The sequence below is a fragment of the Sminthopsis crassicaudata genome, chromosome 1, assembly GCF_048593235.1.
Source record: "Sminthopsis crassicaudata isolate SCR6 chromosome 1, ASM4859323v1, whole genome shotgun sequence".
NCBI lineage: Eukaryota > Metazoa > Chordata > Mammalia > Dasyuromorphia > Dasyuridae > Sminthopsis > Sminthopsis crassicaudata.
In genome coordinates this window covers 26,792,916-26,864,394 of record NC_133617.1, presented here as the reverse complement: position 1 = coordinate 26,864,394, position 71,479 = coordinate 26,792,916, and the positions used below count along the sequence as shown (strand labels likewise).

Sequence of the window (71,479 nt, the reverse complement as noted above, 5' to 3'; positions counted from 1 at the left end):
ATATCTCTGAATAATGAACTGGAGGGTGAGAATCTTCTGGAGATAAATGACACACTCAAGACTCCAGACTTTCCTTTTCCTCCATTCATGACCCTCACCACCCTAGTTCTTGGATTTGTCACCATATCACTCATCTTCCTTTTAAGCATTGTTATTGTCTGTTGCATTTCTCAAATTCTCAGATTATTTTCTCCTATCCCATTTGTGAATGGATTGGTTCTTTTGTGATGCAGGGAAACACCTTAATCTCATCAAGGAGCTGTTTCCATTTCATAAATGTGGGCTGGGAAGGCCTGGTGTAGACAGCTAGACAGCTAACTAATCTCATCCATTGAAAGCTTTGTCTGCTTCCAAATACAACAATTTCCGGAACTTGCCTTTAAGATGCTAGGGGTTGAGTAGAATGGGTCGCTCACTGGCTTGGAGAAATCTCCTTTCTCTTATACACAAATACACACACACACACACACACACACACACACACACACACACACACACACACACACTCACACACTCACACACACACACACATATGTGAGAAACAGAATATCCTATCAAAAACTGCAGTGACTCTCTAATGAATGCAAGAAAGATTTATTTTACATTCTTGCAAGTTAGTAGACACAGTTTAAAAATTACAGACACTTTTTAATTTCCTATCCTGAAGTGCAAATCCTTGCTTTGATCCCCTTTCTCCCTACTTTTCCAAGTAGCTCAGCAATAGTAATCACTAATTTCTAATGAACCAACTTGTCAATTCTGATGTAAATTGGGGAAATGGTTGTAGAGGAGGTGCTGCATTTGTAAAGCTTTTGGCAAATTTAAAATGCTCTGTAAAACTCAGCAATTGTTATTATGATGTTAATACCAGTTCTAGATTGTGTATTTTCTTATCTGTGTAGTTATAGTTTCTAATTGAATGGAAGCCCCTCGAGACCTGGGATTGTATTTTTTTTTTTTGTCTTTGTATCTCCAACCCACCTTAGCAGAGAGCCTAGCATATATTGTTGCTGCTTAGTCTATTTTTTTTTTCCAGTCATGTTTTGCTCCTTCTGATCCCATTGGGATTTTCTGGTCAAAAATACTAGAATGGTTTGTCATTTCCTTCTCCAGTTCATTTTACAAGTGAAGAAACTGAGGCAAACAGAGTGAAGTGACTTGCCCAGGTGTTGCCACTCTCTTAAGAGCTCAAAGCATTTGAGTCCTTTGATCTCAGAGGTGAGATGAATGAGGCAGGAGACTCATAGAGTGTGAAAAGAGCTCCAGTTTACTATGCCTCTGAAGGTCTCTTAGATTGTCAATAGTGTTGGTTCTCCCAGAGCTGTAACTTCTGTACCTCCCTGGACAACTCCCAGAAGGCTCCACTCCCCTCACAAACAGGGAGCTAATTTCAGTTTGTTTTATTTTTCTGGGGGAAATGGACATGATACTCCCAAGGGAATAATAAGCCCTTCCTCAGGTGCTCAGTTTACACCAGGCCTTGGCTACATCACTTCTCTTGTAACAAAATGAACCTGAACCTGGCATTTAAAAATAAAGCAAAGGAAATGAACCCCCTACTCAACTTCCTCATCTCCACTCCCACCTCCACTTGTGCACCAATATTCAGTGAATCAGTGAACCAGTGTGAGGAAAAACACAGGACACTGGAAGAAACCTTAGAAGCCGAACATCTAGTTCAACCTGTAGTGTGCTGGTAAATGTTTAACAATTGGGTTTCAAAAAATATTTGCAGGACGCTGTTAAGTTTAATCTGTGCTAGCTTTTTCTCTATCACTTTAAAAATCCGTCTTTGTTCAGTCATGTCTGACTCTTTGTGACCCTGTAGAGGATTTTCTTGGTAAAACTACTGGAGTGGTTGGCTGTTTCCTTCTCCAGTGGATTAAAGGAAATATAGATTATGTGACTTGCCCACGACCATACAGCTAGCAAGTATCTAAAGCCATGTTTGAACTCATTTTAACATAGGAAACAAGTGAACAAATCTTCCTGATTCTAGACCCAGAACTCTATGCACTAAACCACTTAACTGAAAAATTGAGAGATCAACAGAATTAGAAATCAAGAATTGATTTTGTAGTATTTGGCAATTTCTTATGCCCACTCTTAAAGTTTTTGTTTGTTTGTTTTCTTTTTCAAATCTACTCTCTCAAGCACGGATGAGCAAATTCCTTATTTTGAAAATAAGGAAACTGAGGTCCGAAGAAGGGAAGTTATTTGTTAGACAACAGTTTAATTTCTTTTTTCTGAACTTAAGGATGTTCCTGCTTTATTTTTTTAAAAGAATCATAGATTTATAGGAGAGGCCTTAAAAACCAACACCCTCATTCTACAGAAGGAAATTGAGGCCAGGAAGTGAAGAGACTTAATCAAGTTCACAGCTGGATGTTAACAGTAGAACTAGGTTCGAGGTCAGGTGCTAAGGGTCCAAGTCAGCATTCTTTCCCATGTTACCCAAGTGCGGCTGGTAAGAATTCTGCATGGATTTTGCCTGTGTTTTTACTTAAAAGTCAGCATTCTCAACTGGGTAAGGTCATGAACTTATTGGGATCAATAGCTCTGGGCCCCTATTTCTTCAATTATGACCAATGGTTTCTTTGATAAACTGGGTGGCATCAGGCAGAAGGAAAGTAAGCCACATACTTGACAAGAGACCATCACCAGAAACCCCAATGTTCAATTCCTTCATGAGTGGTTTTTGTTTTTTAACTGGGTACATTATGGCCTATAAAACTCTAATGACCATATGTGCTATTGCCTGCCTCATTGATGTAACTCTCCCTGCTTGGCCATGGACAAGTTCATGATGTGGTAGATAGGACGGCACTTGGCCAGGAGGCCTGTAGATGGCTCCATCATATAGGGGGAGAATTCATTTTTCCTCCTCTGAACTCCCAGAGCCTATACTAGGGCCATTGCCAGTCATCTTGACCTATGACCTGCCACTGGACTCTGATGGCTCTGGAGAAGGGCGGATGACTTTGTACAGCTTTGCTTCTTGTATATCCAGTTCACTTGAAAGCCAAGACATCACCCTCCTGATGAAGACTATTAGGTTCTCTTTGAGAAGGAAGAACAGATGAGAGTTTTTACCTCTATTATGGACCTTATGATGTATTACTCAGCAATGTAATGACAGCATATATTATATGTTCTCTGCAAGGCTGTAAGCTCTGTGAGGGTGAAATCTGTCTTATCCTTCGTTGTAGAATTATAGAATGTCAGAACTGAGTAGACTCTCAGTATATATAATTCAGAGCTGAGCGGGACAATTAGAACACAGAATGTCAGAACTGAGAGGGACATTTAGAACATGGGATGTTAGAGTTGAGAGGGATAATTAGAACACAGAATGTCAGATATAAGAGAGACCTTAGAACATGAAATGTCAGAGACAAGAGGATCATTTGAAGCATGGGATGTCAGAGGTGAGAAGCATCTTAGAACAGAGAATATTAGAGATGGAGACAGGGGTAGCTTAGAACAGAGGATGACAAACCTGGAAGAGACTTTATAATAAAAAATATCAAAGCTATTAATAAGGACCTTAAAACAGGGAATGTCAGAGATGGAAGGGACCTGTGAGCAGAGAATTTTAGTATCGGGGAAGGGGGAACAATTAGAATACAGCATGTCAGAACTGGGAAAAAGCTTAATTACTTTTTGAGCAAAGTTTGTCATTTTATAAAGAAATTAAGTTGGGGGGGAGAGGAGACTACTATGAATATTTGTAGTACATCTCAAAGTAAATTAACAAAACACACACACACACACACACACACACACACACACACACACACACACTCCCCAAAGCCAGCATTCAGCTCCATTCAGCTTGGCTATCACTGTAGTTCCTGAGATGAATTTTTATTTTCTTTTGTATAAGCTCCAAAACCCTTCACCAGCCTGGGCCCCTTGCTGTTGGCCCATCATTCCTTAACAGGGGGTCTTTTTCTCTGTCTTATTCATTTCTGGGACATTTCAAAGCCAAGTGCTGCCTGCCAAGACTGTCTAGACAGGAGGCTGGCTCTCCATTAGCAAAGAAAATGAAGGCAATTGTCTTAATAATTCAAGCAATTAAAAAAATTAATCCAAATCTCACTTTCCCCACTGAGCAATATGGATAATTACTTCAATATTTACAGTTAGTGGGATTGACAATAAGTGAAATAATAATTTTATTAAAATTATAATAAATACATAAATAAATAATGAATAAATATAAAAAGAGAGAAGGGTTTGAGGCCATCTAGTTCTATTCTAAAGAAAAGGGGAAAAGTGAACACCACATTAAGCAACTGGGCCCTAAAATTCTCTGAATGGCTAACTTGGAGCCATTCTTTTGCTTTCTCTGAGAGACCCTCAGAGATCACATTTATAGAACATCTCAACTCACTGGTGAAGGGCCAGATGAAGTCCACCTTTGAAGAAGAATAAAACTGACTGTGTTTCTCTTTCTACAGTTCCAAGAAAATGAAATCCTGAATCCCTTGATTGAAGGCAATCAAGGTTACATCCCTTATCCAGGGTCACACAGCTAGTAATTATCAGAGGTCAGTAATTATCTGAACTCAAGCCCTGGTGACTCCAGGGCTGATGCTTGATCCACTGAGTTGCCTACCTGCCCCAAGTTTATCTTTAAATAATGGACTCTTTCTTATAAATGATTCTGTCATTCCCTTCTCCCTGCCTCCCAGGTTTGATGGCTCCCTATTGACTCTAATACTATTTCTCTCTTTGGTAATTAAAATCCTTTATCATCTTGATTCTGATTTCCTTTTTACACTGATCAACCATTATTTCCCTTCACATATTCCATGTTCCAGTCAATTAGTCTATTTAATGCTTCCTGAACCATACCCTCCTTACATTTGCACAGTCCTACAATGTTCTCCTTCTTTACTTCTGCCTTGTAGACTTCCTAACTTCCTTCAAAGTCCAAGTTAGGTACTATCTCCTACTGGAGATCTTTCCTGGATAGTGTCCTATCCCCAAGCCCACTGAATTGAATTCTGCTTTCACTTCATGGCTGTGAATGTTTCCTTTTCCCCACTGTTCTGAATCTAGAGATTAAAAGTCTTTCTTCTCTACAACAGGTTATTTTTACTGGCTAACCTTAACTTGAAACCACACACTTGACATAATCTTGGAAGTTCCAAGTCCCATCTCCCATCTTACCTGAGAGAATCTTGAGATCCTTTTCTTCCCCTTCCCCTAAATCACTGGAATGCCAGTCCTTAGCACAGTGCCTTACACAGAGCTGGTTATTGTCCTTCATTCTCAGAGGACCAAAATGACATCACTGTGTTAGAGTCCAATTAGTGTGCCCAGCTGTGGCTCATCATCAGAGCAATACAAACTTGGAATATCCTGCTATGGATCCAACACAAATAGTCCCTATGAACAATCAGTGTGGACTGTCTAAATTTGTATCTCTCATATTTCTTTTGAATTCATTTAATCCTGCTTCTCTCATTCAGCACAGCACCTTCTCTGATGAGGGCACACCATGCTGGGTGGTCTTAGGCCACTCCTGGGTGAGGGTCTCCCACCTTTTACAATCTATTTTAAAGTTCTTCAGAGAGACTTTGAGTCCTTGTATTGTTGTTTTTTTTTTCTGACAATCTCGTAAGTGATTGATTTGTCTCCAAAAAAATAGTCTTTTTTGACAAGCAGGTGCTTGATAAATAATTATTGACTGACCTAATAATCTAGGGAATGGGCTCAAGTAGCATTGTTGAGCCAACTTTGCTCGGACTCCACGCTCAATCCAACCCAGAATAAATTGTGGCTTAGATCATGGCTTCCCCAATAAAAAATGGGCCATAGGATTTTGTGCCATAGAAGATCTTAGAAATGATCAAATCCAACTTCTCATTTTATTTATTTTATTTTTCCAAACCCTCATTTGCAGAGGAACCTGATGCTAAGTGAATTGGCCAAAATCGAACAAGTAGTAAGTGATGGAGGCCAGCTTTTCTCTAACTCCAAATTTAGAATCTTTTCTCCTGCCTGAGTATAAATAATCCTTAAAACTTTTCCAGATGGGGGGTAAGTAGGGTAGCAGCAGGGAAATAGGGAAAATGAGGAAATGGCCAAGACCAGAACAAAGCACACAGTTAGGACATCAAAGTCAAAGCCTTATGTTTATATGCAGGAAAAGTCTGCTCAAAGATTGATCTCTACCTAGATCTCTACCCTGAGCATCAACAATCAGGAAGAAGCACTGAGGGGTATGAGCTGTGCCCAAGAGGCTGCCAGCAATCCTGGGCATTTAGAAGGAAAAATGAGATCATGACTTACTAACCTATTTTCTTCCTTGTTCTCCATAAACTCTCTGGGGCCTACAGTTCAAACAGGTAGAAAAGAGAGTCACTGAAGACATAATTTTCAGGACTTTTCCCACTCATCCACATATAAACATTTCCAAATTATTTACTATTACAATAACAACAACAACAACAACAACAATAGTAGCTAGAATTGATTTAGCAATTTAGGTTTAAGAAGTTCTTTACATTTTTTATCTCTTTAGATCTTCACAACCTAGGAGGAAAGTGACCTAATTATCTCCATAGGACAGATAAGGAAACTGAGTCTGAATGGGGTGAAGTGTCTTACTGGGTGTTCTATCGTTTGATCATCTAAAGCAGGATTCAAAGCCAGATCTAGATTCCATCTATAGTATTTAATTCTATTGTATTTCCTTTTCTTCCACCCACTGAAATTGGATTCCTATCCCTGGTGGTGAGATCTCTTCTTATCTAACCCTGACCACTCAGCATTTCCCAACTATAAGTATAAGTCATGTGACTGTGCTGTTATCCTCCCGTCCCATCCCCCCCTTTGCACTTCTATCTTTCCTTTATACCTTATCTTCACTTAGAACATCAGTTTCTTTCTTAGTAAAGACTGTCTTGCTTGTTTTTCTCTTTGTTAACACAATGCCTAGGACAGAATAGGAATTTAAATTCTTTCCTATTCATTCACATATGTGAATAGCATATCTTCCTTAGTTATATCAGAGATCCTCCAGAAAAACAAAACAAAAACAAAATAAAACAGGGACTTATGGAAATATCCTGAATCATAGAATATAGAAATATTCTGAAATATTCTGTATCAAGTTGGTTGGTTGTTTTCTTTCTTTTTCAAAGACACTATTTTCGAGTCCAGTGTGTTCTGATCAGACCAATTCAAACTCAGATTGCTCTCACACAAATAGTCCCTATAAACATTTGGCGTGGATTGTCTAACTTTACATATCTCATGTTTCTTCTGAGCTAATTCAATTTTGCTTTGCTCCCAGAGCACAGGATCTTCTCTGATGAGGGCACACCATGCTGGGTCGACCTGTGCAGTGTCTCCTGTATTATACAATCGAGTCGAAAATTCTTAAGAGAGACCTTGAGAGTCCTTGTACTCCTTTTTCTGCCCATATTGTGAGCATTTGTCCTGTGTGAATTCTCTATAAAATAATCTTTTTGGTTAGAGTACATTTGGCATTTGAACATTGTGGCTGGCCCAACGGAGTTGTGCTCTCTCTTCAGGAGAGTTGGAATGCTTGGCGGTTTAGTTAGAGAAAAGAGCTCAAGGTCTGGTATATCTTATCCTGCCAGGTGATCTTCAGCATCTTCCTGAGACAATTCAAATGGAAGCAATTCAGTTTCCTGTCATAGTAGATTGTCCAGTTTTCATCGAGATACAACAATGAGATCAGTACCATGGCTCTGTAGATCTTTAGTTTGGTAGTCAGTCTAATACCTTCTCTCTCCCACACTTTACTTCAGAGCCTCCCAACTCTTAGTTGGCTCTGGCAATGAGTCTATCAATCTCATTATCAAGGTGTACATCCCTGGAAAGTTACTGCCAAGATAAGTGAACTTATCAACACACAGCATTCAAAACTTCACCATTTATTGTATCTGATGGTTCCCCATATGGATGGGGATGGAAAGAAGCAAAGCAAGAAAAAACAAAAAAACAAACAAACAAACAAAAAAAAAAACCCTGTGTTTTCTTAGAGTTGTTAGGCCAAAATTAGCACAAGCAACAGAGAATTGATCCATATTTTGTTGCATCTCAGCTTCAAAGGCTGAATTCAGTGCACAATCATCTGCAAACCAAAAATCTTGTACCAACACTCCCTCCACTTTAGTTTTGGCTTGCAGCCTTTTCAAGTTGAAGAATCTACCATCAGTTCCATAGCTAACTTTGATTCCATGTTTATTGAAGTCATTTGACAACATGGCTTAAAACATCACGCTAAAAAGCATGGGAACAAGCACACAGTCTTGTATCCTTTGGGACTGGGAAAGCTCGAGAGCATTGCCTGTTGTCCAAAATCCTGGCAAGCATGCCATCAAGAAACTGACATTCTAAGGGCAGCTAGGTGGAGTAGTAGAGGATCAGCCCTAAAGTCAGGAGGACCTGAGTTCAAATCTGGCCTCAGACACTTAACACTTCCTAGCTGTGTGACCCTGGGCAAGTCACTTAACCCCAACCTCAGGAGGGAAAAAAAAATAATAAATTGACATCCTATACTGATGAATTTCTCTGGGCAACTGAATTTTGACATAATTTCCCATAAGCACTCATGACTGATAGTATCGAAGGCCTTGGTCAGATTTATAGATGTTGTATGCTGACCACTATTCAGCTCCTGGGATTTTTCCTGGAGTCATTGGGCAGTAAGTACTATTTTCTGAGTTGGCAGAAGAGGCAGGGCACAGAAGGCACTTGAGACTTTAGGAAACTTGGCTTTATTTGAGAATGAGCTCTGTCTGATTGATGGCATTTGTCTGAAAGCTATAGGGAGGAATTAATGAATTTGTTCAGCATTGTCAAGGCCGGGGGGAATCCACTACACCTCCATCTACAGGATTTGAAAGAGACCCAGCTGGTTCTTAAATTGCCTCAGTTTCTCCCTTGAATAAAAAACAAACACATAGATTTGCCTCTGCAAATTAAGTCTCAGGGGAATTGTCTTCTAGAAAGTGGGAGTGATCTCTTCTCTAGCCTGGGATTTTCTTCTTTCTAAAAGGATGAGCTTCCAGTATATGGTGTCTAAGAATCCTTCAGGTTCTCACATTCTATTTTTAAATATTGTAGATTCTAAAGTCCTCATATCGCTGATTTTCTAGCCTTTAGTACCTGTTCAGTTCTGATGTTACCCATTCTAAGGCTCTTCCCAGCTCTGACATTCTCTGCTCTAAGGCTCTTTCCAGACTTGACTCCCCTGTTCTAAGGCTCTTTCCAGACTTGACTCTCCTGTTCTAAGGTTCTTTCCAGACCTGACTCCCCTGTTCTAAGATCCCTTCCAGACCTGATATTTCCCCCTTCTCATCTCTCCCAGCTTTCATAATGCATGTGCCAAGATTTCTCCTGGCTCTAAGGTCCCTCCCAGCTTAAACATCTCCTGTTCCAAGGGCCCTTCCAGCCCTGACATCCCCTGTTCTAAGGTTCCTCCCATCTCTGACATCCCCTGTTCTAAGGTTCCTCCCAGCCCTGACATCCCCTGTTCTAAGGTTCCTCCCAGCCCTGACATCCCCTGTTCTAAGGTCACTCCAGATCTGACGTTCAGTTTGGAGCCTTGAGATCTTTCCCCCCATTCCAATCCCACAGAGCGTGGGGAGGCACTCGGCTGCCCTTCCGCTAGCGCAGCAGCAGGTGGCGCCAAAGGCACGGTGTAGAGACTAGCCAGCTCCCAACTCGGAGCTGCCGGATCTTCTCAAGAACTGAACAGGTAAAGTCAGGCCGGCCGGGCCGCGGCGCGGGTTGGAGGCTGCCGTGAGCCTCCCCTTTAGGAAGCTCGCGGGATTCTTGTTTGTTTTCTGTTTGTTTGCCGTCCCTCCCCCAGCCCCAAAGCTGTTGCGAGAACACTGTGGCTTCACAGGCCGTTCGTTTTTCAGCTCCAAATAAAAGCAGTACATAAGATTCAGGAGCAGAAACAGGGGGAGGTTTTTTTTTTTTTCTTTTTTTCTTTTTTTTCCCCCATGAGTCCCTGTGGTTTTATTTTAGTCGATTAAAAAAAAAAAAAAAAAAAAAAAAAAAAAAAAAAAAGAATAAACGCTTAAATCCTCTCCCATCCACCCCAGGGCGCCAGCCCAAGCCGAGAGGCCCAACCTGGCTTCTGCCACCACCTTTGCAAATCACCTGCGGGGACTGCATGGGAGTGGGAAGGCGGAGCCTTCCGAAACCCAGCCTAAGCCTTGGGGAAAGGTTTGGAGCTAACTAGGGGTTGGTGAGGAGTAGGGGAAGGCCTGTGGAAGAATGGGAGGGGCTGTCAAGAAAGCAGCGGAGCGGCGGGGAAGGGGGGAGGAGAAAAAGATGGGGGGGAGGGGGTGTCTAGGGGGGGGGGGGAGAGTAAGTCTTTGACAACCGACTTGGGATTTCAAACTCCTCCTTCCCCCCCCTGGTCTCTCCCTAGCTCCCAAAGAAATCCCTGAAGGTAGAGAGAGATGAAGGAATAGGGAGGTAAGGGGAGGGGACGGAGGGCGAGGAGTAGAGATCTCTGTCCTGGACACCCCAGAAGTGGGGAGGGGGCTTCTTAGGCGTAATTGTAATCAATGCAAGGAGGAAGGCATCTAGTTAATTTCTCTTTGCACTTTAGAAAGATTCCTAGAGTCTAAACATGAATGTTTTGGGGGAAGATGTAATGGCGATTTTTTTTTTGGAGGGGAGGGAGAACAATATATTCCGAAATAACCATTTTCTGGTAACTTTCAGATTCAAATTAATATATTTGGGGAGGGTGGCATTTTTCAGAGTCAAAAGTCAGATTGAGGGAAGTGAAAGAGACAGAGGGGAGAAAAATTGAAAATAATTACAGGGGGATGAGAGAGGGAGACAGACAACAGGGGCAGAGAGGCAGAGATGGGTTGGAAGATGAGGGATTGTGGTTTGTTGTTGTTAGGGGTTTTTGTTTTGTTTTTGTTTTTTTTAAGTTAAACAGTCAAGTCTTCCTTGGGCCTCAATCTGGTTTGACCTCCTTGCTCTTCTGAACTTCTTTAGGATCTTCCCATTCTCACCCCCTAATTAGCCCACAGGATGAACTTTGAAGCCTCAGTCCTTATATCTACTTGCCATCTGACCGGAGCTCTGGAACTTGAGAGCAGGAAGACCAGGTTTTCATTGCTCAGAAAAAGTCGCCTCAGTTTTCTCTTCTTTCAAATAGGTAGAATGGCCCATTATCTCAAACGAGTTCATGAAAGGCATTTTGTAAACCTTAAAGCATTTCATATGAATGGAAGTGTTTATTATTGGCCTGGCTCTATGAAAAAAAAAAAAAAAAAAAAAGCTGGAAATACCAATACAAAAGTAAAATCTGTCTCTACCAGATAACCTCTTACTTTCTATTAGAGAGAGGTAATGCACACGGGGAGTAGTTGTCCAGGGAAGGTATTTTGGTTTGGAAATAACAGCGTTATACTAGTTGTTATTGTTATTGGTTCCTCAGACCAGAAATCCTGCACTGTTCTCAGTGATCTGCTCTCCAACAGTCTCAAATGCACTGGAAAGGATTGTGCATCCCTGAGATCTTCCATTCATTCCTCCCCAATCCTGGAAAAGAGATTGAACTCCATGAGAAACCTTCCCTCCCCCAGACCCTTTCAGATACCAATATTCTTCTGGAAATACAAACCCCAAATACCTCAGACCCTTATTTTTGATATTTTTCTTTATTATTCATCATTTTTTAAAAAAGAAAATTAGGGACAGTGACCTCCTGCATCATCATGATGAGATTCTCGATGATTATAATGAACAACTTATAAGAGTTTATGAAGGGCTTACTTTGACAGATGTGAAACTGAGGACCAGAGCAGAGGACCTACTTAAGGTCACACAGCTTCAGAGGTAGTGCTTGAATCCAAGCCAAAAATCTTCATATACTCAATCAAGGAGAGAGTTCTATCCCTCTCCTTCCCCTCCATGACCCTTTGGAGGAGTAAGTAGGTTACAGAGATAACTTTGGCCCTGGGCCCTGTTCAGGTTTTCCTTCTGATTCTGTATCCTTGTGCTTAGACAGCTGCCTTCCTAGAGTATTTGCTTTAGGACTCCAGGGTTCCTCTTTGGTGGGATTCTTAGTGTGGTCCAGGATGACAGAATCATTTCTGCAATGACTTCATTCAGCCTTTTTAGTAGGAGTGGAAATGGACAAAATTGTATGTATGTGTGTGTGTGTGTTTGTGTGTGTGTGTGTGTATGTATGTGTGTGTTGTGTGTGTAGCACTCAAGGATAATGACAAAGCAAAAATACCAACCCTGAAATAGATGAAAGTGATTCCATTCTCACCCATCCCATTGTCTCCAGTTACCGACCAGAAGACAACTAAACAGGCAACGAGCTGATTTCTTAACCCCATTCTACAGTTGGAGACAGTGAATCCAAGATAAGGGAAATAAGTGACTTAAAAGTCCCAAATCTCACAGAAAGTTAGTGGCCGACTTTAATAAGTCACTTACTTGTCTATTATTTCAGATCTTCCCCGGACCATTCACTCCCTTATTCAATTACCCGACTAAACAGGATTTCTCCATTTCTGGCTCTGTCTTTTTAGGTGTCTCTGCATTTGCGCCTGTCTTTCTCACTTGTCTATAAGTCTGTATCTGTGTCTTTCTGTGGCTGTTTTTGCCTGTTTCTTTCCTCATAAATGTGTGTCCATCTCTGTCTGTGTCTGTGTTTGTGTCTGTGTCTGTGTCTCTGTGTTTGTGTCTATGTTTCTCTCTCACACACATAATTACTTTGTAATTCCTTATGTGAAGGCTATTCCATTTTTCTCATCTCACCTTCAGAACCCCCAAATTGTTTAATTAAATTAGATTGAACTGCTGAATCTCACTGATGGTGAAGGTGGAATACACATTTTTCTCTTTTACCGTTGAACTCAATTGTCCTCCTTCCTTTGGAACCGGGTTTTCAGGTTCTCCTGATTGAAAGGGGAGAAAAGGTGAGATCCACCTCTTGCTTCTCTCTGTGTTCTCTGGACTGCGCTGTAAACCCAGCCTTAAGGGGAAAAGAGGAGGTCAGCCAGCTGGATTGACAGTCAGTACCGTGCCAGGCTGGCACCCAGGGGAACCGATGGGAGAAAACGTCTCCAAGCCTTGTCGGTCTCCCGTCCCCACCCCATCCCGACAACCTTCTCCTCCCCCATTGAAAAGAAAACCTAGCTCACAAACTGAGCACTTGGAGTTTGAAGCTGCAAGCAAGAGAATTCTCAGGAACCTGTCATGAGTGATGGGGTCTTTTGCTCTGGACTTTTCCTTTAAAAAAAAAAAAAATCTATCCAATAAGTGGGGACGTTGTTGGCAGGATTAAGGAAGTCGGGTTATAGAGTTTATAGAGCTCTGGTAGCTTTCCTCAGCGCCTGGCATTGCTGGCTGGGGTGACCTCTGCGGCCCCCACCCCCAGCTCAGGGAGGTGCGGGGAGGGCGGGGCGGGGGGGGGGGCGCGTGCGTGGCCCGTTAAAAACCAGTCGTTCCACAACAAGAAACCAGATCCCCGGGTGTCATTAGGGGGAAATTGAAGTGGCCTGGGAAGGTCACATTTCAAAAGATGAAATAGAACGTGTGAGTTTCGAGGAGGGGGTGAGGGCGCGCGGGGGCGGCGAAGGGCCTATAGGGAGGAAGGGAGAAGGGTGAAGAGGCCGGACCAGGCCTGCAAAGTTTGGAAAAGTTTTCCCCCTTCTGGTGTTAACATCCGCCGAGATCTCTGTCTCTCCTTCTCTCTCTGTCTCTTTGTCTCTCTCTCTCTCTCTCTCTCTCTCTCTCTCTCTCTCTCTCTCTCTCTCTCTCTCTCTCTCTCTCTCTCTCTCTCTCTCTCTCTCTCCTCTCTGTCTCTCTGTCTGTCTCTCTCCTTTCTGTCTCTGTCTCTCTGTCTGTCTCTCTCCTTTCTGTCTCTGTCTCTCTGTCTCTCTCTCTCACACACACACACACGCACACACACATTCGACCTACGAAAGGCAGGGGTTCTCCAGGACTAAAATTCCGAGTGCAATTCTCATCCAAAAAAAAAAAAAAAAGGTGGCACTTTTGGCCACCCTAGTTCCAGAATTTCTGACTCAGCTCTGCTTCCCAAGCCTTAAAGGGAAATAGTTAGACTCGATTCTCTAAAGTTCCTTCAAGTTTCCTTCTCCTCTTCTTCGGGATGCTTTGGAGAGAATCGCACTGGATTTGGGGTCATCAGACACCTCTAACAATTATTTCCTAACTGGATGTCTGAGCTGGGAGAAGGACACATAATCTCCGATCCTCCGTTTTCTGTAAAATGAGAATAAGGCTAGCTGTAGAGACGGGACATAGCGTAAGCGGATAGTTTCAGGATCTAGAATTAGAGAGAACAGAATTCAAATCCTCCCATGCCTACTACCAACTGAGCGATTTCGTTTCTGAACCTCATTTTCCTCCTCCGCAAAAGAGGGTGTTATCACCTCAGTCATTTTGGGGATCCAACGAGCTAATTTGTGCGAAACGCATAGTAAACCTTTAAGCATTTAGATAAATGCGACGGTCCTTTTGTTAACCTCCCCCAACACTTTACGGTGAAAGCTAAAATATGCAAATCGATGTCAAACAGTCTTTTGAGAAGCGGGCTGGGGTCCTTCCCCATCCCAGAGCCCATGAGGAGAACTGGAAATTGCCAACTGGAAATTGTGACCTTTAAACAGGGAGCTGGTTTCTGGGAAATCTACTTCGGGGAAGCCTGCTTTGGGGCCCTAACAAATTGGGAGGGGGGGGGGGAAATGAAGAGGGATCTACTTCTTCCTAAAGAGCTGGATTAGGATAGAACCTTTTCTAAATCCATCTTTATCTCTTCCGCCCTGGTTAGGTTTAGTACATCCGGCCTCGGAGGGAAGATCTAGGAGTTTGATGGCAAAGAGAGATGAGGCCCGTTCTTCCTGAAGGAGGGCGCTCTCTCACCAGAAGGGCTCTCAGAGCTCCGGAAACCTCCCCCAAATACTCCTGCCCCTGAGGTTACATGCTGCTCCAGCCGTTCGCTGGAGGATTCTAGTATCCCGGGCATCTCACCTGGTGACTAAGTTGGGATGCTAATTCTCCTTGTCTAAATCCATGGGCAAAGAATCGTGGCACTAACTGCCGGAGAAAAGATTCAGGAGCTAAGGAGAAAGGTGGGGTCGAAAGAATGGGGGCGTAGGGGGGAGTTTAAGGCAGAAGCTTCTGTATTCACAATTCGTCTACCTCTCAAAAGAGAGACAGTTCTTTGATTCTCCCGGACCAGCTCCAATTGTCTAGTCTGCAAGTTCCAGGGTGGGGTTGGGTAGTGGATTGGGGAGGATGAAGCTAAAAGATTCCCTCGACGTTGGAGAGACCCCGAATGGGGACCAAGGGACTAAGAAGATTCCCAGTTTTCCAATAGAAGGACAAAGAAAGTTGCTAGCACCGTAAATTTCTCTAGTTAATTTCTCAGTCGCACAGGATGAGGAGTGAACCCAAGTTCTCCTGAGTTCTCCTTACTTCTGACCCCTTGGAAAAATCCAGATATCCCAGTCCCTACCTTGTCCCCTTTCTTTTTTCCGTTAGAAGGTTTTCAGAACACGATCAGTCCAGATGCAAGGTAATAGTGTGATTCCCCAACTTGGGTTCCAGTTACAAGGCATTTAAAAAGTTATTAACTATCTCCTGGTCTTCACCTTGAATTTTTAGGGGGCCACAAAAACAAATAAAGGAATGAATACATGAGTTACTGAATTAAAAACAAAGATGAATGGATTGCTAAACAGACAACTAAGTGAACAGCAATAACAAAATCATTCCACATCCAAATATTATCTTTGCAGGATAATACCCAAATCTGGTAGGGGAGGGAGGAGTGAGACCACACGATCTCTTGGAAGGAAATAATTGACTCCATAATAAAACCAATTTCAAAGTTGCAAAATTTGAAAAAGAAAAAAAAATTACCTCTCTCCTTAGGTAGTTGGTTCTCTAATTGATGTGATCAGTTACCTCTTCCTTTTTTTTTTTCCTTCCTCTTCTCTTTTCCCTTTCTTTTCTTCCCCCTCTCTCTCTTCCTTTATCTTTTTTCTTTCTTTTCGTTGTCATCAACCAATCTTCCGATAAGTACATAAATTTCTCTCACTATTACTGGCCAGTCAGGTCTTTGAAAGTTAGCTATGGAGCCACTCTCTGTCCAACGCATGACCTTCAAAATACCTCAAATTACCTCCATATAATAATGTGATACCAGAGAAAGACTAGTGAAAAAAAAGTATGGTTAATTGACACCTAGTTCTTATTGTATACAATAGATTCCCAGTCCATAAGCAAGCTAAGATACTTGAAGGTATAACAGACTTGATTTAATAGTCTGTGACTAATAGAGTCAAAAGTTTATCATCATAACTGGTTGCATTTTTTCTACCCTTACTTACTCCAGATATGAACATCATTTCCTGACCTATATTTATCTATCCCTAACGTCTATATATTTCCTGATCTATCTTCTCATTGAAAACCTCATTAGGAATAGTACTGAATTTTCTACCATACTTTCCCCAAGGGAAATTTTCTACAAAACATATTGTCATCACTTAACCCTAATTGACCAAAAAAAAAAATAAAAAAAAATAAATGATCAAGTTAAGAAAAAAGTCCCTATATGCACTAAAATATGGATTGGATAGAGCACCAGCTTGGAATCAGGAGGATTTTAGTTCAAATCTGGCTTAGCCACTTGACTTACTAGCTATGTGACCCTGAATAAATCACTTAACTCAAAAACTTATTCAGGAAAACTCTAAATGTCAGCCAGAAGGGTAAAGGACAGGTACATACTCAGGTCTCATTTGGTTTGTGGCTCAGAGGTTATACAACCAGAGAACTTCAAAATGGAGGGCATCATAGTACAAGCTCTTTATTTTACAAAGGGGAAAACTGAGACTTGGAAGTTTTCAAGGTCACACTTGATGAGCAGCATAGAAAGCTTCTGACCATATAGGCCATCCATTTTCTTCCTTTTATAGTAACCTCAGATATCCACAACTTTCCTTTTGACTTGGACTTGGAGAAGAGAGGAAGAGCAAAGATCTCTATTGGGAACTCTAAATCCTCCATAGCCTTTCAAAATTCATCCCTCTTTCTCTTTGTAAAAAGGCCTGCACTCTGATAAGATCCTCAGATAATGCCAGGAATTGGGTTCCAAATATCAGTATATCTTGATGCCTTATAGATCTGACCCTTTCTACCCAGTAAGGCTTAAATCAGGATACTAGGCCTCCAAAACCAAGTGTCTAAGAGATACAGGGCTGGTTTAATTTGTTGCTTCAGGCAGAATGTTGGTTCTCCAAGATTTTCAATAATTCTATCCTGTGGTTTCAGCATTAGTCTGGCTGGGGCAATATGACAAAGGGGAGGGGGAAAGGACAAAGGCAAAGAGGTATGTGGGAGTGGGGTCGAATGCTTATATTTTTCCATTCCATGGTCTCCAAGACCTGTTCACTTCAGTCCAAAAGAGAGAAGTAGCTATTGATCTATAGAACGAGGAAAAAGGTGACATTTCCACGTGGAAAGTGGGGGTAAGATGGGATGACAAGAGTCCAGAAAAGGATGTGTGTGGAGGATGATCCAGATAAAGTCAAGGACATCTAGAGCCAGTCTCCTGGTTATGGACTGGGGTAAGAATTTGTGAGTTGGAGAGTTCATTTTACTAGGAATAGGAACTGCTATGATCCTGATTTTTTTTTTTTTTCAGATGGGGTATTGGGAACCCTACAAACACAACAGAACAAAAGTACAATCTAGGCCCCGGGGGGAAAGAAAAGAGACATTCCTGAGCTAGACTTGATTCTTCCCATATATCAGAGGCCTTCCTTTGGTCACCAAGTCCCAGGAGGCAAATGAGAGGGAAAATGCGAAGTGAGAAAATGGGAAGAAGGGAAAAGAGAGAGGACTGAGGGTCTGGGGGTGGTAAAGAGTCAGAGCTGAGGGGAACTAGGTGACCAGGACTCTGAAGGGGAGTGTTTGCTGGACGGACAGATAGGTGGCACTCCAAGCCCAGAGAAAGGGGCCTTTTGCCGGCACTAGGCCGCCGGGGCCATAAACCTACCCGGTAGATTGAGAGAGGCGCCAGGTGAGTAATCGGCAGGCTAATCCAGAGAGATTGCTAGCTGTTTACCCCTGTCCGCCAGCGCCACGAAGGTTACTCATTAACGTAACTATATACAAATAAGATATACAAGAGATAAGGGAGAGAGAGACAGACAGAGAGACAGTGACAGACAGCGCCAGCCTAGCGGCAGAATCTCTCAGATCTGACCATTGGGCTGGTAAGAATTCGAGATTCAGTTTCACCGCAGGAAAGGAGGAAATCCCGAAAATCCGGTCCAAAAAGAAAATCAGTATCTTCCTTTTTTGTGCTTCCCCTTCTTCCCTCCCGTTAACTGGAATTACAATTCTTAAAATTCAGGTTACAAATTGCACCAAAAGGGCCCCCTTCCCGAACACGTCCAGCCAGCCAGCCATATATCCTTCCAGTCGTTTATTCATTAAGTTCGTATGTATATTATAGGCCTATTCTGCTGGACTCGGGGCTCACCTCTGGATCAGGACCAAGGCCTTAGAAATCTTTGTTACTCTGTACAAATGGAATATAAAAGTCTCTCTCTCTCTCCTTTCTCTCTCCTTTCTCTCTCTCTCTCTCTCTCTCTCTCTCTCTCTCTCTCTCTCTCTCTCTCTCTCTCTCTCTCTCTCTCTCTCTCTCTCTCTCTCTCTCTCACACACACACACACACACACACACACACACACACACACACACACACACACGGATTGAATTGCATGTCAAATAGAGACAGCTTGAGACCTGGCTTTAGTATTTCTCTATCTCCAGCGCTGGAGACACCGGCGCTTTAGGTCCTGCAGGTCGGGAGTCAGCGAGCTGCACTAGTAAGTAGAACAGTAGCTGAAAAGAAAACAGCAGTTTGGCCCCTGGTTCTGTCTGCCCAAATGGCCCATTTTGAAGAGGCTTTTAGTAGGAAAGAAAGCCAGAGAGAAGTTGGGGGACCAGGCCCCAGCCCCAGGGCCACGCCAGATCCTACGGATTCTGGGGTTCAAGAGAAGTCCCACTCCTGGGGACAGAGGAGAGTGGAAGGGGAAGACAGTTACTCCCACACCCCTCCCCTGCATTGTAGGCCATTTCAACTCTGCCGAGGTGTTAGTGCTATGGACCTGGGCCCGCGGCGCCCCCCTCCCCCCCAACCTCCTCCCCGAACTGAGGGAGCGGGGGCAGCCGCCTAACCGGCTCCTACAGAGATCTCTCAGTTCATGGCCCCAGGGCTTGGAGGTAGAAGGCTTTCACTTGGAGTCCCCTCCAGTCCCCACCCCTCACTCCCCTTCACCTCGAGGTAAGGGTAGGAATGAATATGCAGCAGGGAAGGTTGGACAGGCGCTCCGCATTTTATTGACTGTTTAAAAGATAAAAACTCAACTTCAAAAGAAAACTTACTGGACTGCCTGGGGGTGGGGGTGGGGGTGGGGGTCCTCTGGAGAGAAGGAGTGGGCAGGAGCAGGGGAGAAATGGGGGCGGGAGCCAGACGGGCCTCTACCGCCTTCTTCTGGGGCTCCGAAGTGTCCCTTCCCCTCCGGAGGCATTTCCCCGGCTTTCTGAATTAAATTCGAAGGGCCTCGAGTCTATTCCCAGACCTCAGGGAGAGAGGAGGAGCTGGAAGGGGGTCGTTTGGAGCCAGCGGGGGCCGTTTCTTGCTTCCAGGTGTCATCCGCAGACCACTGAGGCAGCGGGCTACGTCTGGGGCTTAGGAAAATTGCAAGTGCGGCCCTTTCCAGGCTCCAGAGGGAAAGGGTTCTGCCTTCGTTATTATAGGAAACCTTGCAGATTTGGACAGGTGACCTTGGACAAGCCTCTCCGCGCCTCCGGTTCCTGAGAAGTCTTGCTTCCTTAACTAGATTGTTGGATGTAGATGAGGGAAGATGGAGAGAAAGTATTTTGCAAGCCCCCTACAGTGCTACAGCAATGGCAGCCCTTTCCTCTCCCCACGTTTGGAAGCCGACACTACCTGGGAGTCTCTACTTCCTGCCGTGGGCCCAGGGCGAGGCGGCTTAGGTCAGGGCCCGGTGCCAGCTGCGGGGAGTATCTCCTCGCCGCCAGTTCATTCTTCCAAGCCGTGTTCCGAAAGGAGTGGAAACTCGACTGGGAACAGCATCCTTAGACACAGGCCCCGACGGCTAGACGTGAAACTCTGGGAACCGTCTGATCTGGTCCCCTTCTTCCTGTCCTGGGAAGCCGCTAAAACTTGGGCAAGGATAACACCTTCCCAACCGCAGAGCTGCCCTGGAAGGGCCAGGGCGACCGTGCGAGTTTTAATTCGCATCCCCGGCTCACTTTTAACTGAGAAATGGGGGAGAGGGTGAGTAGGGCTAGGGAATTTGGGGCCGGGAGCACACGGCACAGGAGAGGGCAAAGGCGTCTCTAAAGTTTCGCTTTGGAGACTTCCACTTTCTTCCCGTTGGCTCCGTAATTTATGACAGATGTAGGTCTGAGGGAGCCACACTCACGCCCGACCATCCTTTACAACGTTTTTTTTGTTTTTTGTCATTAAATGCAAAATCGAAATCCTCCTCTCCCCTTCCTCCCCGTCTGTTCCGTCCCTTTCTCATCAAGGAAAAATGCACGATCCAGTTCTTTTTTGGAGCTTCCTCCGCTTTATTTTTCTGGAGCAAAAAAGTGCTTGGGCGCTCCCGTGAAACTTGATTGACAGCTCTCCTGAACGTCTCAGTTCGATGGGGGAAAGTAGACTTAAGTATTTAAGGAGGTGGGGGAGGGGGCAGATTCATTTTCCTTGAAGGTCCCCCACAAGAAAGGCATTCGACAAGTCTAGGAGACATTTCAATAAAAATTTATTGAAATTTCAGTGACGTTTTAAAAGAAAAAAAAATACAGAAAACCAAGAACTCATTAACGATTCTATAACACAAAATATACCTTCATGGGTTTTACGTTTTTAAAAGTTTGGTGGGTTTTTTTCTTTTCTTGAAAACACCTGACTTTCAAACTTGGATTAGCTATTATCTCTAGGCACCAACTGAGAAATAATCTATAACACAGAGACACCAGTAGTCAAACCCATTTCATTTGGACACAAAAAAGAATGGGCAAATTCAGAAAGAGAAATCCAGACCACAAGAATCTGCTTTGCCCCCTTTCCCCTCTCTACCTCAATCTCCACCCTTTCATTTGACTCAAGAAAGGACCTGAAGTAGCATTCTTCCCCTTAATTTATTTTTATCTTCTGCATTAGGACTTTTTTTAATTAACTTAGTTATTAGGAGGTACTTGCAAAAAAAAAAAAAAAAATAGTTGGGGAAAAAAAAAAAAAACCAGCCCAGAGCTGTATGTTTCCTTGTTTTCCAAGTCTGACCTTGAAATGAAATGGAGAACTAAACGGGACAGCTGCTGCCTTATTTACAGAGATCTGTACAGTGTCAATAAATTAAAGTTTAATTTTGAGTATTCATATTCCACTTATTTACAAGTTACCAAATAATTATATAAATACTTTGTCTAATAGTGTTCACTTCTCTTTTTTTTTTAACTATTTTTAATAACTTTGTTATTGCATATACAGTAAAGAGAGAAGGAAATCAAGGGAGACAACTAACAACCAAACTTTGATAAAATAAATTCAATTCCCCTCCCACTTCTTTTATCTGCCTCTTTTTAAATTATTAATATTAGGGAGCTCTTGCAGTTATGGGATGGGAGGGGAAAGAAGAGTTATTTTCTTTTCTCCCTAGGAAATAAACATTCAGAAAAATAAAACAGAAAAATAGACTACTGTAGAGCATGCAAGGGCCCTATGGGGGCTCTTTAAGACATCACAATAATATTAAAAAGACATCAGATTTCATTAATACAGGCTAACAAAGGGCTACAGGTATATCTTCATCCCACCCCAAAGAGTTCTGCATTCAATTTCATTTTGAAGAACTGATATGCAAGTCACTTTATACTCTTTTTTTAAAAAATCACTTTTCTTTTCCTTATTCATTTCCATTCATTTTTATTTCATTTAGTCTATTTTACACACTGAGTGGAGGAGGGGGGGGGGAAACACCTCTGGAGATGAACTTGGCCATCTCTGCTTTCTAGGGGACACACATGACCTTTCCATGAGAGCATGGTTCTGAAACATAGCAGCTTTTAGGTCTTTTCCTCCATTGAACCCTTCTCCCTCCCACTCCCACCCCCTTTCAAGCCTCAGCCTCAGCTGAGCCCCCAGCCCAGCCCTCTCCAGAGGGGCCATCTGAGGGAATTCACCATAGTTTACAAAGTGCACTGCGAGACAATGATTTGGAATGAGACCCAAGAATTTCAGGATGGGGAACGTTCTCAGCCCCATACACAGCTGCGCCCATCCCTCCCACCCAAAAGGGTCCCCTTGCTTGGAACTCTGGGATCGAGGTGCAGGCCATTAAGGGGATCCACTGCGGCATCTGTCCTGCTTCGACTCCAGGCCGCTCACTAGACGCTGGATGCTCTGCAGTTCGCTGGTGGAGGGTTCCTTCTCAGGGCAGAGTTTTGGGGACAGAGACACGGAACCGGAGGATATGGTAGAAGATCGGCTATTGAGTTCAGAGGCCGAGTCCAAAGCCACGGAGGCCGGGCTGGAGGCTAGGTTGGCTGCTTTGCTCTCCAACACGCCGCCCGACGTGGCGGCCGCCGCCGCTGCGGCTGCCGCAGCCATGGAAGGGAGACCCGGGGCGAGCAGGCCGCTGCTGTCGGGGAGGGGCATGGGGATGGAGTACGGGCTGTAGCGAAGTCTGGGTCTCACTGCGTTCAGGAAAGGATGCCGGTGGACCGTGCTGGAAGCAGCCGCCGCGGTGGAGGCAGCCGCCGCTGCTGCCATGTACGTGTAAGGGTAGGGGAAGAGGCTTCCGAAGGGCGACATGGCCAGTCCCTGGAGAAACAAGACGGGGAGGGAGGAGTCAGTGATTCTGGGGAACACAGAGGGAGTGAGCTCCTTCCTAGTACAAATCCCCAAGCTGCAACTCTCATCTCCCGTCCCAGAAGAACCAGCCAAGCGTCCAGATCCCAAGGGAAACTTGTACAGGCCAAGAACAAAACCAGAGAGTATCAGGGATGGGAGGGACTCAGATCATAAAATGTTAGAACTGGGAGGGCCCTTGGAACATAAAATGTCAAAGCTGGGAGGGACCTGAGAACACGGAATGCTAAAGCTGAGAAAGACCTCGGAACGTGGAATGTCGACGTGGGTGGGGCCTTAGAACACAAAGTGCCAGAAAATCGAGGGGGACCCCATGTTTCTTAGGGTATCCTAATTTTACAAAGAAAGGAGGATCAGACCAGCAGCCCCTAATGTCAACCACAGTTACTGAGTGACAACCAGGACTAATAGCCATCACCAAACTCCCAGTGCAGTGTTTTCCATTAAGACTTTCACAATTTTGACTGGAAAAGGTTGACAGCTAAGAAGTAATAAGCTAATAAGACATAAGATGATGATGATGATAATATATTAATAATAATAATAATAATAATGATGATGATGGTGATGATGATGATGATGATAAGTAAGAAGCTAAGAAGACCAAACTTTGGTCTCGATTTTTCCCCTCCCCCCCAAATCCACCCTATTTCTAGGATCCTAAGAAATATCAGGCACAGGAAGCAGTGACAAGAGGAAACAAAAATGGTACCAAAAGAGAAAACTGAAGATTCTCTCTCTCAAATAAAGCTTTCGCTGAAAATCCAAAGCCCGGCCTGATTTATTCACCTCCTCTTCCTTTCTCTTTCTTCTTGTCCAAGGCGCAACCATCCCTCCTCCCCATGGCTGCTGCCCTCACCACACACAGGCAGCTCTCCTTGTCCTGGTCACACTCCAAATCTGAGTTGTTGTTGCTGTTAACCCAGGATGGCCTTCTCCAAAATTAATGCTTGGGAGCCCAGGAGAGTGCCCTCTTACTGTAATCCCAACCCCTGACTGGCAACCGGGGAAGCAATTTGAGCCAGGGGTGGCAATAATAATGATGATAGCAGCTAGAATTTATATAGCCCTTTAAGGTTTGCAAAGCACTTCTAATTCCTCAGGTCTATCCTGTAGGATCCGTGCTATAGATAAGGAAATTAGTTAAATGACTTGCCCAGGGTCATAAGTATGTTTGGCTGGATCTGCCCTCCTGACTATAAGTCCCTAGCTGCCTTGCTGAGAAAAGGGAGAGTAAAAGGGGGAGAAGGAAGAGAGAGAAAGAGAGAAAATTACCTGAGAGGCTAGGACGTGCTGCTGGAGGTGGAAGGGCAAGGCTGCTGCAGAGGCCCCCGATAGTCCCTGGGCCGCCGCGGTTGCCATGGCCGTGGTGTCCAAGCCGGTGACTCCTGTGGAAGCTCCAGACACGGTGGCCAGCAGGGGACCCATACCAGCGGCCATGCTGGAGAAAGCACTTCCCATAGCAAACTGGCTGGGATGCAGGAGGAGGGGATGGCCGTTGCCCAGGGGGCTGAAGAACTGTTGGCTAGCCAGACCAGGGGGGAATGCCAGGTTCGGGAGGTGGGCTGGGCTCAGGTGCGATGAACTGTCCGTCTGCACTGTGAGAGGGGTGAAGGTCTCCTTCCCCGGGAGCACCGGGCGCCCCTCTTCGGGGACCTTCGGGACCCCTTCCCGGCCAGGGCTCTTTCGATCCTCACAGCCTGAACTTCGGGTGCTAGAGGAGATGGCAGCTGGACTATGACGCGAATCAGGGGAGGTCTTTTCCAGCCGAATCCCTTCCCTGGCCCGGTCTCGGTCCCGATCTCGATCCCGGTCCCGATCTCTATCTCGATCTCTCTCGGATGAGAAGAGGTGGCCTTTGGAGGGTGAGTTGCCCTTGTCTTTAGAAGGCTCCTCCGATGTGGTGGTGGATATTTTCCCCATGTCACTGGCCTCGGGGGGCTCTTCCTTGCTTTCTGCATCGCTCTCCCCCTCGCTGGGGCACAGATCTGCAAGGGGGAGAAAGGGTGCAAGGCAGGGTGAGACCCAGACCAGGAGGAGCTCAGCCTTAGGCTGCAAACTAATTTAAATTCGCCGCCGCCACTAATTTAACCCAGCAATTCCACCAGGCAGAAAACTTACTTCCTAAAACCTAAACCTTAGAAATGTGTCAAAAGACATTTATAGAGGACGCCGCCCAGCTAATCGATTTTAAATAAAACCATTAAAATGAACAGCCTTGGCCTCTAGGTGCTTACTTTGTGCTACAACACCAGGGATAGATGCATGAATACAAAACAAAGAAGGCACTTGGGAAAGGTGGGGAAGAGGGAATCGTTTCAGGCCTAGAGGATCTAAAGAATTCATCTAGAACAATAATCTCATTAAACAAAAAATGAGGTCCAGAGAGAGAAAGGGATTTGCAGAACAGGTTCACTTTAGACCAATATAACTTTATTTCCCTATCAGCACAGCCCTAACTGGGTAGCATTGTAAGCCATAATACACGGGAAAATTTAAATGGATTCAAGATAGAAAGTTCTCTCATTTTATTTCCCTTGAAAACAGGTTTCTTCTGTTGTGTCTTTCTGTGGGAGTTTCTTTCCAAATAAATATTACCTGCTCTTTAAACACAGGAAACCGGTTCAGGTCCTGAACCATCTCATCTCCCTCCCCTCCCCTTCCCCCAGTACACCTCCTCCCACAGGCAGACTGACTGACTTTTCGGCTGGGCTGTTTCTCCCCTCTGATCCAGGTGGCAAAAGTCTCCCCCCCCCTACCTGTAACACCTCCCCCACCCCTACCCATTTCCAAGGTGCTCAAATATCTTTAAAATCTAGAACTTCATGTACAAAGGAAAATTTCAAAGGCCTCAGTGTGGGAGGACATGTCGAGGGTGGGGGGAGAAGCAGCACAGATTAATAAACTCCCAATCTACTAAGATGGGGTGCGGAGGTGAGAGGGAGAGTATGAGACTTGTTACATCTGTTGGGGGAAGGGAACAAAGCTTCTGGGCCCTTTAAGAAGATTGGGGCTTAATTTTGAAGCAATGAAGGACAACTCTGAAATTTGTCTCTGCCTTAGTGACTGGGCCAGTTAGAGAGAAAAGAGAAAAAAAATGACGAAAGGAAGAGATTCAGGGAAAGTTATAAAAGTAGGAAACTGGAGACAAAAGAAAAAGCCCATCTTTGGCTACCAGATGCCACAAGGGGGAGAGATGCTCTTGGGGACTGGAGGGTCCCTTTGATACCTACCTTTGAGATTAGAGGTTCCAACTGTGGACACAGCGGCTGGAGAAGAGGATTGGGCAAAACATTTGAAAGCTGTCTGCTCACTGGAGGATTCATCCGAGGTTCCTGCTTCCTTTTTATGTCTCTCCTCAAACACTCTCATGGATTGCAAAGTCAGCTGCTTTCTGTAAACCAGAACAGTGCATTGAAGGAGGGAAAGTTCTTTTGCCTGCTTTCACCCCTTAACTAAGCCCCGAGGATATATAAATATATAGCCCTAACACCTACTTCTAGGGCCTAAAACTGGGTCTGAACATCTGTCAACACAGCTGCCAGGTAAGGGGAGAAGAAGATACTGTACAGACTGAGCTTTTGATTTTTAAGAAAGCTTAGAAAAGGGATGGATGGGGAGGTAGATACTGAGGCTTAAGTTTTCACGAATAGACACAAACCAGGGCTAGAGTACCTTGGTTATTTGTTGGGGAGAGGGCCCAGAAAGGCATGGGAACTCAGTACTGGGTCCAGAGATGGGTATTCTGTGCAGACGTTCCACCAACAATTTGTAAATTAAAAAAAAAAAAAATGTTTACAGGAAAATTAGAAATCATTTCCTTTGGATATTTGCAAGAAGAGTTTTCTTCTTGTCATCCTTGCCCTTACTTCTCAGAGAAAGAGAAAATTCTGATTCTTTGGATTTAGAGAAGTTTTGACTTTCTCAGAAAGGGAAATTCCTGACCAGCAAAATCTCCTGCTCAGCTCAACAAGACATCGTACACTTCAGCCCTAGGTAGGCCACTTCCCTCTTCCCTTGGCCATTTTGTTTTTTTGAAGAGGGTATTTTTTTTTTCCACTCAAAAGGTTCCAATCTACTTAGAACTGTTAACCCCACTCCACTTAAGATTGGACTGGGAAGTCCATAATCAGTACCCTGTGATCAGTTCATACAGTAGAGGGAATAAAGGATTTCTGATTCCATCAACACCTTTCTAGGATAGTTTTTTTTTTAATGTTCCTAGGATTGGCCTTTTAATAGGATCTTGACAAATCCCAGAGTCCTAGGACAAAGGGATTAATAAACAGACCCTCTATCCCTCCAGGCTGATTCCAAATGGACTTTAATATCCTTTGAAATTTGGGTGGGGTTGTTCACCCCTCTCCAAAAAGATGGGAGGATCCTGGAAACTCCCCGGAGTTCATTTTCTCCCCATCAAGAATCATGCCTTTTTAAAAACATTATTCGGATCTCCGAAATGAAATTCAAGACCTTCCAAAGCTTTCGCTCTGGAGCAATTTCCTTTACTCACCTCTTCTCTCGTCTGCCATTCCCGGTATCTCGGAACCCTTTGGCAAAGGGATTGTTGTCAATCTTTAACTGGGTTATCTGGAAAAAGGACAGAGGAGTAAGAAACTTTTGCTTCATCTCTGAAATTCTTCTGAAGTGCCGCTCAGACCTCCCCACCTCCATCCTATCCTTAGTTTGAAGTTGGGAGCCCAGCTGAGACAGTCAGGGAGTGAAGGAGAGCCAAGTCAAGACTCCCCCAACCTAGATTTCCTAAGGAAGTCTCCAGGCATTAGGTAGCCTGGAAATGGTTCTCTCTGCACAGAACTGGAGTATAAAGTCCATTTGAAAGTTGGAAAAAAATGTAAAATAGAAAACTTTTTAGTTATTAAAATTATGTTTCCATTTAGCACTTTGTTGTTGTTGTTTTTTTAATATACCCTCAATTCACTGTAAATTGCATTATGCCTCCACCCAATCTCATAAAGTATTTTATAGAAATTTGTCGAGGAGAGGTCATGCTCCTAAACAAAATTTCCATTTCTTTATGTTGTAAAGGAATATTGCTGTTATAATGTACTTCATAGAAATCTCTATTGTTAATATTATTATTCATTTTTATCATCATTATCTGCCCAACATAAATCCAGAGTCCAAAGAGCAACTAAGAAGCTACTTTTGCTAAATAAGGTTTACAATGCCACCCCTTTTTTCTCCCCAACCCCCGACGGGGGGGGGGGGGGGGGGAGAGGGGGGAAGGATCTGGCAAAGATTTGTTTTCAAAATGTTTTCTACGTTAAAAAGGGGGGAAATTTTCTTATCATGGACTGAGAAAATTGGTTGGATCTTGATTTCTGGGAAAATTGAACTGAACTAAAGCCTCCTGCCTCTCAGCTCCAATAAACACCCACTATCACAACACCCTATCAATGTCTTTGCCTCCCTTCCCAACTCAGCTTCAACCATAGGAAGCAGGGACCATGTGATGTAACAAATGTCAATTTAATGAAACCAACAAACATTTGTTAAGCACCCAATATGTGCAAGGCACAAATGACCATCGATCATCAAAAAGATTAGTCAGTCATTTCATGAAAGTATAACTTTTTTTTTTTTAATTTTATTGGAATAACCCCTACTTGTAGATCATAAAAAATGAGGCTGATCTTGGGGATCCTCAGTCAACACCCAGTTCTATTTCCTCTCTGAAAAATCTAATCCTCTAATTTTACCTTCCCAATTGTCTGCAAAGTGGGCCTGGAATATTTCCCGATGACTAGGACCAAGGTAGTAAAAATTTCAGGCTAGACGCATCCAACTGCCTGACCATACCTCAGAGTACCCCCAACATCAAAATACTTTTTAGCCTAGTCCACTCCTTGGTTATTCCCATCCTCCTCCTACCACACACGGAGAAAATAATAATAATAAAAACATGGCAGGATAAAATATAATAAGAACCAGACCAAACAGCTACTCGGAGCTGTGGGACAGTAGGGGAAAGAGAACCTACTCTGTACTTGTTTTAGGATAGAGACTCAAGAAAATCCATTTTCATTCTATATATATATTTTTTTTCTTAGAGAAACCTCTCCCTTCCCTGAAGGTTAGCTAATCAACACTGGTTTTGGAAAGGAACAATCTAAAAATTCTAATAAAGACAGATAAGAGTTCATCTCAAGAGGATTTCTTTATTTCATTTTAACCTCTAACCCAAGCAAATTTTGATGGCTGGCTCTGAAGAGGAGTGCTCACTCTTTTTGGCCTCTACATAAAGTCAAATGACATAAAAGGAAAGTCTGAATAGTTGCCTCCATTTTCGCTTTTTAATTCTATACCTTCTTCCCCCCAAATTCTCTATTACCTTATCATTCTGGTATGCGGTCACGGCGATGAATTCTGTCTCAGGGAACACATAAGTCCGAAATGTACTGTAGGGAAGTTTCAGGATATCATTGGCCCTAACAATGTGGAACCTAGGCTGGTATTTGTGCATGGAGTTTAAAATGGTCTGTAGAGAGGAAAGGAGAGAAAGTGAAGGAATGGTTAGTGTGGAAAAGAATTCCAGGGACCTTGGAACCCTCAACAACACTGTCCCATGGCCCTCCTATACACAACGCCCAGTTAGACTGACTTTAATTTGTAGATTTATTAGCACACCGATTTGACAACCACCTCCATTACCCAAGTCTAGATATTCCAAATAGTCATCGATAAGGAAATTTTTATGTCCTGTGTTATCCATGCACGGGTGCCTAAACTCCCTCTTCCCAGCAAACCCGCTTTAGGGATCCAAAGGGAAAAAAAATCATCAAAAAGATAAGACAGAAAAAATTATCAAATTTATAAAACGATTATTGACTTCAGCCCTTGCTAATTGACTGTTGTAATTGGTTAAAGCCCCTAAAAGGCTGAAATCCAGGCAGAAATATTTATCTGCTAATCACAGGGATAATAAATGCACTCTTGCAATGGCAAAGATTTCTGGGCCAGACAGAATGATCAGAGAAATCTTTACCTATTTTGTACTTATCAGCCCTATTAGTTGAATGGAATTGGGGGTCTTGGGGAAACAGGGGGCACTTCACATTCTTTGAGAATCGTTTTTAATTCTTCTCTTCACCCAAATTTAGGAGATCTCTTTATGCCTTCCCCGACAACCCAGAGAACCTGGCTTTCATCAAATCCCAGTCTTTACTTTGAAAAAAAAAAAAAAATCTATTTAAAAAAAATTCCCCTAACCAGACACACTAATTAAACTATCCCCCCCTGCCCCCCCAGCATTCAAGCTTTTAAAAATCTGGAAGAAAAGAGAATTGATTTCAAGAAGATAGTAATGGCAAAACTTAAATTTGAAAACGAAACTATGGATAAGGAGGGGTTTGGTTTTGGATTTTCAATAACAATAATTTAAAAAAAAAAAAATATATCAACCAGCTGAGCCGAGCCTTTAACATTCAAATACACAAACAGGTCCGAATTTACTGGGCGCCTGGTTATGGGCTCCCTTTTCTAGTTAAGCTAGCTCTTTTCTTTGCCCTTTCTGGTCTCTCCTGGCAACGCCGAGATTCTTGTTGAGGGGGCGCCTCAAGTTTAAAATCTGGGAAGGCAGCTTCCATTATTCGGGCAGAGAAGGCCGGGGAGGAAAAGGAGGCCTTGTAGCAGAGGTAGAGAGAAAGAATTAAAAAAGAAAATCTTTGGAGCTGCGAGGGAAACTTACAAATCCGTGTTTGTCAGAAATGTTGTTGGTCAGTTTCAGTTTGTGAAAAGTGACCACTTTGGACATCCACTGTTCGCCTGTCGCAGGACTGTCGGGATGAATATACATTCGTTTGGGCATTTCAGGGTCAGCCTTGCCCGCAACCATCCACCGGGAATTGTGGAATTTATATCTACAATCGTCCGCAGCTACAATGTCCATCAACAAAATATATTTGGCCTTTTTATCCAACCCAGTGCATCTCACTTTAAACGGAGGGAACATTCTCCTAGAAGAGATAGACCAAAACAAATCCGTCAGTTTCCGAGATCAATTACCCTCCTGTAGATTTCAAAAGGAAAACTTTTCTTGACTGGGAGATTTGGACAAGAAAAAGAATCTGGGAAATGGGGTCTGCTTCGTTTTGTCCGACAACCATAGAAAAGCGATTTTAAAATCTACTATCGCGTATGTATATGTAAACAGAGGAGCGGGAGAGGATGAAGAAATGTGGAGCAGATAAGTAGCCGAAGAGAAAATGTGGGTGTGAGAGGGTGGTGGAGAATCCCTTTTTCAGAAGGTTTGTCAGTGGGCCCGGGGGAAAATATCTCTCTGCAGAAAATGCACTTTGGGGCCTGCCGCTGTAGTGAAGGGTAACTAGCTGCTCCAGGAGTCCCCCTTCAATGAATTCAGAAAATGCCATTTTCTAGGACTTGGCCATCTGTGCAGCGCCGGGCTGACCGCATTCCCCCGCTGCTATGTCCAGTTTTAAACTGCGACAGGATACCACAAATTTGCTGTTTATTATGCCGAAGAGTTTGGCATTCGGCGATCCTGGCTTAAAAGGAAACACATGACCGGGTAACAAATAAGAAGGCACCTACTCTTTTGGCCGAGGTTTTCCATGTAAAACTTCTGACCACAATTAGCAAGGAGACAGAGGACTGTGAGAATTATAGAGCAAGCTTTCTTTCTTTCTTTTTCTCAGCTTTCATGCAATTCTTTTATTTTCTTTTAAGGAGCTGAGAGGCACAGCATAAAAATCACAGGGGCCCCAGCCTTCGCCAGAGTTTGTTCAGGTGATCGCTGCAAAATCCACAAAGCTCTCTGGGAAGGTTAGTTTCTCCATATGTTATAGGACATATGCCTGACTGTATAATTCTAATTACCCCCCCCATTGCCTGTTGAACTCTTTCTTTCTCTCTGATTACAAACATGTGAGTAAAATATCTTTGATCAGTTTCTCTCATTGATGTGGGAATACATTTCTATAGCCCAAGTATATGCAGTTAGGCCTCTTCTAGACCTAGGGGGCAAGATTCCGGACACAGAGGGAGACGGACAGACTCCTGACGATAAACACACGCTAGGAGCTCCCAGAGGAGACAGCCAGCCTAAAGTTATTCACTTTAGATGAGAAATTAACAATTAGTTCATTTCCGAAAAGAGGCAGCTGAGTACTCCTGTACAAGTTAAAAACAAACAAGCAAACTACTTTTACTCTTGAAAGCTCTATGTAAAATAATGTCCAGAGTGGGACATCGGAGTGTCTACGGGCAGGGGTATACACGCACAGACACAAAGACAGAACAGTTTTTTCTTAGGAAGAATGCATGCACGTGTGGGAGAGGGCAGGTAGTCTTAGGATTTCCTGAAGTTCACTCTGTAAAGTTAGCAGTAGTCTATCGCAGCACATAATTCCAGATGAGGCAAGTTTTTCCGGAGGCAGCTGCAAGCACAGGCTCACAAGAACTTTTTTTTTTTTTTGGGGGGGGGGGAGGGAGAACACTAATAACTAAAAAGAAGAGAAAACACCCCGAAGACCCAACCTCAGAAATCAGAACTTCAGCCGCTTACCTTCCGGATTTGGTGATCACCATCTCAGTCCCTCTTTTATGGAACTGTTCCCAAAGCTCCTTCGCTTCTAGGTGGACTTTGGGGTCGTCTTCGACCTCCTCCTCGGGTTCTAGAGTTTTCAGAGGCCTCAGATGAGCAGCCGCCTGGTGACCCAGGGAGGAGAAGGGGATGCCGGTCTCTGCGGCCCCGACTAATTGATCCATAATGGGCTTGGCCAGAGCCCCCGGCAGCGAGAGCGCCGCAGCCCCGTTGGGAGGCAGGGTGAGAGCCGGGAAGAAGGGAGGCTGGTGTCCCAGCACGGCGCTCATGCCGAAGTCCGGAGCCCGGTGAGGTAAGAAAGGGTGGTAAGCCATGCTTGTCCCAGGGATGACCGGCTCTCTCATGGGGAGGCTCAGCCGCCGCGCTGCTGACTGGGATCGGGGCTCCGGCTGCTGCACTCGAGTCCTCACTAAAGGTGGCCCCCGCTTTTTTAACAGTACATCGTTAAAAGAGAGAGAACCTCACGGCAACTCAGAAAAACACTTCCTTGGGATGATGGGGCCGAGAGATGTGAGAGATTCAGTCTGTATTTTGTAAAGGAGGAGTGGGAAATTGCTTTCTAAAAACTTCCAAGCTCAGGATTCGGAGGCATAATCATTCATGGCGATGGGCACCCTTGGGTTCTGTTTTTCCACTGGTCCTGGCACGGCCCTCCGGGCAGCCTTCACCGGGAGGCAAGAGCAGATAGTCCCTGGATTTCTGGCTTTCTCCCCGGCCAGCCCGAGTACTGCTTTCTCGGCTCTCGGCTCTAGAATCGCTGCGCTCTGAGTTCCGGGAAGCTTGGGTTCCCGGGCCCAGTCTTTCTCGATTGAAGATGGGACTGGAACTCCTTGGGCAAATGCTGTAATTTTGCTTTTCTTCCTTTTTTCTTCCCGTCTTCCGTCTCCTAGTTCTTCAATTCGACTTAATCTCTGCTCCGAGACAGAGAAAGCGAGCGAGGAAGGGAGGGGAAAATTGCAAACACAAACACACACACACACAGATTCTCCCCCTTCCAGAAAAGGAAAAAAAAAAAAAATTCTAACAACAAACAGCTAGGACCCAACTCGAGCTGCGAATGGACTTCTGTTCTGCTCCCTCTCCTTCCCCCCTAAAGCTTCGGATGAGGGCTCAGTTTCAATGAGCCTCCCTTGCGTTTCCCTCCCCCAATCTCTCTGCTTCCTTGCAATATTGTGGATTTCAGTCCTAGCTAGCAAAGGTGAAAGAGGAGGGGAGGAGGGAGGAAGGAGGGGAGAGAGAAAAGGATAGGGAAGAAGAGAGAAAAAAAAAGGGTGGGGGGAGAGGGAGAGGGAGGGAGAGAAAGAGAAAGAGACGGAGACAGAAAGAGAGCGAGAGAGCTGTAGGAGAGACACCCTCAGCCTCAAGAAATCCCAGTGAGTCTGCTCTCCTTGCGCCAGATCGTGCGGATGTGTTGTGAGCTGCGAGGAAGCTCAAGCTTTCTTGATTGGCTCTTTGACGCTTTCGGACCAATTGTGTAGCTCCATAGGCGTGGTTTTGACAGGTCGAGTGGAGGGGGATCTGGCCGAGTTATAAAAAGGTGTCGGAAACTGTAATGTTGTAGCGAAGCATCTCTACTACTCTCTGCCGTGTGAATATTGTCAACAGGATCAGAGAGGGAGGGCGGAGGGCGCAGAGCCACTGGGGAGACAAAAACAGAGTCGCCTCTAGGTGGCTTATCCGAGGAGAAATCACCCGCAGCCCCCTGAGCTCTCGCTTCCTCGCTGGCTTGTGTCCCCTTTTTCTCTCTCTCTTTTTTCTTTCTTTCTTTTTCTTTTTCTTTTCTTTTCCTGTCTGAAACGGCTCAGTCATGCAGCCTAGAGGGAGGAGGAAGGGCCAGGGAAGCAAAAAGAAGAAAGCTTAGGAGCCGGGAAAGGCAGGCAGGCAGGCAGGCGAGCAGGGAAGGACTTTGGCCGCCTGAGCCTTGTTTCCTCTCTCGTCGGCGGCTACCGCTCGCTCCTCCGACTCCGGGGCCAGCCGGAACCGCCCCGCGTCTTCCCTCCGTCTCCCTTCGCTCCAGGCAGCCCGGCGGGGGAGCTCTGGGCCGCTCCGGGCTGCTAAGCTGGGCGGAGGTTACAGCGTTCGCCGCCGCCTCTCCCTACAATGGCAGGAAGGATGAGAAGGGCGAGGGGGAGCTCTGCCCGACCGGGAGGGAGGGAGGGACAGACCGAGCGCGGCGCGGCGCAGGGGCCGGGCTCGGGCTAGGAGAGGCTCCGGCGCCGGCTAGGGCTTCGGCTCCAGGCTTCCCCCCCGCTTGTTCCTAGCTTTTTTTTTTTTTTTTTTTTTTTTCCACGTGCCCGGCTCCGCGGGGGCAGCCGCGCCCTCCCGAGCACAGCGTGGGCGCCTCGCCCGCGGGGCCCCGGAACGCTGGGAGTTGCTGGGACGGAGAAAGGCACCCACAGCTGCCGGCTCCGGCTCCCGGGCTACTCCCATTCCAGAAGCCTGACTTCTTCCATAGAGGCACCCAAACGCGCGCGCGCGCACACACATACACTCAAACCCAAACGTACTTTGCATCGACCACAGGATATACAATACTGACAGTCGGAATTATTGTAGAAACACGTGTTCGGACCCCGAAATGTACAACCAAAAGACGGTGTGATTTAAACACATTCACGAAATCACATTCAGAAAAGACTAAAGAGACAAAGTTTACAGATACAGTTTCAACACTTGCGTGGATCCCAGAACGTGCAACCGAGAAACAAAGTTCTTTAAACACATAGATGGAGCCACGAATATAGAAAAGCGCTAGGTTGTTTAAGTCTATAAATGTTCCCCCTTCCTCTAATATACAAAAAAAGAAAAATCACTTCAATGCATGAAGGAATCCCGAAGAACAATCCGGAGACAGGAAAACTAGACACACGCATTGATCCACACACAAAAATGAACGCACAGAACACCTACGGATAAAGCAGTGCCGCGCAGGCACATAGTGCATTTTAAGTATTCGCTTTATTAGTTATATATGCATATATATTTTTTATAAATCCCAATCTCAAACACGTGCCCACAATTATATTAAAAACACCAATATCCTGCGACACCCCATGCATAAAGGTAATTGTTTATAGACTCTGTATTCTGCCTGAGGTAGGAAGAGAGTTTAATTCTGCTTTTTCTCAAAGCAAGTACTGTCTGTGAGTGTATGTGGACTTTCATGCCCTCAATATCCACTCCACTCCCGAAAGGGGAGCAGGCAGGGTTTCAGGACAGAATCGGAGGCAGGAGGGGGGGGGGGGGACATCTCCGAATAGGTGAAAGTGGCCAGGATCCGGGGAGTCCACCTTGCCGACCAGTCACCTTTATCCTTTGCACCTTTACTTGGTCCCCTGGGTCCCCATTGGCAAGGGCCTGAGCCTGCAAAGTGAGGTGGGGTGTGCGGAGGGGGTGGAGGGAGAGGTGAGCAGGCTGAGGATATCTAATCCAGGAATCACTCTCGTTATCTGCTCGGCCCCATGGTCTTTCTTCACCTGGGATTTATCAGGCCAGAAAATCAGGGGCGAATTTGTAAAGCAAACAGTGAAACGCCCCTGCCCCAGAGTCAGAGGTGACCGGTTCCCGGGAATCCGGCTTTACTCCAGGTAAGGTGGGGGCCTCGGGCCCTAGGGGGATGGGAGTAGGGGTTAAGGGAATGTGATGGAATTATCTAGCCTGGCGCCGAATGGGTTACTGTTTACTCCCCTCTCCCGCCTCTTTGAGCGCCTCCTGACCAGCACAGGGTCACCGAACTCTCCTCGGCCCTCGGGCTCTGGTCCGGGAGGGGAGGGAAAGTAGAGTCCTGAACGCAAAAGCTGGGGGGGGTGGGGTTGTGAAACTAATAGGTCAGAAGGTTGGGGGGGGGGGAGGGAGACAAGAGGCCTAGAATTAAAAAACGCAGAGAAAAGAAAAACCTTAATTTTTAATACATTCTCGCACTCCCTGCTTCCTAGAAGGCTTTAAATGAACTTTTGTGGAATTAAGTGCTTTTTGTCTGGTTTAGGAAAAGGGAAGGTGATGAGGAGAGGGAGATGTACTGATTTATAGGGGGAGGCTGAATGGAAGGGCTCCGTCTGGCCCGGACTAGCAGAGGGCCAGAGAGCTGAAGGGATCCAAGGCGGAAGCAAGCAATCTAGTCTAAGGCTTTCTATACCGTAGACACCCCCTTTCCTTAATGAGGGGGGAAGGGAAGACGCTACTTCTCCTGCAGCGGAAGAAAATGCAATTCCATTGTGGGCTAAATGCGCGGAGATAGGAGCGGAACATCTGAGGCGATTTTTTTTTTTTTTTTACCAGTGTCTTTTTGACGCACATGGCTAAGAGAGCTTGGCGCCAGCGCTGAGAATTCCCTATGGTCGTCAATGTCTCCTCCACTAAACCTAGGCCCATCTCCTCTCTCTCTCTCTCTCTCTCTCTCTCTCTCTCTCTCTCTCTCTCTCTCTCTCTCTCTCTCTCTCTCTCTCTCTCTCTCTCTCTCTCAGTGTGTGTCTATCTCAGGTATGTGGGGTTTAGAGAAAGAAAAAAAAACAAAACCCTCAAAACTGGAACTTAGAGTATTTTTCAACAGTTCTCCAGATACTGGTTAAGACTGCGTTCGGGAGCTCCCGAAAAGGGCAGCTAACTTGTGTGTGACTTTGGGGTTCAGAGTCTCCACCTTTCTCCATCTGTTACCAGCTCTTGTCATGAAAATGACTATTTGAGGCCGGCTTCAGGATGTTTTCAGGTGGGCCACGACTGTTGTGACCTCTTTTACACAGGAGGCGCTTCCTGACTCTCTCCTGGTCTATTTCCAAGCCCGGCTCTTGCCCTCTTTCAAGTGCATCCCCCAAGTGCACGCGATCTTCTCTCGCCTACCCCCCAGTCCCGAGCCGGCCACAGAGATCTACTGGAAAACGAACTTGACGACCGCAAGCTGGCTCTCTCTCCCACTCTTGCTCTCCCCCCTCTCTGCCCCCCTGCTTCCCAACGGAGGGAGAGAGAGACAGACTCGTTCTACAATCAGATCCCTTGGCCTTCCGTTCATTGCCAGGGATTGCGGGGTTGGAGGAGTGGGGGAGGGGGGGGGGGGCTTGAATTGATACATTTCCTTCGGCTGGCTCAGAGCTGCGCGTTCTCTGGTGGATAGATAGTTTAGGGCTCTCTCCCTAAAAACAGTAATGCCCAGATCTGTTTCTAACCATTATCTCCTCTCTTTAGGCTCAGAATCTGGGCTTGTTCCAGTCCCCAGGGTCCTTCCCTTCCCCATCCCTGTAGCCCCCCTCCTGGCTCTAAAGAAGGGGGGGAAAGTTTGCGGATTATGATTTTTAAAATGTCGCCGTCTTACTAATGGCCTACAAACTTCCGCCAATTACGACTGACCTCCCAGACTGGGCCCCTGGAGACTCGTATTATACCGGGAGGCCGCACTAATCGGAGATCAAAAGCTGGAAGGTGCGAACTCCCTTTGTCTCTCCCCGGCCGCCTAGCCCCCCTCCCCGAGTGTGATAAATCCAGCCTGGCGCCGACTGCGCAAGGGATGATTAATTTGCGAGCAAACAAAGAGGAACCGGTGGCCACCACGCCGGGGCCCCGAGTTAAACATTGGCCAGCAGCTCCCAGCTGCTCCTAGTCCGCGGAGCCGCCGCGCTGGAAGGAGCTAGGACCCGAGCGTCCCTCCACTCCCGCTCTCGGCTAAGGCTGACTGCCTGGCTTCAGGGGAAAACTTGGGCCCGCTCCCTCTCCGCTACAGGCTCCTTCGTCGCCCTCTTCTTCCTTTCTTTACTTTTTCTCTTTCTCCCAGCCTTTTTCCAGTCCCCAGCCCCCACCCCCACTCTTTCCTCTAAAGTAAAACTGGAACTCTAAAGAAAGAGGCTTTGCTCCTCCGAAGACTGAGCAGTGGGCGCTGTCACCAGGGAGGAGATGAGATTTGATTCCCCAGAGGAAATTGGAACAGATAAAGTGAATTCCCCTAGACCCCGTGTCCCCAGGGCCCAAATTCAATCGGCTCCGGAGGCTGCCTTTTAAAGTACTCGAAATCATTTTACTGGGGGGGGAGGAGGGGAGTGGGGGGCAGGATTTTTTTTTTTTTTTTTTTTTTGGGCAATGTTAAGTTCTGGGCTAGGCCCTGGTTCCCGTTTCCCCCGAATAAGCCTCGAGGGTTTGGAGTTGAGGGCAAACGCGTATTGCGCGCGCAGGGTTACGGACAGCACTGCAAAGCACAAGGAACACCGCTGTCCCCGGGATTAAGTGGACAGATGTGGACAGATGTGTGGGCCTCATCTTCTAGGAGGTTGCCTTGTCTGGGAGCCTGAATGCGGTTCAAAATCTCTTTCTCGGCAGCTATGCCCGCCTCTAGCTTTAAAAGAGACAGGCCGACTCTTTTGTGGTCTAAGCGTGTTTATCTGAAAAAAAAAAAAAAAAATTAAGGGGAGGTGGTGGTGGGGTGGGCGGGCTCGTTTACTTTGGCAAGTTTGCTGTAAATATTCTCTTTAGCACGTGTGAGGTCTGGCTGTGGACTATTGCGCTCTTATTCCTACTTAAACTTTCACCCTCATTTGCCTGAGCGGTTCAATTGAGCCCAAGGTGTCACTACAAGGGAGCTGTGTTGACACAAGGCATCCTTGTTTCCCCGGCAGGGTCTTGGACTCTAATTAAGTAGGTTTCCCAGGACTTAGTCAATACCTTCGGACTATATAAACTTTTACTGGGGAGTGGGGGGAGGGGGGGGAGTCCAGCCTGCAGCTTGGATTATTTAGAGATTGCCTGTTGTCTGAACCAACCCCCGACCTCTCCACCAACTCTTGACTCCCGCCCCTTCCTCACCTTCTGGCCTAGCTGCTTCTGAAATTGACAGGCAGTTGAAATCGACTAGGAGAAAGACCACAGCCTCACCCCTACCCTTGTTCTATTCCTGGGTGAGCTTCGGGTCTCTCGTGATGGGCATTTTGGCTTGTAAACGTAGGGGAAAGCAACGGGGAGGGAGGGGGACGCGATAGGGGCGAGATGGGGAGGGGATGCGCAATTGACTTTTATCTTCTCTCGTCTTTCCACGGGGACCCGCTCGCATTTCGGTTCCACTCTTTGCGGAGCGCTTTGTCCCTTATGGGTGTCTCAGACTGAATCCCCAGAATCACCACTGCTCAGATCAGCAAGCTGAGCGGAACCCCGAGATCCAAAGAGTGCATTTGCTTGCTTCTTCAGCCTTCTAACCACTGACTTTACGCCCACCGGCTCTCTGAAGCTCCTCTTTGGGGCAAGAAAAGGACCAGTTTTGCTTTGATCAAACCTCTCTTCTACATGGTTGGAGTGTCAGTAACGATAGGCACATAATTTGATTGTGTTCGTTAGTTTTTTCTCATCTTTTTTCTTTTCCCTTCCTCTCCTTTCTCTTTTTGTATTGCCCCGCCGCCCTCGCCCCCGCTCTCTTTCTCCTCTTTTCTTTTTTATAAACAACAGAACAGAATGCCTCGTTTCTCCCTCTTTGGGGGCTACCAGCACTCGAGGATTTAGACAACCTTCCTGTTTCCACATCTTCATTTCCTGGGGGATCTTGCATTTATGTGTCTCTCTATTTTCTAGTTACCCGCGGCTGGAAGCCTCTGTGTTTTTATCCATTTATTTTTTTTTTTTTTTACCTTTTGCATCTTAGGTTTGGCCAATCTACGAGGACCAGATTTCTGGGTTTTTTGAAAGCTCCCTCTCTAAAAGCACATCTCAAATCTTGTGAACTGGGATGGGGGTCAAAAGGAAATAGATCCGATTGAGGCCATCAGATCCTCCAGTTACTGCTGGCTCTCAAGCCCTAAGTCAGAAAGCTCTAGGTTCCCTTCATGCCTTGAAGAGGAACCAGCCAGACTGCTGCTTTTACAAGAACTTTCATTCACATGTCCTTTGACAGGTCTCTGAATTATTGATCAGGAAAATTTAATGCAATAATTTGAATTCACGTTTGTATGTGTGTGTATGCAGACTGTCAAAGTTGTCTAGATGGGGGCCCGATATTTCTGGTCCTAAAGACTTGCTTTGGCGCCATTGGATTCTCTGTTCCCAAAGCATCGTAGTCCCTACTCAGAATCCTGTTCATCAACGCCTCCTTTTAATGTAAATAATTTTTGGCAAGAGTGAAAAGAAAAAATGTCACTCTAACTATTCTTATTATCATTTTCCTTTTGTCTAAAACCAGTACCTCAGAGCTGGCAAATTTGTAAGAAGATAATGATTTATTTAGATAAGTTGAAGGAGATAGGAAGAGGGGGTTGGGGGGCGCTGTCGTTTTAAACATCTGTGAGGGATTTTTCTTTTTCTCTCCCTCTGGAAGAGGGACTAAATGTGGTTTCCTACTTATATGGAGGTATATATTTTAAGTGTTCCCTTTCTGCAGATATCGCAATCACCTAAAAAAAAAAAAAAGATAATATAGCCTAAGGAATAAACTGAAGTGTATGTATATGAAAATATATATAAATATTATTGTATTGTGCTGTAATACATATTATTGTATAATATCTATATAAAATATTATTGTACTGTGCTGTAATGCATATTATTGTATAATATCTATATAAAATATTATTGTACTGTGCTGTAATACATATTATTGTATAATATCTCTATATAAAATATTATCGTACTTTGCTGTAATATATATTACTTGATGACTTGGGAAATAAATATACATTGTGACGTGTTTTTTAAATATCTATCATAAGATCTATTAACACGTATGTATATTCTTCATAGATTGAATTAAGCAAAAGCGAGTGGCAAAAAACTAAATTTCTCACCAATCAGATATGACCAGAAAATACTTCCTTTCAAAACAAATTAAAATACCTTCCCCTCTTTTCCACACTGATTTTGCCCAGAACGAAGGTTGACGCCCTTTTGGGGGAGATTTCACCCAAGATTTGGACTCTAATCTTGTTGAGAAAGACAGGATGGGGGTGGGGGTGGGAATTAGGGACAGCGGTTAAGGAGCAGCAGCCTGGCGTCCTCGAGGTAATTCTGGAACCCCTTGGAAAGGAAGTCACCCAGCGTAGGTGTCCTAATCAGGAGCCTCATCCACCAGACAGCTTATTTCAATGGTTGGATGGGGCGCCAAGTTTGTTGGACCCCTGCGAGGTGGGGCATCCATCTAACCCCACATGTCGGTTTCCAGTCCCCATAGACAAAAGGTGAGAGAGGCAAAAGCAGAATTGGAGAAAACCAGAGTCTCAGTTTTCCATTCAACAAATGGTTATAGGTGTCCGCAATTGTGGAAGGGAAATAGAGTTGTGTTATGCTCCCAATTTCTCCTTTTTAATTATAATAATCAAAATGAGAAAAGGGGAAAAAAAAGAAAAAGAAAAAGAAACAGAAAGACAGAGAGGAGCGAGCAAAATAGACAAACATGCTCGAGGATTTCGGGTATCTTCTCTCTGGGAGGGATTGACAAAAATGTGTAAAGGAGAAGGTATGGTGAATCGGTCTGGAGCTGTTGTCAATAGACAAATGACAGGCAAGAGAGAAACAGGCTTCCTGAGTTCTGGTGAACTAACCATTTTCATGGAGCCCTGGACACGTTTTCTCAATTTGAGCATACTATCTATTTCTGTTTTTCTTACTGGGTTTCAATTAAAAAGACTGGCTGCTTTGTACTGAGGAGCAGGAGAAAAATGAGGAAGGACAGTGAGGGCAGAAGTTGGGGTTCCCTTTTTTTTTTTTCCCTTCTTGTCTTAATCCTTCCAACTCTGCCAGTGTCTGGATTTGTCAATGTCATTTCTTGATGTTTCATTAAAATAGACTAAATCAGGCTAAGGGTAAAAGCTTCAGGTTTACAATACTGTTTTCATGGTAACAGACCTGTGACGTAGGGAGGGTGAGTTACTCCCACTTAATACTTTGAGAAACTGAGGTTCAGAAATAAAATGATTTTTCCCCCAATGTCAAACAGAGAAGCAGAACCTGGGTTCAAACTCAGGATCTTGACTAGAGAGTTTCCAAGGTGGGAGTAAGAGGAAAGGAGGAGAGAAAGGAAGGAGATGGCAAAAATAAAGGGGGCTCTGTGGTCTGCCCAATATTAAATGAAAGAGAGGCACTTCGGTTGCCTAATTGGAGTGGGTAAGGCAGATCAATCAATCAATCAACATCCATCTATTAATTGCTCAACATTGTCTAGGAACTAAGTCTACAAAAAGAAAAATGAGGCAAGTGGAATTGAAGGATCTTACACATCATGAGGCAGAAAGCACACGCATATATAGGTGTATACAAAATGGAAACAGCATAAATACAAAATGGAGAAGGGGTGCAGAGGAGCATCAGGAAAGGTTCATGCAGGAGGAAGTGGTGTTTAACGTGAGTCTAGAGAGAAGCTAGGAATTCTAAAAGGCTCCGAATTTTCTCACTATTTTCAAAATTGAAACTTTCTCTTTCTCACCCCAGGGAAAACAGAACCTTCTTTTGATCTATATTCAGTATTTTCCAAGACATCCATTCTGTTATTATCCCACTTTGAGTCTCTCAGTCTCTCATATGTCTTGAAATCTGTCTCTGGTTTCTCCTTGACTTCTCAATTCTGTCTCTGTCTCTCCACCACTGCCCACCCCCCACCTCCTGACTTTCCTCAGACCACCCCCCTCCCACTGTCTGAGTCTCAATGATTAGATCCATAAGAGTCTGTCGCTTAGCTCCAGCCTCAACTCCTCTGCTAAGTGTTCCTATGTCTTTCTGAGCCATCGATTTAAATTGCCACCCCCCCCCACACACACTTTCTTGCTTTCTTTCCATCCTCACTCTTTCTGAAGTCTAAAAAGTTAATTCCAATTCATTCTCCAACTAAATGGATGGTCATACAGGGCCAAAGTTCTGGCTAGGTTTTCACAGGCACAATTATCTGGAATTAATCGGGGTGAGGATGATAGAGAGAATATTCTTTGTTTTGAATTTCTGGGTTATTATGACTGTGTAGACCCAGTCTTCTGATTGAAGGAAGCATTATTAAATCCCTAGACAAGGTAAACGACTTTTGATTGACTCCTGTGAACCAATCCTTCCATCCAGGAGCATTAGCCCACACCCCACTCCTAATCCGGAGTGTGTTGTATCTATGCCCCCTTTGCCAGTTGCATTTGGAAATGTTTAACTGTGGGATGCTTGGGAAAAGAGAAAAATACCAGCTACAGAATCCTTCCCCTTTTCAGTCTTAGCTTTGTCCAAGGGGCCAAGGAAAAATAGGATCAGATGAGATGAGAAAAACAATCTGTGTTTTATCAGAAGATGAGCCAAAAGAAAAGGTTTGAAAGAAAACTGAGAAAAAAAAATTAAGGGGGGCTTTTAAAAAAATCTATGAATGGATGAGGAAGTTTTTAGATTTCTTAGTGAGGAATGGTGTACTTAGTTTTTGGAGGATATCTGGGCCTTTTTTTTGGGGGGGGGGATTCCTGGAAAAAAAAAAAAAACTGCTTCTAGCTAATCTTAATCTGGGAGGGAGGACACTGGAGAAGGCAGCTTGAATCTCACCATGAGGGAAATGGAAGAGAAGGGGGATTTACAAGACTCTCAGCTTAGATCTATCCCCTCCAACAAATGTCAAAACTAGCTGAGTGTGGGTCCAGCCCAGACCATGAATGAAACCAGAAAAGTGGGCTTGGGATCTGAGACCCCTCTGCTTGGTTTGTGTATAGATTCAAAGGGAAAACTAACCAAGATATTCTAGTTAGTGAAACTAACTCTCTGCCCACTGACATGGTCACAAAGTTGGGCCAGTTCTACCTCCCCACACACTGCCCCTAGTACCCATTCAGTCCTGCATTCCCCAGCTAGATTACTGGAGTATTTTGCTTTGTCCAGTTTCCCAGTCTTATCCCAGGATTACACTGGAAACTTATTGAGTTTTATTAATAATACTAATAGCACATTTCATTTGGGAATTCCACCAATCATTATTTCTTCTGGGAATAGAAGAGATGTCAGTCTGATGAGAGATGTCATTCTAACCTCAGCTCCTTGCATTCAATTAATTTCTTTAGGAGTAAGAACCAGGTAGCCATAATATTGTCAGGTTCTCTTCAGAGCAGGAAGTAAGGAAATCTTTCTGCCTCTTTCCCCGTTAATTGGAATGTGCCGTGAGAGTAAGCAAACCCAAAAGACTGTTAAAGGGCTGTTACAACTCCCTGTTGTAATTTTAGGGAAATTAATCCCAAAGGGAGAAACAGATAAACACAGACACACAGACACACACACCATAGAAATCAGGACCCACATAAGGAAGACATGATAGAAGGGCTGAGAGTAAGACCGAATCAAAGAGAGACATGCAGAGGGAAACAGCTGATGAAGAAGATAGAGAGATGGAGGGACAAAGAGACAGCTGAGAAACAAAGAGACACAGACCAAGGGAGGCTCACAGAGCTGAACAATCAGACTTCCACTGAGACTCAGAGAGGGGCACAGATAAACAGTGATAAACAGACAGATGGAGACATGGAGAAGCAAACAGTGACTCTCAGGGCAGACAATGTCAAAGGGAGACTTAGCTACTTGGGGGAGGAGGGAGAGAAGGAGAGAGAGAAGAGGGAGGGAGAGGAAAAGGGAGACAGGGACAAAAATGGAGAAGGAAACAAAAGAAAAAGAAAAGAGGGGAGAATTTGAGAAGAAAAATGGGAGAGAGAAGAAAAAGAAATGGGAGAGAAGAAATAGGAAGGAGAGAGAAAAAAAGGAAAAAAAGAGAAGATAGAAGAGGAAGAGAGAGGGAAAGGGGGAAGGGAGAGGAAAAGACAGAGGGAGAGAGAGAGAGAGAGAGAGAGAGAGAGAGAGAGAGAGAGAGAGAGAGAGAGAGAGAGAGAGAGAGAGAGAGAGAGAGAGAGAGAGAGAATGTTTCCTTTCCAGTAAATTCCGCAAATAGGAGAGAGAGACTTTAACCAAGATCAAGCCATCTTCTCCCTTGATTTCTAACTTCTTTTCTTATAGTAGAGTCAGAAAGGGATTTTATTTGCCCCTTTGGGGTCTAGTTGAAGGAAATTATTTTCAGAAATGTCTGATGGAAGTAAAATTTCCCCTTTTGGGTACCTGGCACACAGGCAGCCCATTAGTGTGCCTCTAGTAATTACGGATAGACTGCTCAGCCGGGCTTCAGTACTCTGGGCAGGTTAGGGCCTCTCCTCCAACTGTGCAGCAGGGGTGCAAGGGAGACTTATTAAACCCAGATGAGCAGGACTTGGGGCCATAAGGAAAAGATTTACAATTGAGTCAACTGGGGCAAAATATAGTCATCCCAACATTGCAGGTGTAAATAATGTGTCAGTCCCTGCCCCTCCTCCAAAACTTCTTTACTATGGCTATAGTTATTTTGGGAAAGAAAAAATAGGGGAGGCATGGAATTTTCTTTTTTTTTTTTTTATTAGACAAGGTAAATTATGGTGTTATACTCACTTTTAGGTCTGTGTATTCATAAGTGTCATGATTAATATGAACTAACTTCTGAATTTCATTTTTTCCCTATTTGTGTCCTGAAATGCTAGAACCCAGAAAAAGGGAGGGATTTGGGGGCAGGGGGAGTTGAGGTACTCTGGATCTAGTCCATGGCAGGTGAAGGGAACTGAAAATTAAATTAAAGATCTCAAGGACAAAGGGTTAGGACAGTGGGGGAAGGGCTGACAGAGAAGGGGTAAGAAGCTCACTGAGCTTATTATCCCTGGATGACATTGATAGACCACAGCCACCAAGCCTAGCTATTCAGTCATATTTTCTATACTGGCAAAAATCTTTAGTTCAAGGAGGGAACCAAATTGGAGCTATCAAAAGAGTCACTGTCTCATTGCCTTGGGCAAAAGGTTTTTTTGTTTTTGGTTTGTTTTTTTGCACTGAGGCAATTGGGGCTAAGTAACTTGCCCAGGGTCACACAGCCAGGAAGTGTTAAGTGTCTGAGGCTAGATTTGAACTCAGGTCTTCCTGAATTCAGGGCTAGTACTCTATCCACTGCATCAACTAGTTGCCCCTGAAAAGTTTTGTCAGGGGTATAATGCCTGGAAATTGATGTCCCATTTGTCAATGAATAAGCATTTATCATGCACCAACTGTGTACAAGGCACAGATGATATGGGATACCAAGACAAATAAGGAAACAATTCCTATCCTAAGAGAGCTTCTCTTCTCTCCTTTCTTCTTCTTTCCTCTTTTCTCCATCATTCTTTTTGTCTTTGTGTCTTTCTGTCTCTTTCATCTTCTTTTTTCTCTCTGCTTTTACCCTGCTCTCTTCTTTAATCATAGAGAATATTATATAGCCACATTTCAGTGGTGGGTGTGTGTGTGAGAGAGTCTAGTCTTTTTTTTTTTTTTTTTTTCCCTTGATTTCATCAGGAAATACCTTCCACCAATGCCTACTAGAAGGCAATTTATAGTCTTAGAGGCCTGGGGCACTGAGAGATCAAATGACTCAAGTAGAGTCACACAGCCAGTATATATGAGAAGCAGAATTTGAACCCCATGTCTTCCTGACTCCAAAACTAGCCCTCTGGTCACTATACCATTCCACATTATTCCATTACATCTTTTCTTGTATGGGCTGTGTATTCATTTGGGAGTCACAGGCACCTGTTTTCTGTTCAAATGGGAACAGAAAAATTTGTAGCAACCACACCCCATGTCAGTGACAATTCTAGTCCACCTGGCTTTTATGAAGTTTATCACTGAGTGCTGTCCCTCTCCCCCCCTCCCATCTCATATCAATAAAGATAATTTATTATAAATTATTGGTTATCTGGAGAATATGCTGATCCTTTCTTTCAGCATTTTTACTCTTGCAGTAAAATAACCCTTCCAATAATATATATGATATGTGTGTGTGTGTGTACATAGGCACTTGTCCAGATTATCCAGAGATAACATTTCACACTATAAAGAATGGTGTCTTATATTCCTTATTTCAGTATGCATACATGGTAAACCACCCTGCCTGCCAGCTGAAGTTGACAAGTACAATGACTAGAGTTGTCAACATAACACTTGCTGGGGGGAGGGATATAAAATCTATGGCACCTTCCAATCAGTTTCTGGTTGGATCTAAGGCACTTGCCCTTTAAGTGGTCATAGGGAGATAAGTAGATGGAAAGGATGCAAATAGATAGATAGACAGCAACAAATGTTTGGGATCAGTTGAAGTAATAGTTTGATACTGATCTTATCCTATAGAACATAGGCTTCTACATTTAAAGCTTTTGAGGTCATGCAGTCCAGGACTCAAGACAGGTGGCACATTGGATAGAGTGCTGAGCTTGAAGTTAGGAAAACATCTTCCTGAGTTCAAATCTGACTTCAGACACTCACTAGTTGTGTGACCCTGAGCAAGCCACTTAAACCGGTTTGCTCTAGTTCCCTTCAATAAAATGAGCTGGAAAAAGAATGACAAACCACTCTGATATCTGCTGAGAAAACCCCAAAAGAGGTTACAATTAATCCCCCATGACTGAAAAGTGACTCAGTAACAAGTCCAACCTCTAATTTTGCAGATGAGGAAACAGGCTCAAAGAGTTTAACTATGACAATGTGTTTTCCATAGGTTTGCAATCCAAGTTTTCAGTGACTCCATTCACCGAATCCACTTTTTGTTTTGGCCAGGGTCTTCCCTTGCCAGACTGATATGTTTTGTTATTTTAATTTTTTAACTAGGTAAAAGAAGCCATTCTGTGCCTCATTTCTTACAGCTTTAATCATTGATTGCCATTGCCTCAACTAAATAGAGATCTCCTAGTGCATCCATGGCCATCTCTGGTCATCCCAATCAATGTCCTGCTCCTGGATTCAGATGGCCCAGGGGGAGAGAGTGAGTCAGGTGACTTTGCATAGCCCTCCCTCACTTAAATCCAATTCACTTGCATGTCATGGCATCATCTCACTGCTGTCGTGATCATCTTCCAGAATGAAGGACAAATAACTATTGCATGCAAGCTCTCATACAAGTCCTATCACAATGGTGAATGGAGTGAGTTGGGAGCTAGAAGGCTGGATAAATAGATATTTTAAACTTATTTTCATAAGGTTGTTTCAAGTATCTCAATACCCAACTTTGTATAGTGGAGTTCACTGGGGAAAATGATGACTTTGAAATTATGGACCTGTAGTAGATACTTGATTCTGGATCTATAACTTTATCTGAGCAGAAAGGTCATACAAGCTTTTGTTGTTGCTGGGGGGTGGGGTCTGCATGGGAGATTCCATCCATTCCCTTCTGCCTTTTAGCCTTTTCACATGCACTTTCTAGGGTGGATTTCAATGGGGAAAATGATGGCTATGGGATCTGTATTAGATACTGGGCTCTGGATCTATATACTGTTACCCGATTGGAGAGATCATGGAATCTTTTGTTGTTGTTGGGAGTGGATTCTGCAAGGGAGATTCCATCCTCTCCCTTCCACCTTTTACCCTCTTCAGAAGCACTTTCTAGAGTGGATTCCGGTGGGGAAAATGATGGCCTTCAAGTTATGGGACCTGTATTAGATACTTGGCTTTGGATCTGTATAATCTTACTTGACTGGAAAGATCATGGAATCTTTTGTTGTTGTTGGGAGTGGATTCTGCATGGGAGATTCTCTTAGTTTCTTCAGATGCACTTTCTAGAGTAGATTTCGGAGGGGAAAATGATGACCTTCAAGTTATGAGATCTGTATTAGCTACTTGGCTCTGGATCTATAACTTTACCTCAGGGGAAAGATCATGGAATCTGTTGTTGTTGTTGTTGGGAGTGGGGTCTGCATGGGAGATCCCATCCACTCCCTTCCCCCTTTCGGCATCTTCAGCAGCACTTCCAACCCCGAATGTGGCTGTAGCTTCGCTCTTAACGGGGTTGCTTTTTCCCCTTCTCTAACCGCTGGATGGCGCTCGAGAGAGACTTCACCCCGAGGCTCTAGACAAGTGTGTTTGTCTTACCTGCGCGGCTCTCGGCGCGGGCTACACGCTGGGCTGCCGGGAGCAGCTCTGAGACTGAGCAAGGCTCGGGCGAGGCTGGGGCAGAGGCAGTGCCGAAGCTTGGGCAGGGAAGCCCACGGAGAAGGGGAGAAGAAGGAAAAGAAATAGCCAAGCTGCCCAGCCTGAGGCGGCTTGCATCTTTCGGGGAACAAAGGGGTTCGGGGAATGTTGGAAAGAAGCGGAGAACCAGAGGGACCTTTGGAAGAGCCAGAACCCCAGTTTCGTAGGTCAGGCACGTCCCACAGGAGCGGCCAGGTCTTAAATTCCTCTGGCTCAAGCAGGGAGAATAAAGGACTGGCCGAATCTTTCCATGACCCCCCCCTCCCCCACCCCAACACACAAAGGCTGGTGGGCCCCGGGTTAGCCGGGCAAATCCGAGTGATGGACCTGAGGGTTGGGCTTACGTGGGGTGAAGGCGGGCACTGTTTCCAGGAACTTTGGAGAGAGGATGCACTTTTGGGGAGAAGTCTCGGATTCTAGATGGGCTGGAGTACCTTTCTGCCCTCCCTGGGAAACTGAGGCCTCTCCTTCCTCGCTCAGGGGGCTGCCTGGGCGAATGAATGAGCCTGAGAGCTTCCTGGGTTTGCTTCCTTTAGGAAGGGATCCTGTTTAATCGTCACTTTGCCAAATGCCAAGTAAAAAATAATGGAATTCTCTTCACTTCCCTCTCTGCCCCGCCCCACCCCCCAAATAAAACAAAACAACCCAAAGGTGACGCGTTGTACTGGGAAGGGAGTAAATGGAGTGATCGTGCTTGGAGCTTTTCCTGTGGTCTCACGCTGAGGAGAGGAAAGCATTCGGGGGAGTTGTCCCCTTTCCCCAAGGATCTCGGGCGCTAGAGCTCAGTGGCTCTAAGGGACGAGATCCGGGTCTCGGCCAGGCCAAGAACAGCGAGTCTGTTAGTATGCTCTCCCTCCAATCCAGACCCGGCAGCCTGGTCTCTAGAGGCAGCCGATCCTGGGTACTGGGGGCAGCCAGCGCTTGGCAATTCCCCCACATGGGAGCTTCCACCGCGACTCTCCCAAACAGAGAGAGGAGAGAGCAGCGGCTGTGGCGACTCTTCTATCGAGAGCTGAAAAGGAAAGTGTTCTCTATTGGCACGAGTTGGAGCGGTCATCCGGCCCAACTCTGACTCCGATCTTAAAAGGGCAAAGCGCCTTTCCCGTTGCCTCCTCCCTGGAGGCCCAAAGCTCGTCGGTACCCGGAGCTGAGGACAGAGGGAGAACCTTCATTTCTCCAAAATTAGATTTGATGCATTTGGATAAATCTGTCCCCCCATCCCCTGGAAGCTTGGCCCTTTTCTTTGGAAAACAAACAAATAAACAAAAGACACTTAGAAGGTCGAAGAGGAGAAGGGAGGAGAGATTGTCTGCTCAGGCACGAGGGGGGAAATCGTTGTCGTTTTGTTAAATTATATTTAGCCTCATTGATTGGCTGCTTCACCAGGAAGCCGGGATGGGGTAACATGTCCAAGACTTCCTGGGCCCTTGCCCCTTCCCCTCTCTTCCCCCTCTCCATCCCCCAGATTTCTGGTTTAATTGACTCCTTGTTCTCATGAAGGAGATTTTGGGAAACAATTTTCCCCAACCCCTTTCAGAGCTCTGGTCTTTCTTTCCAGCAAGGCCACAACGGAACATCTTTTCAAAGAAATTTCTTTCCTTTCTGCTTCTATTGCCTTTTCCCTCCTCTACATTTTATTTGATCGATGAAAGAGACAGTCTGGCCCATAATTAGGTCAATGAAATCGATGTTTATTCCTTGGACGGTTTGGGAATTAATAAATTTCCCTTTCATGTGCGGCAAGGTTCAATCCAACCTGCTATAGACTTCACTTCTCCACCCCCTTCCCCTCCAATGAATTTCGAAAGAAAAAAAAAAAAAATTGAAAATGAAGTCCTTCTCTCTCCTCCTCCCCACGGAATCCTTACTTCGCACTGCACTTTAGCTAGGACCCCTTTCTTCTGTTCTCCCTTCTAGCTCTGGGCAGACTATTGCCATCTCCCCCCCTCCCCATTACCAAATAATTTCCCTAGCATGTCAATCCACTCCCGTTCCCATCCACGCGGACACCTCCTCCTTGGGGGGAATGGCACTTAGAGAGTTTCAGAGCTGGAAGAGATCTTGAAACAGACGATCAAGAGCCAGGAGAGAGTTTAGATCGTTGGCTGTCAGAGCGGGCGTAGAGCTTAGAACAGAGTATGTTAGCGTGGGAGTGAGTACCTTGGAACATGTTGAGAACAGGGAAGGGCCCCTTAGAACACAGAGTGTAATGGTGAGCCGTAAAGTGTAAACTCCTCGAGAGCTGAGATTGTATTTGTCTTGGTATTTCCAGTGTCTAGTACAGTGCTTGGCATCCAACATAAGCTTAAGTAACTGGTTGGACTGAAAGAGCATCTAATCCAACTCTTGTGGAAACTGAGGTCACACACAGAGGTTGGGGGGGAGTTCAGTAAATAAATTCAGGAAATTCTCTTTTACATCTAAAAATTCCAAACTCTAAAATCCTGTAGTTCTCTTCCTCTGTCTGTCTGTCTCTGTCTCTTTTTCTCTGGCTTTGTGTCTCTCTGTTTCTCTGTCTGTCTGTCTCTGTCTCTTTTTCTCTGGCTTTCTGTCTCTCTGTTTCTCTGTCTGTCTGTCTCTGTCTCTTTTTCTCTGGCTTTCTGTCTCTCTGTTTCTCTGTCTTTTTCTGTCTTTCTGTCTCTGTCTCTATCTGTTTCTCTTTCTCTGTCTGTCTCTGTCTCTCAGTCTTTTTCTCTCTGTGTCTCTCTCTGTGTCTCTCTTTGTCTCTCTGTCTCTCTCTCTGTCTCTGTCTCTCCCTCCCCCCCCCCCCTCTTTCTCGGTTGCCCGCCAGTGTATTGAATGGGGGCAGGGAGACCCATGGAGCCAAGTCCTAATAAGATCAATAGAAAGAAGACGGTGAATTACGTTCACAAAGGTCCTGAGCCCCCTTTGACATAAACAGGCAAAGTAATTGGACAGTGGGAAAAGGAGAGAGGTGGATTCCAGTTAATTAGTCGAGAAACGAATGGAACTAAGCCGGGCTCTGAATGGTCCCCGCGTCGCTGTTTGTTATCGGGGATTTGGGCATCAGCTTTTGTGCTGCCCAAATTGGATGTGAGTTGCGCAGGGGCCGCGCCTGCTCGGCGAGGTGAGCTTGGCGGCCCCACGGCCAAGCCAGGCGGGCGAGCGGGGAGGCGGGGAGCCCGGCCAGGCCGGGCCGACCTCATTAGCTCTCGCGTGCTCCCATCTCGTCTGCCTGGGACCTAATAGGCCGTGGCACCCCGCGACCTCTGGGCGCCTGGGCTCTCACAGCGCGGCCCGGGAGAATCGCCACACCCAGGGGCGTCTCTTTCTCGCCTCCCCAGGCGCTGGCTCCCTGGCGCCGCTGGCCAGCTTTGCTCGGCGGCTGGGCTGGCTGGCCCAGCTGGAGGAAGAGCAATTGGGCATCCGGCTCAGGAACCCGTTTTTAGGAGTCCAGAGCTGATGGAGCACCTGGTTTAGGCCCTTCCCTCCCCATCCCTTTAACCAATCCCCGTCTACCAAGGGGCAATGGGACACCAACAGATTGGTGGTTCTGGTAAGACACTAAGGAATTAATTAACCACAGAACACGATCTGTAGCTCCCCCCCCCCCCAACTCCCGATTTCCTAAGCGATTCTTAAGGACCCCCACCTGCCAGGGTGGTATTGTCCAGCTGTATTGTCCAGGGGAGCAGAGAAAGGCCTGCCTGAGGTCACACCGCGAATAAGTGTGAGGGAGGGGGAGAGGTCGGGAGGGAGGTACCGATTGCCGTTTCACCGAATCTCAGAACCGGAAGCAATCTCAGGAGTCGGGGAGTTCGACCTATATCTATCTGTACAAGAACCTTTTCTACTCTGGCCTGACACGGGGTCATCCAGGCCCGGCCATTTCCCGGATCCTGGGTATTGTCTCAGGGCCCAGTTCTCAGAAAAAGCCTGAGTGGAACTCAACATTTTCCAGATAGATAGAAACAGAGGCATAGAGACCTAGATAGAGACGTAGAGAGACTTAGAAATAGCTATATAGACATAGATAGATAGATAGATAGATAGGTAGATAGATAGATAGATAGATAGACAGATAGATAGATGATAGATAAGATCTAGATCCATAGTCTATATGTGTAAACGTTATATACGTAATACATATGTAGGGGCATATACATAGAAAGAGACAGAGAGACAGGCCCCTCTGTCTAGACCGTAGGATCGGAGATTTGGGAAAAGTTTGAGGGCACCAGGAACATTTTCATCCTGGTTCAGATAAGGAAACCGAGGCCCCGAAAGGCTGCGATTTGTCCATTTCGCGCAACTAATAAGTGTCGAAGACCGGGACTTGAACTCAGTCTTCCTGACTTTGAATCTAGCGCTCCTCTGAGCTCCTTCTTCTCTGTTTTCGCTTTCCCTCCTTCTCTTTGCTTTTGTCCGTGTTTCTGTCTCTGTCCGTTTCCTTTTCTATTTTCTTAATTTCTCTGATTCAAACAATCGACCAAGTCCGCGAGATCCAAATTTTGGAGTCATTAGAAAGAGAAATTCTGAGGATGGATGGAGACAACGGCTAAATGACTCGGATTATCGTCTCAATTCCCCGGTTTTTTTGCTCGCCGGGGCCCAGCTCCGGGGTACAGAACGGGAACTGGGACTCGGGGACTCACGGGTCTCCTCCCTCCCTCATCACATCAAATACAGGCTAAGGATGCGCTTTTGAGCTTTGGGTGCCCACATGATCCAAGTGAAGACAATTAGTGGGAGACGAGCGATGGCTGAATGGAAAGTTGGGCTGGTGACTTGATTTCACCCACTTAGCCAGCGCCTCTCGCTATGCCTTTGTTTCTAGGGTTCGCAGAGGATCCCCGAAGAAGAAACCGACGCCCTCGGAGTGTCCTTGGACGTGTCTCCGGTGCCTCCACGCTTGGGTTGCCCGGCCTCTGAGCTCTCCAGCCTCGCGAGTCTAGCCCGGAAACGGCCAATTGGTTTGCGGTCGGGTACCGGGCCTCAGCCCCGGAGGCTGGCGGGCAGAGGGAATGTGCCCAGCCTCCTGTGGCCAGCCCGAGCCACTGCTGCGCTTGCTGGAGCCCCAAGCAATCTAGCCCGGCTCCCTCCTCCCGCTCTTTGTCCCTGTCCCGCCCTGTCTCTTTCAGGGGGTGCCCCAGCCCGTGGCTGCTTGGCAAGAAAGCCCGGAGAGTGTGCCATGGCCTGGGAAATAGCCGTGCCTGCGGGCGTCGAGCTGCTGCTTCAAGTTTCTTTCGCTGTCACAGTCCCCTCCGAAGGCCGAGGGTCTAAGTAAACGCCTGGGCGTCTTGCTCCCCCATCTTTTGCACTTTTGAGCTGGGGTGAGTCGACCTCCCCAAATCTGGGGCATCCCCTTCTGGGAGGAGGAAACCCGGATGAATGCTTCGGATCTGGCTCGGATCTCAGGATCACAGCCTCACAGAGTCAGAATAGGAAGGAATCTTAGCTAGTTCGGTCGCCCTCTTTTCACAGAAGGGGAAATTGAGGCCCACAGAGAGACCAGCATATCCCCCAAAGTCAGGCAGCTCATTTGCTGCAGAGCTGAAACTCCAACGATTTTTTACTGTTTTACAAGCGGCTCGACATAGTTGAAAATCACCTTCTCACCCTATCCTTCTTTCATCTTTCAGTTGTTCTTTCCTTCCGTAGATTTCTTTCCGTAGTTACTTTCCTCTGGGCCTTCTGGTCCTTCATCTGTGAAATGGGACACAGTAGACATTTCACAGATGCTAAAAAAACTAAGCAGTTGAACTCCATGGTTGACTTCTTTCCAAATTTTTCCATTCTAGAAATTCAATCTACAAATCGGGGAGAGTGCAATATCCAAGATTCCTTTCTAAAAAGTGGTTGCCTTGTGTGACTGAGGAAATGACAGGATTGGCAGGTGTGAAGATGTTTTTCTAGTTGATATGAATTTCTGTCCATCGCATTGAGATGTTTTTTTTTTGTTGTTGTTGTTTTTTGTTTTGTTTTGTTTTGTTTTGTTTTTGTTTTTGTTTTTTGTTTTGTTTTTGTTTTTTAGCTCATTCTGGGTTTCTATAGGCTGCAGGTTAGGGGAAGGGGGTTCTGAACAGAGGAAATAGAGGACTAATAGATTTCAGTTTTTCTGATACTCACTCACCCTTGTTTCTATTTCCTTTCCCCAAACAACCATTTAGGGAATGGGCATGTAGAAATAGCTGTTGAAAAAAATCCATCATTGGATCAAAATGGAGTTTCTAAAGCTAAAAGAGAATGGAAATTTGGTCATTTTTGTGATCCTGCTGGGATCTCATCTCTACACATTATGCATTAGTCATTGCTGATGGGTAGGTTTGGAGAAAAAAAGGTCCTATTCTTCAGTTCAGGTTTCTTTATAGGCGTAATATGACTCCCTCCTCAACTTGTATGGCTTGACTAGGGAGACTGAGCACCCTCAGATCAATCCCTCCCAGATCCCTGAATCATCATGCTTAGGCAGAGTTCTCAGCAGAGAGGCAATTTGCCCTGGAGCATGAAGTTTGTGTAAAACCTCTTGTGATCTATAACAGGGCTTCTTAAACTTTCCACTCTTGATCCCTTTCAGTCTGAGACATTTTTTATGTGACCCCCAGGTATGTAGAAATGTAAAATAGGCATACAAATCAAATGTTTACTGATAATAAATCATAATTTTGCAGCCTCTAATTCAGTTATAAGATCCTGTATGAGGTTTTGAGCCACAGTTGAAGAAGCTGGAGTTTATAAGATTGTGTATTGAGTGATAATCTTGTTATGTATCTCTCTGTAGAGCCATGTGAAGATGTGAGCAAAGGATCAGTCCTGTGTTACCCACTGTAAAGCTTAAACTAGGGAGGCATCTTGGTACTGTGGGAAAGGGGCCAAACTTAAAGACACATTTGACATCCTACATTTATGATCTTGGTCATGTCACTTGAATCTTTGGGCCTTAATTTCCTTATGTTTAAAGGGATGTGGTTGGAGTAGCTAACATTTACACTCCCTTTAATTTATAGATCAATTTTCTTCAGAAATGCCATCTTTTGTATAATGGAGCGATCTGCTCCATTATTATAATAAAAAGTTCATTTAAATAGTATGCTTAACTCCCCATCTCACACCCAAAGTCACTGACAAATATAATTTAGGCAGCTAAGAGGCTGGTTGGTTAGATCACTGGACCTAAAGTTAGGAAGCCTTATGTTCCTATCCTGCCCTAGGTATTTATTTTAAATTTTTTTCTGGTTATCCATGTACATTAATTTTTTAATGAATCATGTTGGGAAAGAAAAATCAGAACACAAAGGAAAAACCACTGAGGGGAAAAAAAAACAGCAAAAAGAAAGAAAAAGTAAATATAGCATGTGTTTATTTACATTCAGTCTCCATAGTTCTCTCTGAATGCAGATAGTGTTTTCTATCTCAAGTTTATTGGGATTGCTTTGGATCACTGAACCTCTGAGAAGAACCAAGTCTGTCACAGTTGATCATTCCACCATCTTGTCACTGTGTACAATGTATTCCTGGTTCTGCTTGTCTTGCTCAGCATCAATTTCATGTAAATCTTCCCAGACTTTTCTAGACAAAAGAGGCAAGATGCTCAGTGTCTCTCCTGTTTTCTCCTTACAGAATTCCAATCAAGCAAGCATACTCAGGGGAAAGAGATGGGCTGAAATTTTGTAAGGAAGCTGGAGCTTGACAGAGAGGAAGAAGATTGATCAAAACTACCTGTGACTCAAAGCAGGACTTGCTAGAGCTGGAGTCTGGGTATGGGTAAGCCTAAAGCCATAGCTATAGAGGACTGGAAGAATCCAATGATTGGAGCAAAAATACAACCTGGGACTCATCAACTCTCTAGAGACATGAGCCACCTACGGATATGCACAATTCAAGTGAACTTTGTGAAATCTCTTCAAGTCTCATTTTAGAATGCAATGCCTTTCCAAATTGCCTCTCCTCCCAACCCATTCCAGAAGGAAAAAACAACTTCAAGTGAGCTCTGGGTCTTTTCTAAGCTGCTTCCCCTACTTTCCAAACCACAAGGAACTAGTGAGAGAACAGGGTAGAAAACTTCAACCTCCCCCATTCTCTCTCTGGCCTATTTCCAATAATTCAAGGTATCATCAAGTGTTCTAAACTCAATCTATGGAGAAGGAATATTGAGGGAAGAGAAAGAGAGGAAGGGAGAGAAGAAAATGAAAAATGAGAAGAAAGTGTGGAGGGAGTGGAAGAAGAAAACAAAGATAACAGGGGGAAAAAGAAAGAAAAGAGTTAAAAAGAAGAGGGGAAATAAGAAAGATTAAGGAAAATAAGGTTGAAATGGGGCCAGCCAGTAAGTAGCCAGCTGCTCAGTTGCCTCTGTGTATCTCCCAAGTCTCATTACTTAACATGCTTCCAAAGTTATCTATCTATTTCCCTATTAATGTATCCATTAAATCACTCTCTAGTCTTTCCAAGTAACCAATTCCCAAAGTGGACTCCACCCCCCTCAACCCCCAGGAATATGGTTTCACTATGATAGCGATTGTCTAATACCAACAACTTAGGAGTTAAGTTATCATTCATTAGGGCTTTCCAACAGTCGTCTCTGTCCTCTCCCTCCCCCATCCCTTATAGAATATTAGTCCAAGATGAAACCCAGTGAAGAAAGATCTTTGTAAAAGGATTTCCCCTCCATTCTTCCCTCCTCTCCCCTTTCCCATCCCTCATCATCTTCCCATCACCATCTCTCTAATAATCATGGAGCCAATCAGTAGGCAGGGGAGGGAGTCAGAAAGAAAGATTTTCCTCCTGGGAGTCCTGATCTCTTCCTTTTGGATCAGGTGAGCATATGATCCTGCTGGGGGGAGGGGAGAGAGGAAGTTAAGGCAAAATGGAAGGAAATTTCCATGATTTTCCTGGAGAAAAGATCTACTTTTATGATTTGTTTTATACTCAGAGCAGATCTAGGATGAGGAAGAGGGCACAGGAATGGGGAAGCAACTTGAGAGGAGTAAGAATCAGTCAATATCCAATCATTTATCCTACTAATGACTTTTAGTAAACCAGACTTTATTTCTAGGTCTTCTACTCTTCCCCTTCTCACCTGCTATCTGCTAGGAAGGATTTTTTTTTTTTTAGGATATTTTTAAAAGAAGCTATTTAAATGATAGCCAATGGATGGATCTCCCCCCACCACCAGCTCAAAATGGAGCTCAAAATGGATTCATGTTTATTTTTCTTTCACAAACAGCTGATTGAGTTTGCTTTAAGGTGCACAAAATCCCCCCCAAAACAAATAAACAAAAAAACCCAACCCAATCCTTAAAAAAAGAAAGAAAAAAAGCACATGGGTCCAGGCAGTGTTAAATCTATGTGTGCCTGGGGACTGTGTGTTTAGGCCCCTCGGAGATCTGAGTTGTTTGCAGGGCTGTGTAATAAATGGGTCCAGCTTCAGGTGAGGAGAGTTGGGAGGGTGGGGACAGGAATGCTGGGACAGATTTACACCTGTCCGTACAGCTGCCATCAGCAATCCTTACAGCCTACAGAAATGACCCCTGGTGCCGGCTTGTCTGGGAAGCATCAGGTTCAGTTTTGCATCGAAAGCCCCAAGAGGGGGAGAGATTGATCGTCCTCTCCTCTTCCCCCCCCCCCCATTCCCCCCTTCCCCCATTGCTGACCAGCCAGAAGTCTAGCCCTGGCTCCCTCCCTCATTCTCTCTGTCAGACAAATATCATAATTGACCTTTTGCGTCCCTCTGGTCCTTGTGTCTGCCCTCCAACTAATGAGGGCTTGTGCACAGGAGCAGAGTTCATGGCTGATGAGGATGGCGGGGTCCATCTCTAGAAATCGGTCTCTAGGATTCAGACTTCAGGCCCAAAGACAGTAGTATTTAGCATTCTCTAAAGGGGAGAGATCTTCCTTCTTCCCCACCTCCCCCCAACCCAGTCCCCTAGACAGTTGAATGACTGATATTATCCAGATGCCTTAGGAATCTGGCTCCCAATCTTCCCTCGCCGGCTGCCCCAGTGTCTCTGCAGAAGGGTGGGAGGGGAGCGGGTGGGTTCCGTCTCTCCACAGAGGCCTGTTGCCACCTCTCAGGGCCTGCTGAAAGCCCCTCTCAGCCAGGCTCTTCAGGATGGGGTGCTCTGGAGCCAGAAACACTCAGAAAGGGATGTTTGACACTCTCAACACCCAGCCCTTTCTGTCCCAGAAAGTGGAGTGGGGCCTGTTACAAGTCATTTACTACAGGCAAGGCAGATGGGTCCCCAATCAGTGCTAAGTGTGGGTTGACTCGGGGGCAGGGTGGTCTGGATTTTTGTTAGAGTGGATAGGAGGCCTCACTTTGTTGTCTAAATTTTTGTTGGAATCCTAGCGGTGTAGCTTTGATTAAATCCACGTATCTCTCTGGGCCTCAGTTTTCCTCATCTGTAAAATGAGGGGGTTAATACTAGCAGATAAGCTCTAAGCTCCCTTCTACTTCAAGATCTATGAGCCTGTGGAGTTTTTAAGCCCTTGATTTTTTGTTACACGTATGCTGGGTTTGAGCCTCAGCTCTGCCATTTAACTACTACTTTAACCTTGAGCAAGTTCCCTGCCAAAGAAGCCAGGAAGGAGGTAAGATCACAGCAGTTTTTGGTTACTGTGGGAGGATGAGGATGGATGGAGTGGTAGAGTGAAAATGACTGAAAGAGTAGCAGAGGTTGAAATCCAATCTTAGAGAATGCCTACCATGGACAATTCAATTCAATTCACATTTATTAAGCTCCCACTATGTGCCTCAGCCAAAGCTGAGGGTCCCCCACCTGAGAAGGACCTCCATTCCTTTTTTTTTTTCTTCTTTTAATTCTTTAAACATTTTTTTAAAAATCTGTTTTATTTTAATTTATGAGATAAAATAAACATTTCCATAATATAGTACAATAAAAAGATGATTGCCCATGAAACTATAATTCTATTATTTACAACTTACTGTTCCTTTTGAATATATAATAAAGTCTTTTTGTAAATTTCATTTTTTTCTCCTTGTCATTTTTTCTTATCCTTTTCCACACTAGATGGTTATCATTAGACACAAATATCTATATATATAGAGAGAGATCTATGCATATATATACTTAAAAACATATTTATACACACATATAATTGTTTTATACATACTTCTACTTAGTTTTTTTCTTAATGAACATTACTTAAATGTCTACTGTATGCACTGTGCTTAGTCTTTGGCATAAAAAAAGAAGTAAAAAAGTCACTGTCCTCATGGATCTTTACATTCTAATAGGGGAGAAAATATATAAACAAATACATGGAAAGTAAGCTATCTACAGATATATAGGAAATAGAGGGAAGTCACTGGAATTAAGAGGGGTTGGGAAAGGCTTCCTGTCATCCTCTTTTCTGTACAAAGATGGAGAACTAAGTGGATGGAACAATGCATTTCTTGTTGGACTTGGATGATTTCTGGGTTTATTTTGCTAAAGCTTAGTTGTAACAGAGAGAACTATGGGGAAATATAGGTGATGTAAAATGAAATTATCAATAAAAAGCGAAGGAAAAAAGAATAATGAAGCTTGGGGGCCTTTATTCTGAAATTCTGAGGTGACATCTGCCATCTTTCTGTGAATGGAGATAGCAGCCTGCTTTTTGGGGTCTAATGGAGGGAAAACTGCAATCTAAAATGGTAACTAGGGACTTACTTAAGTCAGTTAGTTAATACTTCCAAAGCAGTTCTCAAACCTTCAAAACACTATGTAAATGTCTTCTATTATTAGTGGTATTATAAACTTAGGATAACCTATTAGATGGAGACCTAGAATTGGAAAGACACAACTAGTTGTATGACCCTAGCCTCTATATAACTTAGTCAATTTCCTCAGGCTTATCTATTAAGTTAAAGAGTTGTGGGAAGGGAAAATGAAAACATATATGGATACACACATATATAATTATTTTATACATACTTCTACTTAGTTCTTTATTGATGCAACATTAATTAAGTGCCTACTGTATATCAGGCAAAAAAAAAAGAGGCAAAAGAGTCCACCCTGAAAAATGAATTACCCCTTGGTTCATTGTGAATTTCAAATGCTAATATCAGTATTGTAGATAGAAATCCATTAACAAATAAATGAAATATTTTAATTGGATAGAGTTGGTAGCCTGTTTGATCTCCATCTTCCATCCTGGGAAAGCCAGAGCTTTGTGTATATTAGATAATTAAGATTAACCCAGCCGGAGGAGAGAACATTAAAAGATCTTGCCTTTCAAAGGATATCTATACAAATTATGTTTCAACTGAGGTATTGGTGGAAAAGTTTATATTGCATATATAATATATATTATATATATATGTGTGTGTGTGTGTTGTAAATGTTACATTACATAAAGATGTTTTGTTTCATTATATCATGTTAATTATGTTACTATATATTCATATGCAATGCATTATATGTGTATAATATATGTAGATACAATATATGTGGATATGATATATGTAGATACCACATATATATGATACATTATATATAGATAGAATATATGTAGATATTATACATATATGTAAATAGAATATATTATACATGTAATATATGTAGATAGAATATATTATTACAAGTAATAGGAGTAGATACAATATATGTTTATTTAATATATGTAGATATAATATATAGAGAGATATAAAATCATAAATTCAGAGCCAGAATGGACCTTAGAACTCATGTCTTCTAACTTCTTTTTCTTTGAGGAAATCAGGGTCCCAGGATCTTACAGTTAATAAGTATCTGAGGTTGGATTTGAAGGAAGGTCCTCCTGACTCCAGAGCCAGTGCTCTATGTACTAAGTGCCCCTTCCAGCTTCTGAGAGATGAGCATTCACTCAATCATTGCCACATACCAAATATCTAAAGTGAAATTTGAATTCAGGTCTTCCTGACTTCATCCAGTCTTATAAATGCATTAAGATAAATGGACAGTTTCACAAAATTGTCTTTGCAACATTAGTGCTGAGCATAGCATTTGATATCTAATGGGTGCTGAATAAATGCTTATTGAATTGAATGGAATCCCATCATTTTACAGATGAAGAAATTGAAAACCAAATAGGCTAAGTGATTTGAACAAGCTTATACTACTTTTAAGTATCAAACAACCCATTGGAGAATCTTAAAACATTTGTTAAACACCTACTACGTGTCAAGCCTACTATGTGTCAGGCACTGGGCCAAATGTTGAGGAAGCAACTAAAATAACCCTGTCCTGTTGAAAGTCATGTTTCATCAAGAATCTACCTGGAGGCAGGTACCCAATATGTAAATATCGAAGCAGCACAGTCCCTACCTTCAAGGAACTCGCCATACCATTTCCTTTGTCTGTATGTTTACCTAATGTATTTACATGTTCCTTTTCCCATTAGAATATAAGCTCCCAAGGGACTTTTAACTTCTTTTAACTTCTGTGTCCCAGTCTATAGTAATCAACTAGTACAAAGCTTGTTGAATTGGTTGATGACTAAAAATAAATGAGACAAGAGGTCAGTTACATTGCAGACTTTTTTTCAAAATATATAAAAATTTTCAAATAGTAATTAAATTTTTTTTTTCCCCAAAGGCAATCATTTAAATTCCCCTCTTTGAATCTTTCACATAAAGACTCAGAACTAGTTGTGCATGAAACTATAAATTGCAGATTATTTATAATTTGTTTTTTAAAAAAAGAACAAAATCATACCCTAAATGTTCTTTTGGTTCCGGGCTTCCTTCTGATCTCTGTTTTCTGCTGGGTATTTTTTTCTGGATTTGGTTACTGTTGTTATGATTCATGTAGGGATTCATAGGGAGCTGCAGCCTTAGCTCCTCAATCTATTGTTGCTGAATCTGCTTCCTTCAGTAGCCAAGAGACCTGAAGCAGCTTCTAGTGTTGGGGCCCAGGTGGGGAGAGAGTCAGGAGATGGGGGAGGGTTCAGAGGGGTTTCAAAGATGAATAAAGCCTGGGAGCTTGGAAAGAGCTGCCCAAGTCAAGAATCCTTCTGTGGGGAGGTATGTCTTTCTCCTTGTGTAAGGATATTAATTATTTATTTTTCTATGGAGGAAGAAATTCTGGGCTTATTTCCTGTGGGAGAAGCCAGGAGATAGGAGGTGCAATGAGAGGATTTGTTAGTTTAGTTATTGCCTTTTTTATTAGCCTTTCCAAGAATTGTCTGTCTGTTGGGGAGAGAGCTGGGTAACATGGCCAGGGATCTTAATGTCCCCATGTGGAAGCCAAGAGAGGCAGGGAGCAAGGGGAGGGCAGGTGAGGGGGGCAAAGCCCCAGTGGGGTTGGAGTCAGTAATTGTGGGCGGGGCTGGTGAAAGGTTTGCTGGCCTCCAGAAGGTACGTGCCTCTCTGCAAGTCTGAGCTAATCTTGGAAATGAAGAAGGCAGTCTCTAGCTAACCTTGGTAAGTGGGGAAAGAGCTCCCTGCTGGGGGTTGGAGGCCCATTTTTGCCAGTGTCTTACCTGTGCGACCTGGAGGAAATACTGCAAAGTGGACATGATGATTGCTTCCCCTCTGGTCTCAAACAAAAACTCTTCAGAGCAGGGATTGGGATTTTGCCTTAGTATAATGCTAAGCACATAGCAAGTATCTAATGAATGTTGACTGATTAAGAAAAATGGAAAGATTATGGGTATGTGTCTGCACATATGTATATGTATATATATAGAGAGAATCAAAAGACCTGGGCTTGAATCTCTTTGTATGTATATAAAAATATAGTATGTGCCTAGATGTCTGCATGTTTCTCTGATTAGAATTTATGCTTCCTGGGTCAGATATTGTTTTTGCCTTTTTTTTTTCATTATCTATCTATTATTCATTCATCCATCCTTCTATCTATCTATCCATCCATCTATCTATCTATCTACCTAGCTATCTATTGATCCATCCCACCAAACTATCCTGTCTATGCATGTATGTATGTATCTATCCATCTAGCTACATCATGTTATGTACACATACATACATGTATGCATAATGCACCATATATACAATGCACTGTATATATAGACTAGTATATATAAATATTTACACAATGCATATACAGATTTATATCTTATTATGAATCTTTCCCTATCCATCTACCAATCCAGCCAGGTGATGGGGAGAAAAATATAAAAAACAAAATAATCTTTCCTGAAGAAGAGTTTGGGGGAACCAATGCATGCTCATATAAGTGGATATAAAATTTATGTAAAGTGAGTAAGAGGTGTTGACTGCTGTCCTTCGTTCTCGTTCTTAATTTATTTTTTATATTTTTAAATTTTTTTTCCTCCTGCTGTAAGGGCCCTTTAAATAGGTGGTACCACAGCACAACAGGAGATTTGAGTGGCCCAGAAGTAATCTCTATGGATATAGGATTGCCCTGTGGGTGGGATCCTGTCTATATTGAGATAACTTTGTAATGGGTGATGGCTCTTTCGCTGGTTGGCTGTGTGTGTGACCTCACAGGCCCTTTATAAGCCCACTGCAGACAGCAGTCACTCTCTTTAACCTGGCTCCCTAACCTGGGGTAGCCAAGACAAGACAAGCTGATGGATAGCCAAGAGGTAAGGAGTTTGGTAGAGAACATGTGGGTCTTCAGACCAGATAGTTGTTCACTAGAGAGCTGACAAGTCAGGCATTAAGTCAGGGCATTATGTGAGTAGGTATAATAAAGGCTTTTAAGATTACATGGCTGTTTTTGAGTGCGCTACAGGTTATTAAACTATAGATTCAAGAGATCATGGCCAGAGACCTTTGAAGGCCTCAGAGGAGGCGAGTCGGGTAGAGTTGACACTGCAAAGGTCAGTGGTCAAAGGTACTCTGTTGGGCCTAGGGCAGACTAGTAATTGTAACGTCAGGAGGGCATATTACAAATGGTGCCTGAATGTGGATGCATCAGGAATTATCAGGTTTTGAAAATATTTAATATTCAGAATTAAGATTCTGAAAGATCTGGTAGAAATGCCACTTAGGAGGGAAGGCAGGCAATATGGACCCAGGTAACTCTGGGATCAGGCTCAAGGATACAGCTGAACATAATGCTTATATAAATAGGTTAAAAAGCCAGATGGAAAATCTTTTAACAAAGATCACCACTGAAGAACAGCAGGAAGCTTGTAATCAAGCTCCCAGAAGGCTATCCCCACACCCATTAAATATAGCTTGGACAGGGAGCAACCTAAAGCTAATGTGTTTATATGACAGTATAGAGTATAAAATGTGACAACTAGAAGTTGAGTTAAAAATAGAAGAATGGCAATCAATTAAAAAAGAGTTGCTGGAATTGCAGGTTAAATTACAGGTTGAGGTAGAGAAAGAAGAAAAAGCTAGGTTACTACAGATAAAACAGGAAAAGTTCAAACCAGTGGCTGAAGCTAAGGAGGGAAATAAACAAACCACATGGACTTCAATTGGAGAAATTCTTCTTAGCGTTTTGTTGGTTTACTTCATGCATTATTGTTTTAAGGAATTTATTGATTATTCTTCCATTGAAAAAAAGCTTAGTTCTTATGTGCAAAGCTCAGGTTGGATTCTAAATCAGTCTTTGGGGAATTTTCCAATTCCTGACCCTCTTCCCTCAGCCCCACTTTCACGGGCCAAGGGAGAAGGAAGAGGAGGAAAAGGAAGGGCTATAATATCATCAGCAATGCTCATTAATCCATTCAAAACTCCTGTGTCTTCATGTCAAAAGATGCACCAGGTGTTCACTACCAAACTCCTTACCTCTTGGCTATCCATCAGCTTGTCTTGTCTTGGCTACCCCAGGTTAGGGAGCCAGGTTAAAGAGAGTGACTGTTGTCTGCAGTGGGCTTATAAAGGGCCTGTGAGGTCACACACACAGCCAACCAGCAAAAGAGCCGTCACCCATTACGAAGCTATCTCAATATGGACAGGATCCCACCCACAGGGCAATCCTATATCCACAGAGATTACTTCTGGGCCACTCAAATCTCCTGTTGTGTTGTGGCACCGCCCATTTAAAGGGCCTTTACAATTCTCTTCTCTTGTTTTGCAGGAACCGCATTCTTACACCCTTCGACTGGGGTTAAGTGACTTGTCCAGGGTCACACAGCTAGGAAGTGTTAAGTGTCTGAGACCAGATTTGAACTCGGGTTCTCCTGAATTCAGGGCTAGTGCTCTATCCACTGTCCCACCTAACTGCCCATGTCCTTCATTCTCAAAGAGGACTGATATTATTTTGGAGTGGGCATAATGTCTGCCTATGGTTGATCAGAAAAATATGAATTAGGAAGTCTCTTCCCCATAAGTTGGGCACAATAATCTATATGAACGTATGATTAGGGATGGATTGTCTAGATCTGCATGTCTTTAGCATCTTTTGAGTTGTTTCAGTTCTTCTTATAGAGCACAACATCTTCTCTGATGAGGGCACACCATGCTGGTTGATCATATGCCAGTGTCTCCCATGAAATACAATCAATTCTAAAGTTCTTAAGAGAAATTTTGAGAGTAACCTTACACCATTTCTTCTGACTACCATGTGAGCACTTGACTTGTGTAAGTTCTCCATAAAATAGTCTTTTAAGCAAGTACACCTTGGGGATCTGAATAATGTGGCCAGTCCAACAGAGTTTGCCCATCTGCAATAGAGTTTGGGTGTTCTGCAGTTTAGTTCAAGAGAGGACTTCAGTATCTTCTACCAGGTGATTTTCAGAATCTTCCCAAGACAATTTAAATAGAAGCAACTCTGTTTCCTGGCTTGGTACTGGTAGACTGTTCAGGTTTCACATCATACAACAATAAGATCAGCACTATCGAATGCATACCTCTTCTTTCCCATACTTTCCTTCAGAGCCTCGCATCCACTGAGCTAGCTCTGGCAATACAAGTAAGTATCAACTTCATTGTCAATATGCACATCCCAGGAAAGTATACTGCCAAGGCAAATGAACTTTTCCACAACATTCAAAACTTCTCCATTTGCTTCAATCAATAGTTAAGAGATGTACTTCAAGCTCTAATAATTGTAAATAGCAAGATGCTCAAGCCTTGATGCCTTTATGAAGGGAGATGGCTTTTTGAAGTGAAGAATCAATTAATCAAAGGTATAAAAGAAGTGTGAGCAATGCCTCAGTTCCTCAATTGAATCAATTGCTTTATCAAAGGTATAAATTACATTGATAGGCATTAAGTGCTGCTGATTATTAGAAAACCATTCCAAATCCCTAGATCTCCTGAAGGAAGAACTACAACCTATAATAATGAGAATGGATAGGATAATCTAAAAAGGTAGTTTGATTACTAAGGGTGGGAAAAGGAGAGGTGTTAGCAGCTGAGAGGGTTTTGAAAAGCTTTTCTGAAGGATGTGATGAGCTAACATTCTAAGGTTAGGTACTCTAAGAGCAGAGCTGAGAAGGGAATGTAGTGGAGACAAGGGGTATATGAAAGCAGGAAATCAACTGTATAATGTATGTATGATAAAAAGAAAGAAAGCAGGAAGGATAGAAGGAAAATCATCATTGTTCCAGGCACTTTGCCAAGTTCTTTAAAAATATTATCTCATAAAATTAATTGAAATAATTAATAATTTCCACAAAACAGCAAGAAAGTAAATCATATAAATCATCAGCACTCCTATATATAACCAACAGGATCTTGAAGGAAGAGATAGTTCAAGATACTCCATTTAAAATAACTCTAGATAATATAAAATATTTGGAAACATACCTACCAAAACAAATCCAGGATCTATATGAACAAAACTGTTTAAAAAAAAAAAAAAGCCATGTATGCCAATAAAATCAGATTTAAATAAATGAAGAAATGTTAACGGTTCATGGATAGGCAGGTCACTATAATAACATTAACAATTTTACCAAAAATTAATATATGTATATACCATTCCAATTAAATTACAAAACAAAAACAAACAAAAAAACCCCACCCATTTTACAGAGCTAGAAAAATAATAACAAAATTCATTTGGAAGAATAAGAGATCAAGAATATCAAAAGAACTTGTAGAAAAATGTAAAGGGAGGAGGTTTAACAGTACCAGCTTTTAAGTTTTATTATACAGTAATAATTATTAAAATTATCTGGTACATACTAAGAAATAAAAAGAGAGATGAAGTGGAACAGATAGCAATCTATAGCAGGAAATGAATATAGTGTAAAGATTTAAGTTTTAAGGTTATTATTTTTTTCTAATGTTGGGAACTAAAAAGCATTCTCAATGAAATTAGTCATAGACTGATATCTCACACTATTTACCAAAATGAAGTCAATGTGGATACATCCTAAATCTAAAGAGAGATTTTACAAGAAAATGTGAAGAACATGAAACATATTACCTATAAGACTTATGGATAGATGATCAGTTTTTGAACAAATAAGATAAAGTGTTGTGAGATGTAAAATAAATAATTTGATTTTATTAAATTAAAAAGGTTTTATACAAATAAAAAATATATATAGTCAAGATCAGAAGGCAAACAGAAAACTGGGGGAAAATTTTCTTATACATAGTTCCTCATAAAAGGTATCATATCTCAAATATATAAAAAATTTCAGTCATTCCTCAATTGACAAATTGTCACAGGATATGAACAGGCAGTTTTCCAATGAAGAAAATAAAACAATTAATTGCTATATGAAAAAAATTCTCTAATTCACTATTGATTAAAGAAATAAAAATTAAAATAACCTTGAGTTGGCATTTTACATATAACAAACTGGCTAAAATGTTAGAAGAGGAAAGTGACAAATGTTGGAGGGGATGTGGAAAAATTGAGACAAATTCATTGTTGGTGATCTGTGAGTTGATCTAACCATTTTAGAGAGAGATTTAAAATTGTATCCAAAGTATTATTAAACTGTCTATGTCCTTTGACCCAAAGATACCACTATTAGGTCTGTTTCCCAACATGATTAGGAAAAATGTTAAAGAACTGACATATTCTAAAATATTTATAGCAGCTCTTTTTGTGGTGGTAAAGAACTGGAAATTGTGAAGAAGACTCTCAATTGAGGAATGGTTTAAAAAAATTGTGGTATATGTTCATGATAGGATATTACTCTGCTATAAGAAATGATGAACTCGATGATTTTTAAAAAGCATAGTGAGACCTCTAGAAAATAATGAAGAGTGAGATGAGCAGGACCAAGAAAACACTGCATACAGTAACAGTGATATTGTTTTAATAATGCCTTTGAGCAACTCATTCTGACTATTATAAATATCCAAATTAACCTCAACAATCCTATGGAGAAAAATACTATTTGAATCCAGAAAGCTATATTGCTGTCATGTAGGAAATGATGAGCCAATTGATTTTTTAAAAACATGGAAAAACTTGGATTTATGCTGGAAAATGTTGCCTGACTTCTGAGAAACAGACGGAAGGAGGATATCAACCATATTTTGGACTTAAACATGAAATATGAATATATATGTGTATATATGTATATGTTTATATATGTATGTATATATCTATCTATAAAAGGGTAAGAGTGAGGGAAGAGAAAAATAAAATATAGACTGCACAGCAGAAAACAAAATAAAACCAACAAAGGTAATAAATACTATATGGGTTTTTTGAAAGGAAAATTCACCAATTTATATCAGTCTCATGGTTTGCTATGTAAATGGCAATTTTAAAAAACTTTTATTTTGTATTTTAAGTGTAATTTTAAAAAAATTACCCACCCCATCCTTAATTCAAATATAATTTCATTCAATCCTTTCAAAAATCCCCAAGAATTTGTATTGTTATTCTACCCAGTTTATTCCATGCGGAGGGAACTGGGACAGACAGAGGGAAAACAATCTGCCCAGGATCATCCAGCAAGCAGGTTAATGTCTGAGGCTGGATTTGAATGCAGGTCTTCCTGACTTCAGGATAAGTGATCTAGCCACTGTACCACTTTGTTACTATGTGCTCTTTACTTAGCAGGCAAGTGACGTGTTCATACCTGTATTTCAGGAATATCATTTTGGCAGCTATGTTGAGGATAGATTAGAGAGGGGAAAGTCTGGAGGCAGGGAAACCAATTAGGACATTGTGGCAATAGTCCAGGAGAGAGGTGTTGACAGTCTGAACTAGGGTGGTGCTGTGTAAGTGGAGAGAAGAGAATGGAAGCAAGAAAATTACTTGTATGGAGATCATTATCCATCCATTCCTTCTCATTCTGTGTGACTCTAATCTGTATCCTCTAATATATTTTCCAAAGGAAACCTTCCCAACATTCTAGGGGCTTTCCACTTTGTTCTTTGGCACAGCTCAGATTCTAGTAGACCACATGGACATTGGTTATCCTTGGTTTTAGCCACAGGTAACTGAGTCATTTGCTGTCCTGCTCATACCTTTCATTTATGGTATCCTGTACTTAGATTCTTTTGGGTAGTTCTTGGTAACACGTTTGAGCTTGTTCCTGCCCACCATATACTTCTCCATTATCCTCTGGGTGACCCTCAACTTCAAGTCTTTGAAGACTCTAGACTTCCATGACTCATATACCATTACTAAAAGAATATTGTCAAAAAGAAAGATGTTTCAAAGAGAAGCTTTGGGTCATTAAAAGAACTGTGCAACTTTTCAAAGTCAATCCTGCTGACTCTCTGTTTCATTCTGGGCTCAGTAAATGGTCCATATGCAGTATCTGTTTTAGATACATATACTCAGAGATGAGCTTTAAGTCTGAATGGTTGGAATTAATAAGAATAATTGACACATCAATCTGAAAAAAAAAGAGTTTTTCATCCATTTAGTTTTTCATGTGTGGACAGTCAGTTAATAGCAAATCAGTCAGCAACATTTATGAAAAGTGCCAGACACTATAGTAATCACTGAGAATATAAATACAAACAAATAAAAACAGAAAGAAAGATAATCCCTGATTTTAAGGAGCTTACATTTTAATAGGAGGGAGACTAAGCAAAAAAGGAAATTGAAATAGGGATGGGGTAAGGAAGGAGAAGGTAGTATGGGGATTTGATAAAGGAAGTCCCATATTCCAAGTCTGGAGTACTTACTACAAGAAGC

The 71,479-nt window shown here is 43.6% G+C and overlaps 1 protein-coding gene and 2 long non-coding RNA genes across 4 annotated transcripts; 2 read left to right on the top strand and 1 right to left on the bottom strand.

Moving 5' to 3' along the window:
* Positions 1-18,829: 18,829 nt before the first annotated feature.
* LOC141558988 (uncharacterized) lies at positions 18,830-21,208 on the top strand. Its single transcript, XR_012487194.1, has 2 exons — positions 18,830-18,905; positions 19,840-21,208. It is a non-coding gene; the product is annotated as an uncharacterized LOC141558988 (long non-coding RNA).
* Positions 20,857-34,027, bottom strand: TBX3 (T-box transcription factor 3). Its single transcript, XM_074296946.1, has 7 exons — positions 32,526-34,027; positions 30,690-30,957; positions 29,334-29,480; positions 27,495-27,571; positions 26,215-26,375; positions 24,257-24,969; positions 20,857-22,933 (listed from the first exon to the last, which is right to left on the bottom strand). Exons 1-7 carry the CDS (start codon positions 32,906-32,908, stop codon positions 22,448-22,450), a joined length of 2,235 nt encoding a protein of 744 aa, XP_074153047.1. The 5' UTR covers positions 32,909-34,027; the 3' UTR covers positions 20,857-22,447.
* Positions 34,028-35,919: 1,892 nt separating this feature from the next.
* Positions 35,920-60,469, top strand: LOC141558983 (uncharacterized). Of its 2 annotated transcripts, none has more exons than XR_012487191.1 (3): positions 35,920-36,151; positions 54,325-55,383; positions 57,108-60,469. It is a non-coding gene; the product is annotated as an uncharacterized LOC141558983 (long non-coding RNA). The 2 variants fall into 2 exon arrangements; XR_012487193.1 differs by having other exon boundaries at positions 35,946-36,151; positions 54,325-54,820.
* Positions 60,470-71,479: the final 11,010 nt, after the last annotated feature.

Coding starts and splice junctions, on each gene's coding strand:
- TBX3 (XM_074296946.1), bottom strand. CDS start 32,908: ATGAGAGAGCCGGTCATCCCTGGGACAAGCATGGCTTACCACCCTTTC. Junction 27,572..29,333: donor CCGCATACCAGAATGATAAG/GTAATAGAGAAT, acceptor TCCTTTTTCCAG/ATAACCCAGTTAAAGATTGA. Junction 24,970..26,214: donor TGGAACCTCTAATCTCAAAG/GTAGGTATCAAA, acceptor TCCCCCTTGCAG/ATCTGTGCCCCAGCGAGGGG.